Source organism: Zea mays, chromosome 4 (genome assembly GCF_902167145.1).
Source record: "Zea mays cultivar B73 chromosome 4, Zm-B73-REFERENCE-NAM-5.0, whole genome shotgun sequence".
Lineage (NCBI taxonomy): Eukaryota > Viridiplantae > Streptophyta > Magnoliopsida > Poales > Poaceae > Zea > Zea mays.
This window is the reverse complement of record NC_050099.1, coordinates 151,457,761-151,528,488: the sequence shown is the minus strand read 5'-3', so window position 1 is coordinate 151,528,488 and position 70,728 is coordinate 151,457,761. Positions and strand designations below refer to the sequence as shown.

The following is a 70,728-nucleotide window of genomic DNA, read 5'->3' as shown; positions in this document are numbered from 1 at the left end:
CCTCTTTGTCGCTCCGGCCGCCTTTTTCCCCCCTTCGCGCTCCGTCTCGCGCCGACCCATCTGGGCTAGGGCACGCGACGACATTTCACTCGTCGGCCCGGGGACCCCCCGGTCTCGAAACGCCGACATATATGCATGTTAATGCCAGAAAATTGTATGGTTAAAATTTGTGATTAAGCATTTTATTCAAGCTTTTGCCAGGCTCGAAGAGCATTTCTGTGGGTTCTATTGGGTTTTTAGCTCTAGCGTATCCCAACTTAGCGTTTGTTTCATTGTAGCATGTCACCACTCACCACTAATTTATTTTTTTTCTTTTGCCTCATAAGCCATCAAGTTCCTCATGAAAAAACAGTCTTGCTCTGTTTGTTGCGAAAATATCCTTGAATTTAACCTATTATTAGAATTCATTAGTCAAACTCGCCTTCAGTCTAGTGGCGTTTACTTCCATTTCAACAAATTGCATAAGTATATGATTATCAATCAATGCCTTCTTTGACCCTGACTAAGCATTATATCTCTTAGCACCCTAGTGTTTGGTGCTAGCTTTGGTTCAACATTGGTTATCAATGATCCAAGGATTTGAAAGATGTTGTAGCTAAGGCATAAGGCTGAAGTTGGTGCATAAGGCTGCAACACCGTCTAGTGGAGGTAGATAAGGCATCAAAACTGTATTTTTATTTGCAAATGTAGCAACAATATACTAATTTGATGTACTTTTTTCTAGGGTGTTCTGGACAAAGAAAGCTTGTACCTTAAAACAGGAGGATACAAGAAGCTGGAGTGGTTGTCTGAAGGCTTTTGAACTGCTTGAAGCATTAGTGTAGCTTTGGTGCTTTTGTGACTGATCAACTCTGGAGCAGTTAGAGTGATGTAGTTGTGGGCTTTTGAACAATAGCTAGAGTGATATGAAACATTAGTGATGTAGTTGTGGGCTTTTGAACTGCTTCAAGCTGGAGTGATGTCGCTATGGTGCTTTTGTGACTGATCATCTCTGGAGCTTTTGTGAATGATCTAGTTAGCTATCTGTAAACGATCTAGTTGTGAATGATATTATAATTGTGATGCTTTTGTGAATATATAATAGTGGTGCTTTTGTGTTTATGTGATGAATCTATGACTGTGGTATACTGATTAACTGTGTATGTCTTTATGATTTGTGTATAAAAATCTGTGATTTGTGGTGCTTAATTAAATGTATATTATTATTAATAGCAACTGTAAAAAAGGGCGACTTTCTGTTGGTTGCTAAATATATAGTATGACGACTTACGGTTGGTTGCTAAATTTATAGTACATCAACCCACGGTTGGTCGCTAAATATACAATATTAGCAACGGACGGTCGATCGCTAAAAAGATGTCGGTCGCTAAAACCTTTAGCGATGGCACTTACAGCGACCATCCTTATGGGTCGCTAAAAGTTTTTAGCGACCAACCGTAGGTCGCTGAAGACCGTTTTAGCAACCAACCGTAGGTCGCTGTAAGTGAACCGTCGTGTAGTGCCTATTCCAACCAACAACCCTCCGTTTATATTTATTTGTCGCTACATAGTTCAGCTTCGCGCTAACATACGATAAATAAAAACGAATGGAGTGAGTATAAGCTTACTTGTTTATCTACTTTTATTTTATATGGTATGGTTTCATGTGGGGCAACATAACATTGTTTGTCATCAGACAGACGACGCTATTCAACCAACAATATAGATCCCTTAACCAAAGAATTAAACTGAAATATTATACAGTAGAGATTTTGAAATATATGTTAGTCACAAAAAAAGTAGTGTGCCTTTTCAATTGAAAATGCCACTACATTTTTTTTCTCCACAGTCACAGAGGAGAATATTGATCTGCGTGCACATGGACATACATCGTCCACATGCCACGTTACTAAGGGCTCCTTTGATAGGGCTTATTTTTCACCTTCGGCTCTGGCTCATGCAAAAATTGTGCCAAACACCTCTTTTTCAAATGGCTTCACCAGTGAAGTGCTTTTCCAAAATGAACTAAAGGGCATGAGCCAAAAAAAAGTGGCTCACCCGGCTTCAGCTCATGTCATTTTTGCACAATAGCCCTCCCACCAGTCCAAATTATTTTTTTGGTCCTGCCCTCAATCCCTAGCCACGTACAGGAGAGATCGACCAGTGTAAACTATACAAAGGTCTTTCTGAAAAACAACCTATAAGCCGTTTTGCCAAATGATTTTTCAGAATGGCTTTGGCTCATATAAAGAAGTGACTTCACCTCGTGAGCCAGAGCCAAAATCGTTTTTTAGAAGCCAGAGCCCTGCCAAAGGGACCCTAACTTTTTGAGCGGTTTGGTACAATCCTTGATACTGAAGTCCTTGCCAATGCAAAAGTGTATGGAGATTACGCGAAGGTACGCTGTACGCATGCGTAAAGCTGTGGCCGTGTGGCGTCGAAGATCGGCTAGGATTCTTGTTTTCCGTTGTTGGTGTAGTAAAGCGTATAATTTTATCTAAACAAGAAGAAGAAGAATAAACAATACCATATATATAGCTATATGAGTGGAAGTTAGTTAAGAGTTAGTTAGGCTTCTCTATTTTTTTCTACAAATTAAAATCTAGGATAAGCAAGCCTAACTTTTACCCTTATGACCGGAGTGTTTTCATCCATCGATCAAAAAAATTTGCTCCCTAAGTTTTAATCATATACTAGCATGACAATTTTAGTACAATAAATACTTGAATATAATTGCTCAAAATAAAAAAAGAATTAAGAACACCTCAATATTTCCACTAGTCTACGTTGGATTGGAACACCCGCGCAAAAGTGTCACGCAAGAACCAAGTGCTCTCTACGAGCTGGTTCTTTGTCTCTTCCGCACGATGATCCGCTCACAACTTTACATAAACTTGAGTTAGGTCACTGTCGGCGTTTCGAGACCGGGGGGTCCCTGGGCCGACGAGTGAAATGTCGCTGCGTGCCCCAGCCCAGATGGGTCGGCGCGAGGCCGAGCGCGAAGGGGGGAGAAAGGTGGCCGGAGACGGGCGTGAGAGAGGTGGAAATCCCGCGGCCTTCGTGTTTGTCCCGCGCCCAGGTCGGGTGCGCTTGCAGTAGGGGATTACAAGCGTCCACGCGGGAGAGGGAGCGAGCGGCCTCACGCGAGCGCCTGCCTCGTCCTCGTCCCCGCGCGGCCAACCCTTTGTAAGAGGGCCCTGGTCCTTCCTTTTATAGACGTAAGGAGAGGATCCAGATGTACAATGGGAGGTGTAGCAGAATGCTACGTGTCTAGCGGAGGAGAGCTAGTGCCCTAAGTACAAATCGTCGTGGCAGCCGGAGAGGTTTTGGCACCCAGTTGGTGTGATGTCGTGGCTGTCGAAGGAGCGATGGAGCCTGGCGGAAGGACAACTATCGGGGCGGTTGAGTCCTTGCTGACGTCCTCTTGCTTCCGTAAGGGGGCCGAGAGCCGCCGTCGTCAGGGAGTGTGCGGGGCGCCATCATTGCCTATCTGGCGGAGCGAGCCAGATGGGACGCCGATCTTGTTCCCCGTAGCCTGAGTCAGCTCAGGGTAGGGTAATGATGACGCCTCCTGTTGACGTGGCTGGCCCACGCCCTAGGTTGGGTGATGTGGAGGCTCCTCCGAGGCTGAGGTCGAGTCTGTCTTCCGTGGCCGTGGTCGAGTCCGAGCCCCTGGGTCGGGCGAGGCGGAGACCGTCGGCTGAAGCCAGGGCTGAGTCCGAGCCCTGGGGTCGGGCGAAGCGGAGTTCGTCGTCTTCTGGGGCTAAGCCTAAGTTCGAGCCCTGGGTCGGGCGGAGCGGAGTTCGCCGTCTTCCGGGGCTGAGCCCAAGTCCGAGCCCTGGGTCGGGCGGAGCGGAGTTCGCCGTCTTCCGGGGCTTAGCCCGACTCCGAGCCCTGGGTCGGGCGGAGCGGAGTTCGCCGTCTTCCTGGGCTTAGCCCGAGTCCGAGCCCTGGGTCGGGCGGAGCGGAGTTCGCCGTCTTCCGGGGCTTAGCCCGAGTCCGAGCCCTGGGTCGGGCGGAGTGGAGTTCGCCGTCTTCCGGGGCTTAGCCCGAGTCCGAGCCCTGGGTCGGGCGGAGCGGAGCTTCCTATGGCGCCTGCGGCCGGGCCTGACTGCCTATCAGCATCACTCTGTCAAGTGGCACCACAGTCGGAGCGGCGCAGGCGGCGCTGTCTTTCTGTCAGGCCGGTCAGTGGAGCGGCAAAGTGACGGCGGTCACTTCGGCTCTGCCGACTGAAGGGCGCGCGTCAGGATAAAGGTGTCAGGCCACCTTTACATTAAATGCTCCTGCAATTTGGTCGGTCGGCGTGGTGATTTGGTCAGTGTTGCTTCTTGGCGAAGACATGGCCTCGGGCGAGCCGGAAATATGTTCGCCGCTGGAGGGGGGCCTCGGGCGAGGCGGAGATCCTCCGGGTTCGGCTGCCCTTGTCCGAGGCTAGGCTCGGGCGTGGCGTGATCGAGTCCCTCGAATGGACCGATCCCTGACTTAATCGCACCCATCAGGCCTTTGCAGCTTTATGCTGATGGGGGTTACCAGCTGAGAATTAGGAGCCTTGAGGGTACCCCTAATTATGGTCCCCGACAGTAGCCCCCGAGCCTCGAAGGGAGTGTTAGCACTCGCTTGGAGGCTTTCGTCGCACTTTTTTGCAAGGGGACCAGCCTTTCTCGGTTGTGTTTTGTTCTGGTGGGTGCGCGCGAGCGCACCCGCCGGGTGTAGCCCCCGAGGCCTCGGAGGAGTGGTTTGACTCCTCCGAGGTCTTAATGCCTCGCGTAATGCTTTGGCTGGTCTGGTCGTTCCCTCATGCGAGCTGGCCATAGCCCGGGTGTACGGTCGGGTCCCAAGTTCTCGGGCTGGTATGTTGACGCTGTCAACGGTTTGGCCGGAGCCGGGTTTGCGAGAGCAGCCCCCGAGCCTCTGCACAGGGCGAGAGGGCGATCAGGGGCAGACTCGACTTTTTTACATACGCCCCTGCGTCGCCTTTCCGCAAGGAGGAGGGGGGAAAGCGCCATGTTGTCCTCGGTGGGCGCCGAACATGGTGTCTCCGATGAGCTGCAGGCGGGTAATCCGAGCGGACGTACGTGCCCCATTCGCTAGGGGTCGGCTAGAGGCCCAGAGGCGCGCCCAAAAATACCTGCGGGTGATCTGCCGGACCCGGTCCCCTGTCGACGGGGTCCGAGGGCTCGATGCCTCCCTCTGATGGGATTCCGTTACAAAATCGTTCCCGCTGGTCTCGGAAATGTCCTAGGGTACCTCGGGAGCGTAGCCCGAGCCTTGGTTATGTATCGAACGTACCCATGGTCATCCCTCGCTCTGTGTCTGAGGCGGCTGTGAACCCTTCGGGGGCCAGCCTTCGAACCCCTGATCAGTAGTGGGCGCGGAGCCCGAGTAGCCTGAGGCGGTCGTTGAACCCTTCCGAGGGGCCGGCCTTCGAACCTCTGACCAGTAGTGGGTTTGGAGCCCACGTGCTCTGAGGCGGCTGTTGAACCCTTCCGAGGGGCCAGCCTTCGAACCTCTGATCAGTAGGGAGGCTCGGAGCCTGGTTCCTTCACGGGGAAGGATCCTTTTCAGGGTATCCCCCTTTCCTGGTCCCTGTTGTAAGAGAGAGAAAGAGGAAAAAAGGAAAAGGATACAAAATCGAACGACACGGCGTACCTTTTTTGACGCGGTCATTATGGCGAAGGCGTAGCGTCGCTCGCTTCTCCTGCCAGAGGCGCCGCCTGTCCCGCCGCGGAGTTAATGCGACGGGGCGAGTGGTTCGCGGGGCGGCTGTTGCGCATGCGCGAGCTGTTCGAGGAACGGAACACAGGCGCGTCGTCTTCACGCCGTGAGAGAGGGTTCTCTCGCTGTCCCCGGATGGGACGTAAGCTTGGCTGACGACGTGACCGCTGCTCCTGCTCGCCTACCACCGCCATTACCGCCGGCCCATTTTTGGCCGCATTGACCGTCGCGCCAGGCTGGCGCTGCTGGGTCGTGCGCTGGGTCGCCTCGAGTCACGGTATCGGTTCCGCAGTCGAGGAGGCGCGGTAGTGGCGTAAGTGGCGGTGCAGTTGCTTGCATGAAGCATCCGGCGCGCCGGTTGCATGACGCGTGGGCCTGGGCCTCCATGCTGGGCGTGCTGGAAGTCGGAGAAGTGCGCCCACTTGGCGCGGTTGCAGGCCGCCTGTAGGGCTGCCCGCCCTTTCGCCCGCTGGTCTGGGCAAAAGTGGAGAGCCGCTTGTGATCCGCTGGGCGGTTGCACGCACCGCGCGCGGCGGTTTGGCTTCTTCTGCTCTAGGCCGGCTTGCATGACGTGTGGGACCCAGCCCCCGCGCCGTAGGGGGAGGACCTTGGAGCGTGTCGGAGAAGACTCAGCCCCCGACGGTTGGGGACGCAAGTAGGGAGAGTCGCCTTTAAAAGGAGGGTGACCCCCTTGAAAGGCGACCATGTCTTCGCGCTCCCTTATGCATCGTGCCTTTCCACCTTCCAAGCCCCCGGATGGGGGATACCCGCAATCTTTCCGCCTTGTCGTTGGGGGGAACGCAACTCTGTGGGAGTTGGTACCTTTCAGCCATCGTTCGGCTTCAAGGATTTTCATCATGCAGCCCGGTTGCACCCCTTCGCCGGCGGTCACCCAAGATGGTGACCTCCAGTTCGATGGCGGGGGAAAGCAAACCGGGCCGTGGCCTCTGCCCCTCCCTCAGCCTCAAGGATTTCATCACCAGGGCTGGGGAGGGGAGTGTGCCGAGTTGGGGTCGGCCCCTGCGTGGGCGGTGGCCCGCTCCTTCCCTCAGTGATCGGGGGAAGGGCGGTTGTCGTCCGTGGCGCTGGCAGCTACCGCGTGCCTGGCTCTCGGACCCGAGTGGCTTCGGAGCCGCTCTCGGCGCCGGCTTCCGCCACGGCAGCTGGAAGAGGTTCTTCCGCCGACGAGATAGCCAGGGCCGCCCACGGACCGACCTCCAACTCTACGGCCTTCTGCCCGTCCTTGCCTCACGAGTTTGGGCATGGGCGGGGGCCTCCTGGCAGCAGCATCCGCCCTGAGGTCATCGCTACCGCTGTTCGGCCCCCCGGAGCAGAAGTCGTCGTCGTCGCCGCTGCCGGAGCGGGCGACGGCGCGCCTGTCGGCGTTTCAAGACAGGGGGGTCCCTAAGCCGACGAGTGAGTGTGCTGCGTGCCCCAGCCCAGATGGGTCGAGCGCGTGGGCGAGCGCGAAGGGGGGAGAGGCGAGGTGGCCGGAGTCGAGCGTGAGAGAGGTGGAAGTCCCGCGGCCTTCGTGTTCGTCCCGCGCCCAGGTCGGGTGCGCTTGCAGTAGGGGGGTTACAAGCGTCCACGCGGGTGAGGGAAGCGAGTGGCCCCAAGAGAGCGCATGTCCCGTCCTCGGTCCCGCGCGGCCAACCTTCTCTAAGAAGGCCCTGGTCCTCCCTTTTATAGTCGTAAGGAGAGGATCCATGTGTACAATGGGGGGTGTAGCAGAGTGCTACGTGTCTAGCGGAGAGAGAGCTAGCGCCCTAGGTACATGCCAATGTGGCAGCCAGAGAGGTCTTGGCACCTTGCTGGCGTGATGTCGTGGCTGTCGGAGGTGCGACGGAGCCTGGCGGAGGGACAGCTGTTGGAGTGGTCGAATCCTTGCTGACGTCGCCCTGCTTCCGTAAGAGAGCTGGGGTCCGCCGTCGTCACAGAGCTTGTGGAGTGCCATCATTGCCCATCCGGCGGAGCTGGCCGGATGGGACGCCGGTCTTATTCTCCGTGACCCGAGTCGATTCGGGGTAGGATGATGATGGCGCTCCCTGTTGACGTGGCGGGTCTGTGCCCTAGGCAGGGTGACGTGGGGGCTCCTCCGAAGCCGAGGTTGAGTCTGTCTTCTGTTGCCGAGGCCGAGTCCGAGCCATGGGGTCGGGCGAGGCGGAGGTCGTTCGGCCGAGGCCAGGGCGGAGTCCGAGCCCTGGGGTCGGGCGAGGCGGAGTTTCGTCGTCTTCCGGGTCTTAGCCCGAGTCCGAGCCCTGGGGTCGGGCGGAGCGGAGTTCGCCGTCTTCCGGGTCTTTAGCCCGAGTCCGAGCCCTGGGGTCGGGCGGAGCGGAGTTCGCCGTCTTCCGGGTCTTAGCCCGAGTCCGAGCCCTGGGGTCGGGCGGAGCGGAGTTCGCCGTCTTCCGGGTCTTAGCCCGAGTCCGAGCCCTGGGGTCGGGCGGAGCGGAGTTCACCGTGGCGCCTTTGGCAAGGCCTGACTGCCTGTCAGACTCACTCTGTCGAGTGGCACCGCAGTCGGAGTGGCGCAGGCGGCGCTGTCCTTCTGTCAGACTGGTCAGTGGAGCGGTGGAGTGACGGCGGTCACTTCAGCTCTGCCGGGGGGGCGCGTGTCAGGATGAAGGTGTCAGGCCACCTTTGCGTTAAATGCTCCTGCAACTTGGTCAGTCGGTGTGGCGATTTAGTCAGGGTTGCTTCTGAGCGAAGCCAAGGCCTCGGGCGAGTCGGTGATGTGTCCGCCGTAAAAAGGGGGGCCTCGGGCGAGACGGAAGTCTCTCGAGGTCGGCTGCCCTTGGCCGAGGCTAGGCTCGGGTGAAGCGTGATCGAGTCACTCGTGTGGACTGATCCCTGACTTAATCGTACCCATCAGGCCTTTGCAGCTTTATGCTGATGGGGGTTACCAGCTGAGAATTAGGCGTCTTGAGGGTACCCCTAATTATGGTCCCCGACAGTAGCCCCCGAGCCTCGAAGGGAGTGATAGCACTCGCTTGGAGGCTTTCGTCGCACTTTTTTGCAAGGGGACCAGCCTTTCTCGGTTGCATTTTGTTCCGGTGGGTGCGCGCGAGCGCACCCGCCGGGTGTAGCCCCCGAGGCCTCGGAGGAGTGGTTACACTCCTTCGAGGTCTTAATACCTCGCGTAATGCTTCGGCTGGTCTGGTCGTTCCCTCATGCGAACTGGCCGTAGCCCGGGTGCACGGTCGGGGCCCAAGCTCTCGGGCTGGTATGTTGACGCTGTCAACGGTTTGGCCGGAGCCGGTTTTTGCGAGAGCAGCCCCCGAGCCTCTGCACAGGGCGAGAGGACGATCAGGGACAGACTCGACTTTTTACATACGCCCCTACGTCGCCTTTCCGCAAGGAGGAGGGGGGGAGTGCGCCATGTTACCCTCGATGGGCACCGAACATGGTGTCTCCGGTGAGCTGCAAGCGGGTAATCCAAGTGGACGTCCGTGCCCCGTTCGTTGGGGGTCGGCTAGGGGCCCAGAGGCACGCCCAAAAGTACCTGCGGGTGATTTGCCTGACCCGGTCCCCTGGCGACGGGGTCCGAGGGCTCGATGCCTCCCTCCGATGGGATTTCGTTACAAGATCGTTCCCGCTGGTCTCGGAAATGTCCTAGGGTACCTCGGGAGCGCAGCCCGAGCCTCGGTTATGTATCGAACGTACCCCTGGTCATCCCTCGCTCGGTGTCTGAGGCGACTGTGAACCCTTCGGGGGCCAGCCTTCGAACCCCTGATCAGTAATGGGCGCGGAGCCCGAGTAGCCTGAGGCGGCCATGGAACCCTTCGGGGGGCTGGCCTTCGAACCCCTGACCAGTAGTGGGTGTCGGGCCCACGCGATCTGAGGCGACTGTTGAACCCTTCGGAGGGCCAGTCTTCGAACCCCTGATCAGTAGGGGGGCTCGGAGCCCGGTTCCTTCGCGGAGAAGGATCCTTTTCGGGGTATCCCCCTTCCCCGGTCCCTATTGCAAGAGATAGAGAAAGAGGAAAAAGGAAAAGGATACGAAATCGAACGACGTGGCGTACCTTTTCTGACGCGGTTATTACGGCGAGGGTGAAGCGTCGCGCGCTCCTCCCGTCAGAGGCGCCGCCTGTCCCGCCGCGGAGTTAATGCGACGGGGCGAGTGGTTGGCGGGGCGGCCGTTGCGCGTGCGCGATCCGTTCGAGGAACGGGTCACGGGTGCACCGTCTTCACGCCGTGGGAGGAGGCTCTCTTGCTGTCCCAGGAGGAGACGTGAGCCTGGCTGACGACGTGACTGCTGCGCCCGCCCGCCTGCCACCGCCATTACTGCCGGCCCACTTTCGGTCGCTTTGACCAACGCGCCAGGCTGGCGCTGCTGGGTCGCCTCGAGTCGCGGCATAGGCTCCGCAACCGAAGAGGCGCGACGGCGGCACAAGTGGCGGTGCGGTTGCTTGCATGCAGCAACTGGCGCGCCGGTTGCTTGACGCGTGGGCCTGGTCTTCCAAGTTGGCGTGTCAAAAGTCAGAGAAGCGCGTCCACCTGGCGCGGTTGCATGCCGCCTGCATGGCTGCCCGCCCCTTCCGCCCGTTGGTCTGGGCAAAAGTGGGGGGTCGCTTGTAACCGCTGGACGGTCGTGCGCACCACGCGCGGCGGTTTGGCTTCTTCTGCCCTGAGCTGGTTTGCATGACATGCGGGACCCAGCCCCCGAGTCGCAGGGGAGGGCCTTGGAGCGTGTTGGAGAAGACTCAGCCCGTGGCGTCTGGGGGCGCACGTATGGAGAGTTGCCTTTAAAAGGAGGGAGACTTCTTTCAGAAGGCAACCGTGTCTTCTTACTCCCTTATGCGTCGTGTCTTTCCATCTTCCAAGCCCCCGGATGGGGGGTATCCGCCGCCTTTCCGCCTCCTCGTTGGAGGAACGCAACTCCATGGGAGTTGGTACCTTTCAGCCATCGTTCGGCTTCAAGGATTTTCATCATGCAGCCCGGCTGCTCCCCTCCACCGGCGGTCACCCGAGATGGTGACCTCCGGCTTGATGGTGGGGGAAAGCGAGCCGGGCTGCGGCCTCTGCCCCTCCCTCAGCCTCAAGGATTTTCATCACCAGGGCTGGGGAGGGGAGTGCGCCGAGTTGAGGTCGGCCCCCGCGTGGGCGGCGGCCCGCTCCTTCACTCAGTGATGGGGGGGAGGAGCGGTTGTTGTCCGTGGCGCTGGCAGCTGCAGCGTGCCCGGTCTTCAGACGCGAGTGGCATCGGAGCCGCTCGCGGCGCCGGCGTCCGCCACGGCAGCTGGAAGAGGTTCTTCCGCCGGCGCGATAGCCGGGGCCGGCCACGGACTGACCTCCAACTCTATGGCCTTCTGCCCATCCTTGCCTCATGAGTTTTGTCGTGGGCGGGGGCCTCCTGGCAGCAGCATCCGCCCTGAGGTCAGTGCTGCCGCTGTTCGACCCCCGGAGCAGAAGTCGTCGTCGTCGCCGCTGCTGGGGCAGGTGACGGCGCGCCATTCGTCGGCCTTCCGTTGCTCCACAGGCCTTCCCCCTCGGAGTGGGGTTGTTCGTACCTGGTTGGCCGGAGCCTAGCCGTGTCGTCCGTCAGCGGAGCCGACGCCAAAGTCGATCAGCCGAGGCCTCGGGTCGGGCTGGCGCCCTTGGAGGCCGGTTGGCCGAGGCCCCAGGGGTAACCGGCCGAGCCGCCTGCTCGGGCCGGATTCCCGGAGGAGTTCCTGGACCGCGTCGCCGTCCGAGGCCTGGTCGGACTTTGCTGAAGATGTCGTCGATGCCGAGGGTGCTACGGCTCCCTTCAGCGTGAAGACCCGAGCCTGCAGGGTCAGATCGTCTTGTAGCGTGTGCCTTCTGCGGCCGCCGAGGCCAGAAAACACACCCTCGCCGTGCTCGCGAAGCTGCGTCTTTTTTCCTCTTGTTTCGAGCATCTGGACTCTGTCGGTAACAGGGATGTTTGAGTGAGCGAGAGTTGCTTCTCGCGGAAGGGACGAGTGAGGTATCCGTATCCCAGAGGCGTGGGAATCCCTCGGCTCGGTCGGCCTTGCCGCTTACGCGTACTTTCACCCGTTCATGAGGCCCTGTCCTCGACTTAGTCGAGAAAGCTTGAAGGACTGCTTCGGCAGGAGAGCTTCCGAACGTGAAGACTTGTTCGGTCCACGGAGTCGCTTTATCCGAGCGCGAGTTACTTATCGCAGAAGGTGATGAGCGAGATATCCGTATCCCGGAGGCGTAGGAGTCCCTCGGCTCGGTCAGCCTTGGCTGCTTACGTGTACTCCGTCGTTTCCAGGATCCGCTTTCCGAAGTAGTCAAGAAGCACGAAAGTAATCCTGCTAAAAAGAGATCCTTTTTCGAGGAAAAATTCGACGCAGAGGGGGTCTCCCCCCTTTTAGCCCCCGAGGGAGGGTCGGGCTTTGCCGAGGCTAGGCCGACCCTTCCTTGATGACTAAACTTTACGTAGGTGCGAGGTATATGAACAACTTGGAAACATCTTAAGGGTAGAAGCGACGTAGTTGTTTGATGTTCTAAGCGTTGCCGTAGATCTCGCCTTGATTGTTGGCCAGCTTGTATATTCCGGGCTTCAGAACTTTGGCGATGACGAATGGCCCTTCCCAGGGGGGCGTGAGCTTGTGCCTCCCTCGGGCGTCTTGCCGCAGCCGAAGCACCAGATCGCCCACCTGGAGGTCTCGGGACCGGACCCCTCGGGCGTGGTAGCGTCGCAGGGACTGCTGGTACCGCGCCGAGTGTAGTAAGGCCCTGTCCCGAGCCTCCTCCAGCTGGTCCAGCGATTCTTCTCGACTAGCTTGGTTGCTTTGATCGGTGTAGGCCCTCGTCCTCGGGGAGCCGTATTCCAAGTCAGTGGGCAAGATAGCTTCAGCCCCGTAGACCAGGAAAAACGGCGTGAAACCCGTGGCACGACTCGGCGTCGTCCTTAGGCTCCAGACCACCGAGGGGAGTTCCTTCATCCACCGCTTGCCGAACTTGTTGAGGTCGTTGTAGATCCGAGGCTTGAGCCCTTGTAGAATCATGCCGTTGGCACGCTCTACTTGCCCATTCGACATGGGATGAGCCACGGCGGCCCAGTCCACCCGGATATGGTGATCCTCGCAAAAATCCAAGAATTTTTTGCCGGTGAACTGGGTGCCGTTGTCGGTGATGATGGGGTTCGGGACCCCGAAGCGATGGATGATGTTGGTGAAGAACGCCACCGCCTGCTCGGACCTGATGCTGTTCAGAGGTCGGACCTCGATCCACTTGGAGAATTTGTCGATGGCGACCAGCAGGTGCGTGTAGCCCCCGGGCGCCTTCTGCAAGGGACCGACGAGGTCCAGACCCCATACAGCGTAGGACCAGGTGATGGGTATCGTCTGCAGAGCCTGAGCGAGCAGGTGGGTCTGCTTCACATAGAATTGGCACCCTTCGCAGGTGCGGACAATTCTAGTGGCGTCAGCCACCGCCGTTGGCCAGTAGAAGCCTTGTCGGAAAGCATTCCCGACAAGGGCTCGGGGCGCTGCGTGATGGCCGCAAGCCCCCGAGTGTATTTCTTGCAGTAGTTCCCGACCTTCGGCGATGGAGATGCATCGCTGGAGGATGCCCGAGGGGCTGCGATGGTAGAGCTCCTCTTCATCGCCCAGCAGGATGAACGACTTGGCGCGTCGCGCTACCCGCCGAGCCTCGACTTGGTCGGGGGGTAGCTCTCCTCGACGGAGATATTGCAGGTACGGGGCCTGCCAATCTCGATCTGGTGTGGCCCCGTTCTGCTCTTCCTCGACGTCTAGTGCCTCGCCCTCGGGGGCCGAGGGTACCTCGGGCTGTGCCGAGGGTGCCTCGGGCTGAGCCGAGGGTACCTCGGGTTCGGGCGCGTCGTCGATCTTGACAGAGGGTTGATGCAGATCCCGGGAGAAGACGTCCGGGGGGACCGTCGTTCACCCCGAGGCTATTTTAGCCAGCTCGTCTGCGGTTTCGTTGTAGCGCCGAGCGATGTGGTTGAGCTCGAGCCCGAAGAACTTGTCTTCCAGGCGCCGAACCTCGTCGCAGTAGGCCTCCATCTTCGGGTCGCGGCAGTGGGAGTTCTTCATGACTTGGTCGATGACGAGCTGCGAATCACCGTGGGCGTCGAGGCGTCTGACCCCTAGCTCGATGGCGATCCGCAACCCGTTGACCAGAGCTTCGTACTCGGCCACATTGTTGGACGCCGGGAAATGGAGGCGCAGCACGTAGCGCAAGTGCTTTCCGAGGGGCGAGATGAAGAGCAGGCCCGCGCCGGCTCCTGTCTTCATCAGCGACCCGTCGAAAAACATGGTCCAGAGCTCCGGTTAGATCAGAGCCGTCGGCAACTGGGTGTCAACCCATTCGGCCACGAAGTCCGCCAACACCTGGGACTTGATGGCCTTCCGAGGGGCGAACGAGATCGTTTCGCCCATGATTTCCACCGCCCACTTTGCGATCCTGCCCGAGGCCTCTCGGCACTGGATGATCTCCCCCAGGGGAAGGATGACACCACAGTTACAGGATGAGACTCGAAGTAGTGTCGCAGCTTCCGCCTTGTCAGGATCACAACATACAACAACTTTTGAACTTGTGGGTAGCGGATCTTGATCTCGGACAGCACTTCGCTGACGAAGTAGACCGGCCTCTGAACGGGCAATGCATGCCCTTCCTCTTGCCTCTCGACCACAATCGCGGCGCTAACCACCTGAGTGGTCGCGGCGACGTAGACCAAGAGGGCTTCTCCATCCGCCGGGGGCACCAAGACAGGCGCCTTCGTAAGGAGCGCCTTCAGGTTGCCGAGGGCTTCCTCGGCCTTAGGGGTCCAAGCGAAACACTCGGCCTTCCTTAAGAGGCGGTACAGAGGCAGACCTCTTTCGCCAAGGCGTGAGATGAAGCGGCTCAGGGCCGCGAGGCATCCCATGACCCTTTGTACACCTTTTAAGTCCTTGATGGGTCCCATGCTGGTGATGGCCGCGATCTTCTCCGGGTTGGCTTCAATGCCTCGCTCGGAGACGATGAACCCTAGGAGCATGCCTCGGGGCACCCCGAAGACACACTTCTCAGGATTGAGCTTGACTCCTTTCGCCTTGAGACATCGGAATGTCACTTCAAGGTCGGAGAGGAGGTCGGGAGCCTTCCTTGTCTTGACTACGATGTCATCGACGTAGGCCTCGACCGTGCGACCGATGTGTTGGCCGAACACATGGTTCATGCACCGCTGGTACGTCGCGCTCGCATTCCTCAAACCGAACGGCATGGTGACATAGCAGTACATGCCGAACGACGTGATGAAAGAAGTCGCGAGCTGGTCAGACTCTTTCATCCGGATCTGGTGATACCCTGAGTAGGCATCGAGGAAGGACAGGTTTTCGCACCCAGCGGTGGAATCCACGATTTGATCGATGCGAGGTAGAGGGTAGGGAACCTTCGGACATGCTTTGTTGAGACCAGTGTAGTCTACACACATCCGCCATTTCCCCCCTTTCTTCCTCACAAGCACAGGGTTGGCAAGCCATTCGGGATGGAATACCTCTTTGATGAACCCTGCTGCCATTAGCTTGTGGATCTCTTCGCCAATCACTCTGCGCTTCTCCTCGTCGAATCGGCGCAGAGACTGCCTGACGGGTCAGGCTCCGGCCCGAATATCCAGCGAGTGCTCGGCGACATCCCTCGGTATGCCGGGCATGTCCGAGGGACTCCACGCAAAGACGTCGGCGTTTGCGCGGAGAAAGTCGACGAGCACTGCTTCCTATTTGGGGTCGAGCCCGGAACCGATCCGGATCTGCTTGGTGGTGTCGCCACTGGGGTCAAGAGGGACGGCCTTAACCGTCTCTGCTGGCTCGAAGTTGCCGGCATGGCGCTTCACGTCTGGCACCCCCTTGGAGAGGTTCTCCAGGTCGGCGATGAGGGCCTCGGACTCGGCGAGGGCCGCGGCGTACTCCACGCACTCCACGTCGCATTCGAACGCGTGTTTGTACGTGGGGCCGACGGTGATGACCCCGTTGGGGCCCGGCATCTTAAGCTTCAGGTAGGTGTAGTTGGGGACGGCCATGAACTTCGCGTAGCATGGCCTCCCTAGCACGGCGTGGTAGGTTCCTCGGAACCCGACCACCTCGAACGTCAGGGTCTCCCTTCGGAAGTTGGAGGGTGTCCCGAAGCAGACGGGGAGGTCGAGTCGCCCGAGGGGCTGGACGCGCTTCCCAGGGATGATCCCGTGGAAGGGCGCAGCGCCTGCTCGGACGGAGGACAGATCGACGCGCAGGAGCTTGAGGGTCTCGGCGTAGATGATGTTGAGGCAGCTGCCCCCATTCATCAGGACCTTGGTGAGCCTGACATTGCCGACAACGGGGTCGACGACGAGCGGGTATTTCCCCAGGCTCGGCACATGGTCGGGGTGGTCGGCCTGGTCGAAGGTGATGGGCTTGTCGGACCAGTCTAGGTAGACTGGCGCTGCCACCTTCACCGAGCAGACCTCCCGGCGCTCTTGCTTGCGATGCCGAGCTGAGGCGTTCGCCGCATGCCCTCCATAGATCATGAAGCAGTCGCGGACCTCGGGGAACTCTCCTGCTTGGTGATCTTCGTTCTTGTCGTCGTCGCGGGCCCTGCCACCCTCGGCGGGTGGCCCGGCCCTGTGGAAGTGACGCCGAAGCATAACGCACTCCTCGAGGGTGTGCTTGACGGGCCCCTGATGGTAGGGGCACGGCTCCTTGAGCATCTTGTCGAAGAGGTTTGCACCTCCGGGGGGCTTCCGAGGGTTCTTGTACTCGGTGGCGGCGACAAGGTCCGCGTCAGCGGCGTCGCGTTTCGATTGCGAATTCTTCTTGCCTTTCTTCTTGGCGCCGCGCGGAGCAGACGCCTCGGGAGCCTCTTCCGATGGGCAGCCCTGGGGCTGCTTGTCCTTTCGGAAGATAGCCTCGACCGCCTCCTGGCCAGAGGCGAACTTGGTGGCGATGTCCATCAGCTCGCTCGCCCTGGTGGGGGTCTTGCGACCCAGCTTGCTCACCAGGTCGCGGCAAGTGGTGCCGGCGAGGAACGCGCCGATGACATCCGAGTCGGTGATGTTGGGCAGCTCGGTGCGCTGCTTCGAGAATCGCCGGATGTAGTCACGGAGCGACTCCCCCGGCAGTTGTCGGCAGCTTCGAAGGTCCCAGGAATTCCCGAGGCGCACGTATGTGCCCTGGAAATTGCCAGCGAAGGCTTGGACCAAGTCGTCCCAGTTGGAGATCTGCCCCGGAGGCAGGTGCTCCAACCAGGCACGAGCAGTGTCGGAGAGGAACAGGGGGAGGTTACGGATGATGAGGTTGTTGTCGTCCGTCCCACCCAGTTGGCAGGCAAGGCGGTAGTCCGCGAGCCACAGTTCCGGTCTCGTTTCCCCCGAGTACTTCGTGATAGTAGTCGGGGGTCGGAACCGGGTCGGGAATGGCGCCCGTCGGATGGCCCGACTGAAGGCCTGCGGACCGGGTGGTTCGGGCGAGGGACTCCAATCCTCCCCGCTGTCGTAGCGCCCCCCACGCCTGGGGTGGTAGCCTCGGCGCATCCTTTCATCGAGGTGGGCCCGACGGTCGCGTCGATGGTGCTCGTTGCCGAGGTGGCCCGGGGCCGCAGGCGCGGTGTTGCGCGTGCGCCCGGTGTAGACCGAGGCTTCCCGCATGAATCGAGAAGTCGCGGCGTGAGGTTCCGAGGGATATCCCTGCCTTCGGGAGGCAGTGCTCTCGGCCCGTCGGGCCGCAGCGCCTTCCAGGAGATTCTTGAGCTCTCCCTGGATTCGCCGACCCTCGGTGGTTGATGGCTCCGGCATCGCGCGGAGGAGCATCACTGCGGCTGTCAGGTTTTGACCAACCCCGCTGGATGCGGGCGGCGGCCTGACCCTGACATCATTGGCGACGCGGTGCTGGAGACCTTGGGGCAGGTGACGTATTTCTCCGGGCAGGGGTTGGCCCGCCCATACCTGCCCGACGTCCCGACGGATCGGCTCAAGCGCTCCTGTTCCCTCGTTGAGCCCGGCCTGCGCCTCGCGGACTTGCTCGAGTTGTGGGTCGTAACCCCCCGCCGGAGCGGGGACCACAGCTAGCTCCCGTGGGATGTCGGCGCGAGGCACCGGCCTAGGAAGATCACCGTCCTCCGGCATGCCGAGATGGTTGCCTTTGGAGGGATCCCCTAGCTCGATGTGGAAACATTCGCGGCTTGGGCCGCAGCTCTCGTCGCCAAGGCTGCGGCTTCCGTCGGAACAGTCGGATAGGTAGTAGTCACATGCGGTCATGAAGTCCCGCATGGCACCGGGGTTGCCAAGTCCGGAGAAATCCCAACAGACGCTGGGATCGTCATCTTCCTCGGACCCAGAGGGCCCGTAGGTCGAGACGTCCGTCAGCCGGTCCCAAGGCGACCGCATACGAAACCCCAGTGGGGTTGCACTCGCCTCAATGAGAGCGCCCGCCAAAGCGAGGTCGTTTGGCGGGTTGAGGCCGAGTCGAAATGACGTAAGATGGGAGTTAGTCGGTACCTTTTGGTCGACGAGGAGCGACGTAGTCACATCGGGGACTGGTTGCACCGTCATCTCAGGTACGAGGGCGACGTCCTGCAGGCTTTCCGCGAGCGCGCCGACGTCGTCTTCTTGCTCGGGGTCAGCGTGTCGCGGGGGGACGGCGCTTGCCTTCGTCTTGAACGCGAGGTCGACGTCCGGCGTGCCTTCCGTCGGGGCGTCGGGGGCGTCAATTCGCTCGACGACCAACGAAGCACGGCCTCCCGCTTGGCCTTGATGGCCCCGCCTCCTCCTCTGTTGGCGGGGGAGAGAACGGAGCGAGCTCGAATGTTGCTCTTCCACCACGCGGGGAAGATGTCGTCGATTCCGCCGCCGGCGGGCGGGTTGTCGGCCGCCATTGTCGTTGTCGCGCGGCGGTGGAAGAAGTATCATGTCGTAGCTGCCGTCGAAGGACATGAACTCAAGAGTCCCGAAACGAAGCACCGCCCCGGGCCGGAGAGGTTGCTGGAGACTGCCCATCTGGAGCTTGACGGGGAGCTGTTCGTCAGCACGCAGCAGAATCCCCTACCTGGTGCGCCAACTGTCGGCGTTTCGAGACAGGGGGGTCCCTAAGCCGACGAGTGAGTGTGCTGCGTGCCCCAGCCCAGATGGGTCGAGCGCGTGGGCGAGCGCGAAGGGGGGAGAGGCGAGGTGGCCGGAGTCGAGCGTGAGAGAGGTGGAAGTCCCGCGGCCTTCGTGTTCGTCCCGCGCCCAGGTCGGGTGCGCTTGCAGTAGGGGGGTTACAAGCGTCCACGCGGGTGAGGGAAGCGAGTGGCCCCAAGAGAGCGCCTGTCCCGTCCTCGGTCCCGCGCGGCCAACCTTCTCTAAGAAGGCCCTGGTCCTCCCTTTTATAGTCGTAAGGAGAGGATCCATGTGTACAATGGGGGGTGTAGCAGAGTGCTACGTGTCTAGCGGAGAGAGAGCTAGCGCCCTAAGTACATGCCGTTGTGGCAGCCGGAGAGATTTTGGCACCCAGCTGGTGTGATGTCGTGGCCGTCGGAGGAGCGATGGAGCCTGGCGGGGGGACAGCTGTCGGAGCGGTTGAGTCCTTGTTGACGTCCTCCTGCTTCCGTAAGGGGGCTGAGAGCCGCCGTCGTTACAGAGTATGCGGGGTGCCATCATTGCCTATCTGACGGATCCAGGTGTACAATGGGGGGTGTAGCAGAGTGCTACGTGTCTAGCGGAGAGAGAGCTAGCGCCCTAGGTACATGCCAATGTGGCAGCCAGAGAGGTCTTGGCACCTTGCTGGCGTGATGTCGTGGCTGTCGGAGGTGCGACGGAGCCTGGCGGAGGGACAGCTGTTGGAGTGGTCGAATCCTTGCTGACGTCGCCCTGCTTCCGTAAGAGAGCTGGGGGCCGCCGTCGTCACAGAGCTTGTGGAGTGCCATCATTGCCCATCCGGCGGAGCTGGCCGGATGGGACGCCGGTCTTATTCTCTGTGACCCGAGTCGATTCGGGGTAGGATGATGATGGCGCTCCCTGTTGACGTGGGGGTCTGTGCCCTAGGCAGGGTGACGTGGGGGCTCCTCCGAAGCCGAGGTTGAGTCTGTCTTCTGTTGCCGAGGCCGAGTCCGAGCCATGGGGTCGGGCGAGGCGGAGGTCGTTCGGCCGAGGCCAGGGCGGAGTCCGAGCCCTGGGGTCGGGCGAGGCGGAGTTTCGTCGTCTTCCGGGTCTTAGCCCGAGTCCAAGCCCTGGGGTCGGGCGGAGCGGAGTTCGCCGTCTTCCGGGTCTTTAGCCCGAGTCCAAGCCCTGGGGTCGGGCGGAGCGGAGTTCGCCGTCTTCCGGGTCTTAGCCCGAGTCCGAGCCCTGGGGTCGGGCGGAGCGGAGTTCGCCGTCTTCCGGGTCTTAGCCCGAGTCCGAGCCCTGGGGTCGGGCGGAGCGGAGTTCGCCGTGGCGCCTTTGGCAAGGCCTGACTGCCTGTCAGACTCACTCTGTCGAGTGGCACCGCAGTCGGAGTGGCGCAGGCGGCGCTGTCCTTCTGTCAGACTGGTCAGTGGAGCGGTGGAGTGACGACGGTCACTTCGGCTCTGCCGGGGGGGCGCGTGTCAGGATGAAGGTGTCAGGCCACCTTTGCGTTAAATGCTCCTGCAACTTGGTCAGTCGGTGTGGCGATTTAGTCAGGGTTGCTTCTGAGCGAAGCCAAGGCCTCGGGCGAGCCGGTGATGTGTCCGCCGTAAAAAGGGGGGCCTCGGGCGAGACGGAAGTCTCTCGAGGTCGGCTGCCCTTGGCCGAGGCTAGGCTCGGGTGAAGCGTGATCGAGTCACTCGTGTGGACTGATCCCTGACTTAATCGTACCCATCAGGCCTTTGCAGCTTTATGCTGATGGGGGTTACTAGCTGAGAATTAGGCGTCTTGAGGGTACCCCTAATTATGGTCCCCAACAGTGTCGTTCGTTGGTCTTCCGTTGCTCCGCAGGCCCCCCCCATCGAGTGGGGTTGTTCGTACCTGCGGAGGTGGAACCGGAGTTCCGTTTGTAATGGCACTTTGAATGCCAGTGTTTTTGTTCATTGTGGCTGTCGAGGCCTGAACATGTATGTAATTTCGGCACGGAGCCGTGTTTTTTCCTTGTTTTCGAGCACTAAGACTCGCCTGTTGGTTGTCTGAACCGCTTCACCAAGCGTGAGTCGCCCCGTGTAAAGGTGACGAGTGAGGTATCCGTATCCCGGAGGCGTAGGAGTCCCTCGGCTCAGTCGGCCTTGTTGTCCGAGGCTTCCCTTGCTTAGTTAAAGGAACCCCTCGGCCGCTCTTCGATGAGCCGAGGCCAGGGGTAGCGGTGTCAGCATGGACAGAGGCAGAGTTGGCTCGAAAGGAAGACTTGGTTGGCCGGAGCCTGGCCGGGTCGTCCGCTAGCGGGACCGACGCCGGAGTTGATCTGCCGAGGTCTCGGGCCGGGCTGATGTCTTCGGGGGACAGCTGGCCGAGGCCTCGGGTAGCCGAGGCGTCTGCCCGAGCCGGATTCTCGGAGAAGACCCTGGCGGCGATGGCCCGGGTGTGGTGATGACGCCGTCCTTCGGAGTGGAGATCCTCGGACCGCGTCGCCGTCCGAGGCTAGGTCGGACCTCGCCGAAGGTGTTGTCGACGCCGAGGGTGCTGCGGCTCCCTCAACTGTCTGGATCCGAGCCTGCAGGATCAGATTATCTTGTAGCGTGTGTTTTCTGCGGTCGCCGAGGCCAAAACACACCCTCGCCGTGTTGTAAAGCTGCGTCTCTTTTCCTCTTGTTTCGAGTATCTGGACTTTTTTGTCGGTAACAAAATTGTTTGTGCGAGCGAGAGTTGCTTCTCACGGAAGGTGATGAGTGAGGTATCCGTATCCCGGAGGCGTAGGAGTCCCTCGGCTCGGTCGGCCTTGCCGCTTACGCGCACTCTTACCCGTCCATGGGGTTTTGTCACTGACGCAGTCGAGAAGGCTCGAAGAATCGCTCCGGCAGAAGAGCTTCCGAACGTGAAGACTTGTTCGGTCCGCGGAATCACTTATCCGAACGTGAGTTACTTATCGCAGAAGGTGATGAGTGAGGTATCCGTATCCCGGAGGCGTAGGAGTCCCTCGGCTCGGTCAGCCTTGGCTGCTTACGTGTACTCCGTCGTTTTTAGGATCCACTTTCAAAGTAGTCGAAAAGCACGAAAGACATTCTGGTAGAAAGGATCTTTTTTCGAGGAAAAAAATCGACGCAGAGGGGGTTCCCCCCTTTTAGCCCCCGAGGGAGGGTCGGGCTTTGCCGAGGCGAGGCCGACCCTTCCTTGATGACTAAACTTTGCGTGGGAGCGAGGTATATGAATGACTTGAAAGCATCTTAAGGGTAGAAGCGACATAGTTGTTGGATGTTCCAAGCGTTGTTGTAGACCTCGCCTTGACTGTTGGCCAGCTTGTATGTTCCGGGCTTTAGAACTTTGGTGATGACGAACGGCCCCTCCCAGGGGGGCGTGAGCTTGTGCCGCCCTCGGGCGTCTTGTCGCAGCCGAAGCACCAGGTCGCCCACCTGGAGGTCTCGGGACCGGACCCCTCGGGCGTGGTAGCGTCGCAGGGACTGCTGGTACCGCGCCGAGTGCAGCAAGGCCTTGTCCCGAGCCTCTTCCAGATGGTCCAGCGAGTCTTCTCGATTAACTTGGTTGCTTTGGTCAGCATAGGCCCTCGTCCTCGGGGAACCGTATTCTAAGTCTGTGGGCAAGATGGCCTTGGCACAATAGACTAGAAAGAATGGCGTGAAGCCCGTGGCCCGGCTCGGCGTTGTCCTCAGGCTCCAGACTACCGAGGGGAGTTCCTTCATCCATCGCTTGCCGAACTTGTTGAGGTCGTTGTAGATCCGAGGCTTGAGTCCTTGTAGAATCATGCTGTTGGCACGCTCTACTTGCCCATTCGACATGGGGTGAGCCACGGCGGCCCAGTCCACCCGGATGTGGTGATCCTCGCAGAAGTCCAGGAACTTTCTGCCGGTGAACTGGGTGCCGTTGTCGGTGATGATGAAGTTCGGGACCCCGAAACGATGGATGATGTTGGTGAAGAATGCCACCGCCTGCTCGGACCTGATGCTGTTTAGGGGTCGGACCTCGATCCACTTGGAGAATTTGTCGATGGCGACCAACAGGTGCGTGTAGCCCCCGGGTGCCTTCTGCAAGGGGCCGACGAGGTCCAGACCCCACACAGCAAAAGGCCATGTGATGGGTATCGTCTGCAGAGCCTGAGCGGGCAGGTGGGTCTGCCTTGCGTAGAACTGACACCCTTCGCAGGTGCGAACAATTCTAGTAGCGTCGGCCACCGCCGTCGGCCAGTAGAAGCCTTGTCGGAAAGCATTCCCGACAAGGGCTTGAGGCGCTGCGTGATGGCCGCAAGCCCCCGAGTGTATCTCTCGCAGGAGCTCCTGACCTTCGGCGATGGAGATGCATCGCTGGAGGATGCCTGAGGGGCTGCGGTGGTAGAGCTCCTTCTCATCTCCCAGCAAGACAAACGACTTGGCGTGCCGCGCCAACCGCCGAGCTTCGGCTCGGTCGGGGGGTAGCTCTCCTCGGTGGAGATATTGCAGTTATGGGGTCTGCCAGTTTTGATCAGGCGTGACCCCGCTTCGCTCCCCCCCGACGTGCAGCCTCTCGCCCTCGAGGGCCGAGGGTACCTCGGGCTGAACCGAGGGTGCCTCGGGCCGAGCCGAGGGTGCCTCAGACTGTGCCGAGGGTACCTCGGGCCGAGCCGAGGGTGCCTCAGACTGTGCCGAGGGGGCCTCAGGCTCGGGCGTGTCGTCGATCTTGACGGAGGGTTGATGCAGATCTCGGGAGAAGACGTCCGGAGGAACCGTTGTCCGCCCCGAGGCTATTTTAGCCAGCTCGTCCGTAGTCTCGTTGTAGCGCCGGGCGATGTGGTTGAGCTCGAGCCCGTAGAACTTGTCTTCCAGGCGCCGAACCTCATCGCAGTAGGCCTCCATCTTTGGGTCACGGCAGTGGGAGTTCTTCATGACTTGGTCGATGACGAGCTACGAGTCACCGCGAGCATCGAGGCGTCGGACCCCTAGCTCGATGGCGATCCGCAACCCGTTGACCAGAGCCTCGTACTCAGCCACATTGTTGGACGCCGGGAAATGGAGGCGTAGCACGTAGCGTAGGTGCTTCCCGAGGGGCGAGATGAAGAGTAGGCCTGCGCCGGCTCCTGTCTTCATCAGCGACCCATCGAAGAACATGGTCCAGAGCTCTGGTTGGATCGGAGCTATTGGTAGCTGGGTGTCGACCCATTCAGCCACGAAGTCCGCCAAGACCTGGGACTTGATGGCCTTCCGAGGGGTGAACGAGATTGCTTCGCCCATGATTTCCACCGCCCACTTTGCGATTCTACCCGAGGCCTCTCGGCACTAGATGATCTCCCCCAGGGGGAAGGATGACACCACAGTTACCGGATGAGACTCGAAGTAGTGTCACAGCTTCCGCCGCGTCAGGATCACCGCGTACAGCAGCTTCTGAACTTGTGGGTAGCGGATCTTGGTTTCGTACAGTACCTCGCTGATGAAGTAGACTGGCCTCTGAACGGGCAATGCATGCCCCTCTTCTTGCTTCTCAACCACAATCGCGACGCTAACCACCTGAGTGGTCGCGGCGACGTAGATCAAGAGGGCTTCTCCGGCAGCTGGGGGCACCAAGATAGGCGCATTCGTGAGAAGCGCCTTCAAGTTCCCGAGGGCTTCCTCGGCCTCGGGGGTCCAAGTGAAGCACTCGGCCTTCCTTAGGAGGCGGTACAGAGGCAGACCTCTTTCGCCGAGGCGTGAGATGAAGCGGCTCAGAGCCGCAAGACATCCCATGACCCTCTGCACGCCTTTGAAGTCCTTGATGGGCCCCATGCTGACGATGGCTGCGATCTTCTCCGGGTTGGCTTCGATGCCCCGCTCGAAGACGATGAACCCTAAGAGCATGCCTCGGGGTACCCCAAAGACACACTTTTCGGGATTGAGCTTCACGCCTTTCGCCTTGAGACATCGGAACGTCACTTCAAGGTCGGAAAGGAGGTCGGAGGCTTTCCTCGTCTTGACTACGATGTCATCGATGTAGGCCTCGACCGTCCGGCCAATGTATTCGCCGAACACATGGTTCATGCACCGCTGGTACGTCGCGCCCGCATTCCTCAAGCCGAACGGCATGGTGACATAGCAGTACATGCCGAAGGGTGTGATGAAAGAAGTCGCGAGCTGGTCGGACTCTTTCATCCTGATTTGGTGATACCCTGAGTAGGCATCGAGGAAAGACAGGGTTTCGCACCCAGCAGTGGAATCCATGATTTGATCGATCCAAGGCAGAGGGTAGGGAACCTTCGGACATGCTTTGTTTAGACCAGTGTAGTCTACACACATCCGCCATTTCCCTCCTTTCTTTCTCACAAGCACAGGGTTGGCAAGCCATTCGGGATGGGATACCTCTTTGATGAACCCTGCCTCCATTAGCTTGTGGATCTCCTCGCCTATGGCTCTGCGCTTTTCTTCGTCGAATCGACGCAGAGGCTACTTGACGGGTCGGGCTCCGGCTCGGATGTTCAGCGAGTGCTCAGTGACATCCCTCGGTATGCCGGGCATGTCCGAGGGACTCCACGCGAAGACGTCGGCGTTCACGCGGAGAAAGTCGACGAGCACTGCTTCCTATTTGGGATCGAGCACGGAGCCGATCCGGACTTGCTTGGAGGCATCGCTGCTGGGGTCGAGGGGGACGGACTTAACCGTCTCCGCTGGCTCGAAGTTGCCGGCATGACGCTTCACGTCTGGCACCTCCTTAGAGAGGCTCTCCAGGTCAGCGATGAGGGCCTCGGACTCGGCGAGGGCCTCGGCGTACTCCACGCACTCCACGTCGCATTCGAACGCGTGTTTGTACGTGGGGCCGACGGTGATGACCCCGTTGGGGCCCGGCATCTTAAGCTTGAGGTAGGTGTAGTTGGGGACGGCCATGAACTTCGCGTAGCATGGCCTTCCCAGTACCGCGTGATAGGTTCCTCAGAACCCGACCACCTCGAACGTCAGGGTCTCCCTTCGGAAGTTGGAGGGTGTTCCGAAGCAGACGGGAAGGTCGAGTTGTCCGAGGGGCTGGACGCGCTTCCCAGGGATGATCCCGTGGAAAGGCGCAGCGCCTGCCCGGACCAAGGATAGATCGACACGCAGGAGCCCGAGGGTCTCGGCGTAGATGATGTTGAGGCTGCTGCCTCCGTCCATGAGGACCTTGGTGAGCCTGACGTCGCCGATGACGGGGTCGATGACGAGCGGGTATTTCCCCGAGCTCGGCACGTGGTCGGGGTGGTCGGCTCGGTCGAAGGTGATGGGCTCGTCAGACCAGTCTAGGTAGAGGCGAACAGACCTCCCGACGCTCCTGCTTGCGGTGCCGAGCCGAGGCGTTCGCCGCCTGCCCACCGTAGATCATGAAGCAGTCACGGACCTCGGGGAACTCTTCTGCCTGTTGATCTTCCTTCTTGTCGCCGTCGTGGGCCCTGCCACCCTCCGCGGGTGGCCCGGCCCTGTGGAAGTGGCGCCGAAGCATGACGCACTCCTCAAGGGTGTGCTTGACGGGTCCCTGGTGGTAGGGGCACGGCTCCTTGAGCATCTTGTCGAAGAGGTTGGCACCTCCGGGGGGTTTCCGAGGGTTCTTGTACTCGGTGGCGGCGACAAGGTCCGCGTCGGCGGCGTCGCGTTTCGCTTGCGACTTCTTCTTGCCCTTCTTCTTGGCGCCGCGCTGAGTTGACGCCTCGGGGGCATCTTCCAGTGGGTGGCCCTGGGGCTGCTTGTCCTTCCGGAAGATAGCCTCGACCGCCTCCTGGCCAGAGGCGAACTTGGTGGCGATGTCCATCAGCTCGCTCGCCCTGGTGGGGGTCTTGCGACCCAGCTTGCTCACCAGGTCGCGGCAGGTGGTGCCGGCGAGGAACGCGCTGATGACATCCGAGTCGGTGATGTTGGGCAGCTCGGTGCGCTGCTTCGAGAATCGCCGGATGTAGTCCCGGAGAGACTCTCCCGGCTGCTGCCGGCAGCTTCGGAGGTCCCAGGAGTTTCCAGGGCGCACGTATGTGCCCTGGAAATTGCCGGCGAAAGCCTGGACCAGGTCGTCCTAGTTGGAGATCTGCCCCGGAGGCAGGTGCTCCAACCAGGCGCGAGCGGTGTCGGAGAGGAACAGGGGGAGGTTGCGGATGATGAGGTTGTCATCGTCCGTTCCACCCAGTTGGTAGGCCAGCCGGTAGTCCGCGAGCCACAGCTCCGGTCTCGTCTCCCCCGAGTACTTTGTGATAGTAGCCGGGGGTCGGAACCGGGTCGGGAACGGCGCCCGTCGTATGGCCCAGCTGAAGGCCTGCGGACCGGGCGGTTCGGGCGAGGGACTTCGATCCTCCCCGTTGTCGTAGCGTCCTCCCCGCCTGGGGTGGTAGCCTTGGCGCACCCTCTCGTTGAGGTGGGCCCGACGGTCGCGGTGATGGTGCTCGTTGCCGAGGCGACCCGGGGCCGCAGGCGCTGTGTTGCGCGTGCGCCCGGTGTGGACCGAGGCTTCCCGAATAAATCGGGAAGTTGCGGCACGATGTTCCGAGGGGTACCCCTGCCTTCGGGAGGCGGAGCTCTCGGCCCGTCGGACCGCGGCGCCTTCCAGGAGATTCTTGAGCTCTCCCTGGATTCGCCGCCCCTCGGTGGTTGATGGCTCTGGCATCGCACGAAGAAGCATTGCTGCTGCAACCAGGTTCTGGCCGACCCCACTACATGCGGGTGGCGGCCTGACCATGACATCATCGGCGATGCGGTGCTGGAAGCCCTAGGGTAGATGACGTATTTCTCCGGCCGGAGGCTGGCCTGCCCATTCCTGCCCGATGTCCCGGCGGATCGGCTCAAGTGCTCCTGCCCCCTCGTCGAGCCTAGCCTGCACCCCGCGGATTTGCTCGAGCTGTGGGTCATGACCCCCCGCCGGAACGGGGACCACAGCTAGCTCCCGTGGGATGTCAACGCGAGGCACCGGCCTAGGGAGATCACCGTCCTCCGGCATGCCGAGATGGTTGCCTTCAGAGGGACCCCCTAGATCGATGTGGAAACATTCGCGGCTTGGGCCACAGTCCTCGTCGCCGAGGCCGCGGCTACCGTCGGAACAGTCGGAAAGGCAGTAGTCGCATGCGGTCATAAAGTCCCGCATGGCACTGGGGTTGCCAAGTCCATAGAAATCCCAGTAGAAGTCGGGCGTGTCGTCTTCCTTGGACCCAGAGGGCCCGTAGGTCGAGACGTCCATCAGCCGGTCCCAAGGTGACCGCACACGATACCCCAGAGGGTTTGGACTCGCCTCTATGAGAGCGTCCGCCAAAGCGAGGTCGATTGGCGGTTCGAGGCTGAATCTGAAAGGCGTGAGATGGGAATCGGTCGGTACCTCTTGGTCAACGGGCGGTGATGAAGTCACGTCGGGGACTGACCGCACCGTCGTCTCAGGTACGAGGGTGACGTCCAGCAAGCCTTTCGCGAGCGCGCTGGCGCCGTCCGTTTGCTCGGAATCGGCGTGTTGCGGGGAGACGGCGCTCGTCTTCGTCTCAAACGCGAGGTCGATGCCCGACGCGCCCCCCGTTGGGGCGCCGGCGCTGTCGACTCGCTCGACAGCCGACGAGGCGCTGCCTCCTTCTTGGCCTTGGTTGCCCCGCCTCCTCCTCCGTCGGCGGGGGAGAGGACAGGGTGAGCTCGAACGTTGTTCTTCCATCACGCGGGGAAGACGTCGTCGACTCCACCGCCGGCGGGCGGGCTGTCGGCCGCCATTGTCGCTGTCGCACAGCGGTGGAAGGAGCACCATGTCGTAGCTGCCGTCGAGGGACACGAACTCAAGACTCCCGAAACGGAGCACCGTCCTGGGTTGGAGAGGTTGCTGGAGACTGCCCATCTGGAGCTTGACGGGATGCTGTTCGTCAACACACAGCAGGCCCCTACCTGGCGCGCCAACTGTCAGCGTTTCGAGACCGGGGGGTCCCTGGGCCGACGAGTGAAATGTCGCTGCGTGCCCTAGCCCAGATGGGTCGGCGCGAGGCCGAGCGCGAAGGGGGGAGAAAGGTGGCCGGAGACGGGCGTGAGAGAGGTGGAAATCCCACGGCCTTCGTGTTTGTCCCGCGCCCAGGTCAGGTGCGCTTGCAGTAGGGGATTACAAGCGTCCACGCGGGAGAGGGAGCGAGCGGCCTCACGCGAGCGCCTGCCTCGTCCTCGTCCCCGCGCGGCCAACCCTTTGTAAGAGGGCCCTGGTCCTTCCTTTTATAGACGTAAGGAGAGGATCCAGGTGTACAATGGGAGGTGTAGCAGAGTGCTACGTGTCTAGCGGAGGATAGCTAGTGCCCTAAGTACACGTCGTCGTGGCAGCCGGAGAGGTTTTGGCACCCAGTTGGTGTGATGTCGTGGTTGTCGGAGGAGCGATGGAGCCTGGCGGAAGGACAGCTATCGGGGCGGTTGAGTCCTTGCTGACGTCCTCTTGCTTCCGTAAGGGGGCCGAGAGCCGCCGTCGTCAGGGAGTGTGCGGGGCGCCATCATTGCCTATCTGGCGGAGCGAGCCAGATGGGACGCCGGTCTTGTTCCCCGTAGCCTGAGTCAGCTCGGGGTAGGGTAATGATGGTGCCTCCTGTTGACGTGGCTGGCCCGCGCCCTAGGTTGGGTGATGTGGAGGCTCCTCCGAGGCCGAGGCCGAGTCTGTCTTCCGTGGCCGTGGTCGAGTCCGAGCCCCTGGGTCGGGCGAGGCGGAGACCTCGGCTGAAGCCAGGGCTGAGTCCGAGCCCTGGGGTCGGGCGAAGCGGAGTTCGTCGTCTTCTGGGGCTGAGCCTAAGTCCGAGCCCTAGGTCGGGAGGAGCGGAGTTCGCCATCTTCCGGGGCTGAGCCCAAGTCCGAGCCCTAGGTCGGGCAGAGCAGAGTTCGCCGTCTTCCGGGGCTTAGCCCGAGTCCGAGCCTTGGGTCGGGCGGAGCGGAGTTCGCCGTCTTCCGGGGCTTAGCCCGAGTACGAGCCCTGGGTCGGGCGGAGCGGAGTTCGCCGTCTTCCGGGGCTTAGCCCGAGTCCGAGCCCTGGGTCGGGTGGAGCGGAGTTCGCCGTCTTCCGGGGCTTAGCCCGAGTCCGAGCCCTGGGTCGGGCGGAGCGGAGTTCGCCGTCTTCCGGGGCTTAGCCCGAGTCCGAGCCCTAGGTCGGGCGGAGCGGAGTTCGCCGTCTTCGGGGGCTTAGCCCGAGTCCGAGCCCTGGGTCGAGCGGAGCGGAGCTTCCTATGGCGCCTGCGGCCGGGCCTGACTGCCTGTCAGCCTCACTCTGTCAAGTGGCACCGCAGTCGGAGCGGCGCAGGCGGCGCTGTCTTTCTGTCAGGCCGGTCAGTGGAGCGGCGAAGTGACGGCGGTCACTTCGGCTCTACCGACTGAAGGGCGCGCGTCAGGATAAAGGTGTCAGGCCACCTTTGCATTAAATGCTCCTGCGATTTGGTCAGGGTTGCTTTTTGGCGAAGACATGGCCTCGGGCGAGCCGGAAATATGTTCGCCGCTGGAGGGGGGCCTCGGGCGAGGCGGAGATCCTCCGGGTTCGGCTGCCCTTGTCCGAGGCTAGGCTCGGGTGAGGCGTGATCGAGTCCCTCGAATGGACCGATCCCTGACTTAATCGCACCCATCAGGCCTTTGCAGCTTTATGCTGATGGGGGTTACCAGCTGAGAATTAGGAGCCTTGAGGGTACCCCTAATTATGGTCCCCGACAGTCACCCACAAGCTCTGAAAGTGATCATCGAACTCTCAGTCTTCACCAGGTCATTTAGGTGATGCTAATGTTAGTAACAAGCATTAACTCCTACTTGACCTAACAAAGTCTAATGAGGATGGTAAATACACACAAAAACACTCTCAATGCTCTAATAAGGCATCTAATGAAGCAACTTTCAATTATCAAGTCCTTCACTAGGCAAAGGCTCTTCCTCGCTCTTAAATGGGTTCCCTCAGCCGCTGAAATGGGCAAGAGACCTTATATGGCCGAGTTGGGTGATAGCCCCAAGAAAAGTAACTAGTCGTTATACCTCCACTCTACCTAGTTGGGTGACAGACATGTCTGGTGCTCACCCACTCTCTGCATCAAACACATTTGGTACTTTTCCAATAGCTAGTTTCAAAAAAAAGTCGATACCATACTGGTATTTAGTGTTCACACCGAACACGTCTCGTGAGTACAATGCTTGAGTGCATAGTTGCCAACCTCTCTGAGTACCATATCTGAAGTTATATCCAATGGCACACATGACACTCTAGTTAGTACTCAACCATTGAGACAGTTTACAATCTGTTTGAGTACCCTGTTCGGTGCCATGTCCAATGGCACATAGGACATGTCCGGTGAGCATATTGTGTTAGACACCAATTCTGCAAGCTCTCTAGATATCCTATCTGGTGTACTGTATCTGATGCAATGGAAATACTCATGCTTTGCTCGTTTATAACAAGGCACACTCCTATATGGTGGCCCATACCCGGTGGCCACTAGACATATTCGGTACTCTGCAACACTGCCAACTCGCTTTGTTTGATTGCTTTTCGATTTAGGTTTTGTTTTAAACTTCTCATGGACTCCCATGGGTTTGTCTAGCACTAGTTTTCACAAGTGTGTATCACCACTCCTAACTAGACTTTTCTAGGTCAAAGTACCCATTTCATGCCCCTTTTATAGTACAGACAAAAGAAAATTAAAGGTACTATCACTACTCCACTCAGAACTAGTTGATCCTTAACCCTCTTGCTCATCATTTGAAAATTGATAATTGATTTCCATCAATAGAGTCACGAATACCACATAAGCCCAATCATTTTATGTTATTATGACCTAACTTACATTGTTTCTGCAAAACACATGTTAATCACAATAATCTTATATTTTTATTGATCACCAAAATTTTTCTAGGGGCCTTGATGCTTTTAATCTTGCACTTTTGGTGATTGATGACAATCTATCTTCAAGTATATGGGAAAAGATTTGAAGGAACCTTGTTATAACATAAAGGGTTAGTGTAAGTCCTTATAATCAAAGTTCATATTCATGTACCATAAGAATAAAGTTCAAGTCTAAGTATATGAATTAATAAGCTTGTTTGCAAGCATGGAGGAATCATAATCATAACTTATTTGTACCTAGGTTCTTACTACACTCTTAGGGCTAGTTTGGAAGTAAGTGGAGATAAATCACGGGAGGAAAAACCTCCCATGAATAACTAAATAACTTATTAAATGATACCTCCTCGGATTCTTCAACCTAGAAAAAAGACTGGGATCCCATGTGGATTTAAGTTTCCAAATTAGCCCTTAGGCTTCAGTGGGACTATACGTATACACTTGTTGGAGTTTTATACTGTAATCATCGTTATTCATAGAATAAAGAATAATCTTATTATCTCGTGTATATATGTTCTCATACTTTTTATGTACTATTTTGGTTACGAGAGACTAAAAGACTAAGAGACTAAAGATTTTGATCGCTGACAAACATTTCCTATTATACAAAGCAGGTTCGAAACGGCCTCCACTACGCTGTCCACGTCAGCCATCAATTTTCCAGTCGTTCGATATTTGATCAATGGTAATGGCAGCGTCTGAGCTTTTCTCGTTTTCCTTCCATATAGGGCTCTCGAATCTTCATTCCCAGCTATTCTCTCTCGCCCGCCACGCTCCACAGACATGGACATCGCCGCCCACTCCATCGCCTAATCATCCTATCGTCGTGCTCCGTCGCGCCCTGTAGGTGCTTCTCATCCGCCGCGTCCTGCAGGTGCACTGCTCGTAGTTGCCGATCCGATTTGCCGCCATTGATTCGTCGCCTCCTTTGTTTTAGGGTTCCTGTTCTTCGACCGAACGGGCTTCAAATCAAGGTTTATTCGCTATCTCCAGTTTTGTGTTTGAGTTTGCCTCAAGTAATCAATGACTTCCATCACAAATCGTTTCAAGATTTGCGTTTTTCCATCATTAATTAGTGGAATCGCATTTACAGTTTCCAGAGGTGATTGTTCCTTTGTTTTAGGGTTCTTGTTCTTCGACTGAACACGCTTCAAATCAAGGTTTATTCGCTATCTCCAATTTTGTGTTTCAGTTTGCCTCAAATAATCAATGACTTCCATCACAAATCATTTCAAGATTTGCGTCTGTTTATAGCGCTGCCTAAATAAAATGCTCAATGAACTCAGAGTCTTCTTGCCTGCTGTTTGTTGCGAGCTGCTAAAGCCTGTCAGTTGTATTACCATAGAAAATACTGCATTTATGTGGCGTCCGATCTTGCTTAACGTTTCTTGTGTTCCTAGTTACCTCGCCTCTCCATACCGAATTTCAGATAAATTAGTGCCTTGTAGTACCTTTCGTGCATCATCTGGTTCTTGTTTCGTGGTAGCACAGGGGTCCAGGAAGAGGCCAGCAGATGGAACTGTTAAAATTTGAAAAATTCTCAGCTTCAACTAATTGCATGGTTTTCTGAGATTTAGCAAAGCCTAAATGTGTATTTCAGCTGCTCATCAACTCATCAAACAACGAGACACTGAAGTTAATTTGAAAAAGGGAAAAAAGGTTCACATCATCATCTGGACAGTTTAGGCTATTCAGGGGGGAAAATTGGTAGACATTGTCTTCTCAGATTATTTTTTCCCTATATGTACAAATGGCCTTGACCATATTTTGGGTTTCATCATTCCAGAAACCCCTTTCTTAGGGTATAAGTTTTATGTGTGGGGGTTTACGGTTTAGGGTTTAATCCCCTTCTTATGTAGTGCAATTTTCAGATGCGGAAGCAGGTCTTCCTACAGCTCCTGCTTCAAAATAGCTTGCTTTATATTTTGTAGAATTCATCAGAAGAATAGGAGTATAAGCATTATGTTTTCATTAAAAGAATATGAGTGTTATCATTATGTTTTCTAGATGGGATTAATATTGTACTTGCCAATTGTTTGTATCAGCAATCTTGTCCTTTCTTGGTGATACCGGTACGCGCAAGAATTATCATCTACCCACCATCTATCCAAGGAGGTAATTACATTTTGCCTTCCCTACAAATTTGCGTACAAATCAATTTGTTCCATATGAGAATGATGGTTCTTCTGCAATGTTCTATATGTCTTCCCTACTAATTCAATTGCCTACAATATTGCAAATGGATCTTCTATCATGTTTCATATGTCTTTCCCTACTAATTCAACTGCCTACAAACTATGGCTTAGCTCACAGAGACCATCTACCATGTGTTTATTGAACATTCTACTTGCTCCCTTGACCTCTTTTGGTCATACCATAGGGTGGTTTTTGTACTGGTCCTCTTGGATCTTAAATTCCCCTCTTCTTATTACAAAGATGTGCAGCTCTCCTGCATTTTTTCGAGAGAGAAAAAATGGTTCATGACGGCTTGTGTGTATGTTATTTGCTTTCCCTGCTAATACAACTGCCTATAATTTTGCATAGAAATTAATTTGTTTAATATGCAAACAGTTCTTGCAATGACCTTAGAGAAGACTACATATTGACTTAACACCTGGAAGCACACTGTTGCTAAGTGTTGATGTATGGTGGTTGAATGCTACTTAGTATGTATTGTAGTCTAAATTCACTCTACAACTGGTATCAACTATTAGGGAAAAACAATATTATCTACTTATATTTTGGTTTCTTGCATACGCATTGTATACTCATATCATGTTTAAATTTGTTTTACATATCTGGGTACTCACACCAAATCCTTAAGCCATATATGGTCACGCGCGCCCAGGAGCGCGCTAAACACTAGTATATATCTGACAACAATTGCGTTTGTAGCTGCGCGCGTATGCATATATCAGCATAGGGCCCTGCTAAAATGCTACCAGCAGGCAGTAGCAGTAGCTAAGGCTATCCGCAGCGGTTCTCCCTAAATTTCTTCATCTATATCACTTTTTTACGTCACATTATCAACATTTCACCCCCTATTTTTTCATCTCCCGCAGCGGTTCCCCCTAAATACTCCCCCTATATCCCACTACAACTATAAAATATCATTTTCTATACATACTTTTCATCTACTATAAATTTTCATCTACTAACAATTGGAAGTGAGCACACGTGAATAGTATTTAGAGGGCAACTGCATGCACGCTAGAACGAGAGAGAGAAGCAGACCTCCCCATAGGGTGCCTGGCAGGGGGCGCCGCTGCGGTAACGCGGGCTCCCTGTAGCCACCATGCATGCTAGAGGGCTAAGGGAAGGGGGCTTCGTGCAGCAGGCGCTGCGGATAGTCTAACTCGACAGTAATTTAGATATGCGCTGACGTGTACGACGCTGCACGAACAGATGCTAGCTTCATTTGTGGTAGATGATCGAACTGAACAGAGTGCCGTCGTTAATTAAGATTCGTGTGGATACGAATGAATCGATGTTCCATTCCAGGAGAAAGGTAGCCGTCCAGGTGAGAGGGGGCGGCACAGCAGGGTACCTAGGATCTGATCCAAGTGGTGGCGGAATAAACAACAGTGCCGGCACTTCCACGGAAGCGATCGACATCCCTTCCAGCTGCTAATTAACTGCGCCGGCGCTAATGAGTGGTACGGTGCAGCAAATTATTCTACTATGCGCGGGTTGTTCGATCGATGCATCGTTCTAAACGTAACTGTCAGCGGTGCAGCTCGTAGTTAGTTATCCTCTCAGCACCAAATTAAGCTAACCTATGCACATCAAAAAGGAGACATTTGGCGACACTCGGTTCCTTTTCTGTTGGTTCACAAATTATACAAATTAAGGCAGCACACACAAAACGACGGCGTACGTACGTACTATGTGGGTGGTTCCTAAGATAGGACAAGGTCCCAATTAAACTGTTGGCCAGAAGGGAGACTTAATTACAAGCAATATAAGAGTCGATCGTCCAGCCTTGTGAACTCTAATTAAAGACAGAACTTTGCGTAAACGAACTCAGGCGGTAATTAAGCTGGTCCTCATCCCACTCCCCCGGCCTTTCGGCATACGCAGCTCCTCCTAGATAACCCAAATTAAACCGTGCACACATACGTACGGCCGCGCCATGTGATCTCCGAACTATAGCTACACATGTGCTTCCTTCTCATTGGTATATAAATAAACAAACACGGGCACTACGTTCCCAGTGCCTGATGATTGAACGGGTCGTACCGTCAAATTTGTTGCGAGTCCGCGAAAGCCCAGTCCAGCTCGTAGCATGCCGCATGCGCTAAAACAACTGAGAACGAGAACAAAACCGTATGCGACGACGACTTCCGCGGGACGCACAAGCGAGTCAGTGGTTCGTTCCATGCCCATGCCCAGGGTCAATGCGCGTGGGGCCCGACCCACCGACCACGATCTCGTCCCCGCCACACACAACGGCGTCGTCCTCCTTTTTATTTTCCTCTTCCCCCCGGCGAGCAGCAAAAAATCGGCCCCCGCCTTTTTTGGCCCGGTGCTCGCGAGCACGCGACCTTTATAAACGCGCGAGCCCCGCCTCCTCCGAATCAGAACCGCGCGCCCCATTGGCTGGCGCACGCACGACCGGTCGGTCGCCCGCCCGCTCCCCGCTTCCTTGGCGAAGCCGCTGCCTCGCTCCCGGTTTTCCCACGCGCGGCTTCAAGCTCCTCGGTGCAGTTCGCAGCGGGCGGCCGGGCGGGACAGCACGACACTCCACATAGACACACACACACACACAGAGATTGCAGCTCGGCACGTTGGAAGAGGGCAGGGATGGAGCCGGTGGGCGGGGACGGCGGTGGCGGCCGCGGCCGCGGCCGCGGGAGGAGCTGGAAGGGGAAGGGCGTGAGCTCGGGCTCCGCCGCGGGGAGGCAGCTGGCGCCAGTTTTAGAAGACGCGCCGGCGGCCGCATTGCTCCGGCCCCTGAAGAAGATCCGCAGCCCGGACCGCCGCCTCAACCGCTCCCTGTCCTCGCTCTCGCCGGCTCCTCCTTCCCCTGACTCGTCCTCTGCTTTCAACCCCACGCCGCTGCCATCGGCCCGACAAATATTTCTTGCTCCGGAGGCGTCGACAGCCGGATCGCCACGGCTCCTGCCGCTACTGCAGTACTCCAGCGAGTTCCAGCGCCCTATGACGCCGCCGCCGCCGGATCAGCAGCAGCTCCAGCAGATGATCTCGTTCGGAAGCAGCCAGCAGCCGCGCCAAGAGTTCGTGGCGGCGGCGGCGGCGACTCCTCTGTTCCCGCCGCAGCTCGTGGCGCCGGAGGTGCAGCAGCAAATGCTGCTGCGCTACTGGAGCGAGGCGCTGAACCTGAGCCCCCGCGGGTTCCGCGGCGGGGCCGTGCCACTGCCGCCGGCGCGGCTGTACCAGCAGCTGCTGCTGCGCGCGTCGTCGGGGCCGCCCAAGCTCTACCGCGGCGTGCGGCAGCGCCACTGGGGGAAGTGGGTGGCGGAGATCCGCCTCCCGCGGAACCGCACGCGCCTGTGGCTCGGCACCTTCGACACGGCCGAGGACGCGGCCATGGCGTACGACCGCGAGGCATTCAAGCTCCGCGGCGACAACGCCAGGCTCAACTTCCCCGACCTGTTCCTCGGCAAGGGCCGCGTCGGCGGGAGCGGACGCACCAGCGCGGCGGCCTCGTGCTCCTCGTCTGCTCCGCCGACGCCGGACGACAGCCACATGAAGCAAGCTGCTCAGCAGCAGCAGCGTGTGCGTGACGGTGAGCAGCCGTGCAGCGGCGAAGCGAAGCCTCTGCTCCCGGAAACGGAAACAGAGCGGGCAGACAACTCGGAACCCAAACCGAATCCTGAGCTCCAGTCGGCCGATCACCAAGGCGACGGCACCACGGCCATGTTTCAGCCTTCGGGCGGCGTGTGGGGTCCGGCCGACGAGGCGTGGTTCAGCGCCTGGGGCCCTGGCAGCTCCGTGTGGGACTACGACATGGACAACGCCCACGGCCTCTTCCTCCAGTCTCGCTTCGCCAGTGAGGCGACCAGCATGGACTACGTGCCCAGCACGCCGGAAGTCCCGGCAGTAGGGACCGCCGTGGCCTCCCTTTCTCCTCCTCCTCCTCCTCCCCGCAGTCCAACCTACATGAAGGAGAAGGACTGAGCATCGCACACGATCTTCACGAGCAGGAAGTATCCAGGATGCGCACAGGTTGCAGGTTTTAAGAGTCAGCATGTGGGCATCTCGCATTAGGATCACCATTCACAAAGCAGGAGCACCTTAAGGAGTAAGGACCATCATTTTATCTGGACCTTTCCCTCTGACCGCTTTCTTCTCCTGATAATTAAAAACGCCATAAGGAATCCCCAGCTGGTTTTCTGAGTCTGGGACAAGGATGGGCTCTATTTCAACCCCCCATCCTTGCTGATATTTCCATGACAATTTCATGGTTCCAACATGATCTTTAGGTATTCCTAGCATGTTTCCTTGCCGCATGGTTTGTAGCGGCATGGCATGCATGAAGTAGCGTTCTGTCTCTAGGGATCCCTAAAGGCTTGGGAGAGGAGACGGGTTTTATGCTCTCCTCTGCTCTCTTCTTTAGTTGTGGTTTTATGTTTTGTCCACGTATACTGCGTTGTACTAGTACTATGGTACAATGAGCGTCAATGTGTTCCTATGTTTATGCGCCTTGCATTTGGAATATATACGTCGTATTTCATTAGCAAAGCTACTACCTTTTATGTAGTGTCAGTATCATGTTTAATGATTTCACAATGGTCGTGCTGAGCCGACTTTTCGATATTGCGTTGCGATCGAGGAAGGACACTTGGCACCTCTCAAAGGCCGGCACCTCTCAAAGGCCGGCAAGCACGGCTCCGGCCATCACCATACGATGATGATGCTGTGATCTTCACCAACCCAATTAAAAATGGCACCAACTGTATCGTAGAAATCATGAGAGCCTTCGGTGCTGCCACTTGGGTAAGGTAAGGATAAACATGGACAAAAGGCTCGGTAGCCACCGTAGGATGTGCAGGGGTTAACATGGATGAGGTCCTCAGGGATTTCACAAGGCATGAGAGTTGGCTTTGATCCAATATACCTAGAACTGCTCTTGATGCTAGGAAGATTAAGAATGGTGCACTTGCAATACATACAAGACAGAGCAAAAGAAAAAATTGTAGCTAATTGATAAGAATGGTGCACTTGCAATATACCTAGAACTGCTCTTGATATATGATGACGATCAATTCATCAATACTATATGATAAAAAATATTGTATAATGTTATCAAGTTTAAACACTCGACATGGAATAAGAATTCTAAATCTTTATGAATTATCTTAGTTCATGAGTCCATTTTCTAGCTAATTGATATATTAAACTAAAGTTGTGACGCAAGAACAATATCAAAATAATCACTACATGACGGTTCACTTACAGCGACCTACGGTTGGTTGCTAAAACGACCTTCAGCGACCTACGGACGACCCATAAGGATGGTCGCTGTAAGTGCCGTCGCTAAAGGCTTTAGCGACCGACATCTTTTTAGCGACCGACCATCCGTTGCTAATATTGTATATTTAGCGACCAACCGTGAGTTGTTGTACTATAGATTTAGCAACCAACCGTAAGTCGTCATACTATACATTTAGCAACCAACAGAAAGTCGTCCTTTTTACAGTTGTTATTAATAATAATATACATTTAATTAAGCACCACAAATCACAGATTTTTATACACAAATCATAAAGACATACACAGTTAATCAGTATACCACAGTCATAGATCCATCACATAAACACAAAAGCACCACAATTATGTATTCACAAAAGCATCACAATTATAATATCATTCACAACTAGATCATTCACAATTATAATATCATCCACTAGACGGTGTTGCAGCCTTATGCACCAAGGGAACGAGCGTGAGGTCCGGTCGGGGTGCTACGTGGGCGGCGAGTACGAACTCCGGTGAGTCTCCACGGACTTCGACGACGACGGTGAGCTCCGGTGGCAAGGGAGAGAACGAGAAAGGAGTGAGAGAGGGGCGAGCTCGGTTGTGGGAGGGAAAAGAGAGGAACTCGGCGTCCAATTTATAGAGGATGGGAGGGAAGGGGAGAGGTCGGCCGGGGAGGGAGAGGGGCGGCCGGAGTGCTTCATGGCGGTCATGAATGCGTTCATGGAGGAGAGGGAGTGTTGACACCTTTTTGGGACGCCAATTACTCAATACGAACCAGCGGCAGTACTCTCTGCACAGGGGCGGACGGTCCACGGCCAGGAGCCGGACGGTCCGCGACCTGGTGCGAGGCTAGGGTTTCCTGCCTGACGGCCAGACGGTCCGCGCCCTAGGGCCGGACGGGCCATGCGTGCGCAGGGGCGGCAGAAGATCACCAGCGGTGCCTGGATCTCGCTCCCGAGAGGGACCCCGTCGGGGAGGAGAGATCCTAGGAGTTATCTAGGCTCGGGCAGGCCGACTGTAACACCCCTGGTGTTACTGTTACTAAAACTTGAGCATAACATCATAAGCATGGGCATATCATGTGTTTGTCAGACCTAGAATGCATTCACTAGGCAAAAATTTCAAACAAGTTGTATTGATATGACATTTTGTGAATAAAACCCTAGAGTAGGGTACTCAACCCTAGATTGGGTTTAATAGAGCAAACAAGGCTTAAATAAGAGAAAACTTCAAAACTCAATTGAAATAGTCATAAAGTGTCACCATGGATTAACTTAAGTGGTATTCAAACCCTAGGAATATCAAAAACCCTAATTGGAACCATGGAAAGCCCTAGACTTAAACCCTAGGGGGCTAAGTGCAAAATTAGTGCACTTTTGGACTAAAGTGCAAAAACTATGAAGTTAAGGTGCCTTAAGTAATATGGTTCACAAATATGTGAATTTGCAAGTAAAACCTTGAGATTTGGACTTAATTGCAAAAGAGCCACACTTGAACTATATGGGCTAAGTCTGAAATCTGTGGCATTGGCTCAACTTTGGAGCCCTATATGTGCCAAGTTATAAAGTTTTTGCCCTAGGTCACCACATCAATTCTGTAGAGCTATTATAGGAGAATAACTTTGATGCACACAGTCTCTTTAGTTGTTATACAAAAATTAAAGAAATTGTTGCCCAAAGTTGCTCTATCAGACTGGTATTGAACAACTGAATCTGAGATCGGATTTGAGCTAAATCCAGTGGGAATTCGACTAGGACTGCTATAACAAAGATGAAGATGATCTATAGGTCTACAACTTTGGTGCAGAAGGATGATGATGTTGCCATGGAAAATTTGGAGAAAACCTGCCCTAAACCTCGGCTGTCAGGCTAACTGAAAAAGCTTCCAATGGTATAGTACCAAAATATCAACAGAAGCAGATCCCCCTCGCCGCCGGCGACCTCGCGCGTAGATTCGCGTCGATGAGGTGATTCGTGCCCACTAAAGCCCGGATAACGCCATAGGGTAAAAAGATCGTCACCGTTGTTGGGCTATGGGCACTAATCCGGCTAGCCGTCGTGCTCCTTTCTGCTTTGCGGCCGGTCCGGATAAGTCACCGGAGTTGGCAGCCCGTCGACCGAACGCCACGTGCCTCAGCAATTACCACGTCGCAATCACCAGTGTTATGCACGTCCGATGATCACCGGGGAGGCCGCCACGGTGAAGGCCACGAATCACCATGCCCGTGACTCATTTCTTCTCTGACCGCCACCGCGCTCAATCCAAATTCACTAGCCACCGCTTAGCAATCCTATAAATTGATGGTCGGGTCTGTTGCGCCATGTTATCACGAAGCCAAAGCACCCAGTCCCACCTTCAATTAGTCACTATAGCGAAAGAATTTCTTTCTTCCCCCAATTCGGTCGACTACGCCGCCGTGAACCGCCTCCTCGTGGCTAGCTGCTCCCAGGTCCGCCCTCGCTCTTGTTGCTCGTGTTTTAGCGCCCTCACGTGCTCGTGATTGTTATCCACGCAACCCAGAGAGCTTGACCTTACGTATGCAACCGGAACATCTTGATCAGTGCTCGGTGTCCGCCATCACCGTGGTCGAACACATCCTGGTCTGGATTAGTCAAATTGGAGCCTGTTCTAAGGTTGCCTCGGGTCGGTTATGCTTGCCCGACAGCTAATTTAGGTAGCCACCATTGTTCGTGGCCGGACCACGCAATGGGATGGCCAGCGGTGAACGCACCGTGGCCATGGGTTAGTTTGGAGAAGAAACACAAGTTGAAGGACCTCGGTGCATTTGTCAGTGAGACAATAAATAGTGGCGGGGGTTCTTAGCGCATTTTTCAGGTCATCGGGGGCCTTTGTGCAAACCACCAACGCGGGCGCGCGCGCACGGGCGCGTCCCCGTTTCATGTTCGGATTGGGCCGACTGGGCTGAATGAGGTCCAATACTATTCACATTTTTTTCTTTTTCTACCAGAGCTAAAACAATTCTAGAAAATTGTAGAAAAACCCTAAAAATGTAAGACCAATTTTGCTAGATTCCTAATTTTCCATAGAATTTAATAAAAATAGTTTTAGGATTTTTAATCCAAACAGGAAATTATAGAGTATTTAAAACAGCCTAAGACCTTGCTTCTGGATTTTCATAAAATAAATAATAAATCCAAAATTCACTAAATTTTTAGGATAATCTCCAAATAATATTTAGAAGCCTTGGATAGAGTTTGGTATGATTTGGCCCTTGTTTGATACTTAGAACCCAAAACCGTAGTTTCCCCCCTGCCCTATGAACTTCACTATTGACTCCGGAAACCCTAGGTTCTCGGAGAACCGTGAAGGGAAGTTGTACTCAAGACTTTAGATAACAAACTTTTATTATTTTTGCATCTTCATGAGCACTACATGAGCATTCATTACTATACTTGGCTATATTTAGAAAACAAAGAGGAAGTAGAAGTTGAAGAGACAAGGACTTCATCACCACCACCACCTGAGGAACATCAGGCAGGCAACTGTTTCTATTTTGATATCTGCGGGACCGAGCCTGATTCACCAGTAAAACAAGGCAAGCCCCGGTGCATTTGCCACCTCCTTGTTCCTTTTTAAATCTTTCTCACTTGCTTGATGCATTAGGTGATAGGAGTTGAGTGCTAAAACAATTCCTGCATTTCCTTCCTTGAATTTGATTACCTTCCTTTGAATCTCTGTTTTACAAAAGATTTTCCTATGCTTAGTCTTGCACTAGCAAAACAAAATGTTTTGTTTTTACAAAAGATGATGTTGCAAAGTGGGAGGGATGTTTTCAAAAATAAAACTTGATGGTGGATCCATCATGGCCATGTTGGGTTCAACATCGGAAAAGATGTACCTCTGCCAGGTACCAAACTTTGGGTTTGAAATGATTAAGCTGAGACCGGGCAGGTGACTTGCACAAGAAGAGAGTCTCGGTGTAGTGTCTCCGTCTAAGTCGATTAAGGATCGTGCCGATGTAGGCTTGATGATCGAGGACCCTTTAACTAGTCACATGCCTCGTCATGGGTAAGCATTGCCTCGGGCAGACTAATACCAGAATAAGATAACATGCAATGGGCGTGGAGAGATGGCGAGAGTAGCGTGTACCCTCCGTGGCAAGAGGCTGGACGGTGGTGTATCTGTGCTCTCGGTTGGCGTGAACCTGATCTGGTCTTAAGAACCCCGATGGCGAGTTGACATATGCAAGGGTTAAGTGCTACATATGTCATGTGATTGGAGATCCTCAGCTGAGTATAATCGATTCGGATCGCCGTAACTTCGCGGATACGAAGACTTGGTCACTACCCTATACGTAGAAATCCAGTGAAGATGAAGGGTTGTTAAGAAATTGGCTAGTGCAGGTCAAGTGATTGAACTATGGTAGAAAGAACTCTAGTTACAGGTAATTTTACATAACTTGACAAATAAAGCTGGATTTTTAAGGATCCACTTTTAGTAAGCATTTCTGCAAACAGAGTCATTGATTATTGATAAGCCTTACCTTGACTCCCTTAAAGCCAGCATATCCTTGAGAGTCTTTTACTTTGTCGGGTAAGTCTTACGAAAGTACACTTCGTACTCAGGGCTTTGTCCCATGTTGTTTTAGGTGAGGAAGCGACAAACTTTTGTTGCTTTTGTTCAAAGGTGGTACCCAAAGAAGAGAACCAAGACTAGAGCGGCGGGAGGGAAGGCCCTCCGTTAAAAACTTTTTACTGCTTTTGGGAGGAGTTTTTGCCTCCCATGGTTTGTAATAATAATACTCTGCACTTGTATAGTATGTTCTGGTCTATAAATATTTAACTTTGTCTTACTTTTCAATAAAAGTAAGTTATTGTAAATGCTTCCGCACTTCCGCATCTCCGATGATTTGTAATGTCTGCGTGATGGGTAAAACGCTCTTGGGAAGGTAAGGGATTCAGATACCGAGCTTGTCAAGTGATCAGGTGCACCAACAGGGTTGTCTGAGGTCCGTTGGACAAGGACAACTGTAGGTGGGCCTAATGACTTGGGAGGTTCCGTCACAGCTGGTATCGGAGTGAAGCCCATCTCTGCAGATATTATGAGACATCTTCAAAAAGAATTTTCCAAGACTTATCTAGAAAAATTCTTCCCTTCTTACCTAAGTATCTCTGAAGAGTTTATTTTAAAGACCAGATAGTAAGAGTGCAATGTATAGAAGGTGTGAATCAACTAAGGTTGATTCTGTAATTATACATGCATCATGCTAAAAACTATGCTAATAAGATTTTCCCCTCATGGAGATATGCCGCCGCGCACGAAAAGACTGCGCGCAAGTCTACCGGGCCGTTTGGCGTACCACGTCATCAACTTGCCCCACAACATGAACATAGTAGCAGTGGTAGTAACGATCTAATTGGGGATCTAGAAGCACAAGTTGATCAGCTTCGATCAGAACTCCGATACAGGAACGATCTATGGGTCGCAGATGGTGAAATGATAAATGAATTGAGGACAGAAATCCGCCACCTACAAGACCAGCTAGCGGATCAGGATCTAGCGCTCGACTGGGCTGTGAACTCTCATTCACTAGCTTGGACAAAGGAAGCTAGAGCCCGAGTCCGCATGGAAGAGCTTAGCTCAGCTATTGATAACTTGCAGGTTTATTGTAATACATTACATGAAGAAGTTCATGTTGTGTATTCACAACTACACCCGAACGTCCCTGCGGATCCTGTTAGGATGGGAGCCGGACCATCTGGAGCAGCAGGAGAAGCCCTTGGAGGAGAATTGGACCTTTTCAGGCCCCCTCCTTCAATGAATTTGGTCGACCAGTGGTCTCCTACGCCTGACAGCGAGGCTACCAAAAGCGACAAGAAGCAAGAGTAGTATAGTATAGAAGTAGTAGTAATGTGTAATAGGTATGTAATCCTGTTGTATATATGAGTCTGTAACATTACCTTTTTCAGTAATGTGAAATGGATGGTTTGTTCTGGCATATCATATTTTCAAATGTTCTTTGCCTCAGATGCCATCTAAGACTCTCACACATGATGGGGCGGGCACCTCCCGTGGGAGGGAAGCAACTCCGAATCCACCCCCAGTACCTCCAACATTAGCCGAGGCCATCGCTGCCTTGGTTAATGCCACAGCTGAAAACACCCATTTCCTGTGGGAAATGGCAGGGCAACAGATGCAGCAACAAGGCGGGCGGGCATATCCGCAAGGCCCCCGCGAAACATCATACATGGATTTCTCAGAGACACGCCCTCCATTGTTTGTCAAAGCAGAAGATCCTTTGGAAGCGGATGAATGGATCCGCGTTATTGAACAGAAGTTCGGGCTTCTCCGGTGTTCGGAGACTCAAAAGCCCTTGTTTGCAGCACAACAACTACGAGACCCTGCCAGTACGTGGTGGGGAAATTTTATTGCCGTTCAGCTGGCCGGTCATCAAATCACATGGGATGAGTTCAAGTTGGCTTTCAAAGAGCACTATATACCTGAAGGAGTCCTCCATATGAAGCAGGAGGAGTTTATGAAGCTCAAGCATGGCGGGGATACTGTCACTCAGTATCTCAATAAATTCAATCACTTATCCCAATACGCAATCGATCAAGTCAACACAGATATAAAGAAGAGGAATTGCCTCATGAGAGGCTTGAATGATCGAATGCAAAGAAAGATGGCCACCTGCATTGATCTTTGCTATGGAAGGGCTGTCAGCATGGCGCTGGCAGTAGAAGCTAAATATGCAGGCTCCGAAAAATCAAAGGGGAATGGAGGCGACATGCCCAATCAAGGGTCTAAAAAAAGACAAAGGTTGGTCATCCGACCTTTTAATCAGAGTCGTTCTTTATCACGCCCACCCTCCTTCCCTTTCAAGCAACCAGTTTTTATCCGTCCTACCGCTGCCCCCACCGCTACGAATCAGCCGGGTGCCCCTGGCACTCGTTTCCCTGCTCTTCCAAGCTCATCAACGGGCTGCTTCAACTGTGGAAAGTCTGGGCATTTTATTAAGGACTGTCCATACATGAGGCAGTATCGCTCCAATAATCAACAGAGTTCTGGGAGTTCCAAGGGAAATGCGGCCAACAATACCGTGGGCAAAAATACAAGGAAAACAGGATGGATCTATTATACTCAAGTGGCCACAACACCGGAAGGCGAACCGGTGATGATGGGTACGTTCCTCGTGGCCAATCACCCTGCAGTTATTCTCTTTGATTCTGGTGCTTCGCATACTTTCATAAGCAAGAAATTTGTGGAAAAACATTGCATTCCATATACTGAATCAAGGGAAGGGTTTACTATTCATTCGCCTAGGGGACAAATATTTACTAAAGAAGTGGCTTACCATGTGCCCGTAACATTGGCTTAATGGGACTTTCCAACAAATATGATTGTTCTAAAAGGCCAAGACATAGATGTAATTTTGGGCATGAATTGGTTATCCCAACATAAAGCAATCCTCAACACTGATCTGAGAACAATCAGGTTGAGTTATGGTCAAGAAGAGATTCTTTTGTCTATCCCCGTAGCCATTCCAGCTAGACCAACTAGTAGAGTGTATGAAGCTATCATACCGGAGATCCAAGATATCCCGGTAGTATGTGAGTTCCTAGACGTCTTTCCAGAAGATCTGCCTGGATTGCCTCCAGAAAGAGATGTAGAATTTGTGATTGAGCTGAAGCCCGGTACAGCTCCTATTTCTAGAAGGTCATACCGAATGCCTCCAAATGAACTGATAGAACTCAAGGCCCAATTGCAAGATCTACTTGAAAAAGGATTTATCCGACCAAGTTCTTCACCTTGGGGTTGTCCAGCCATCTCCGTCAAGAAGAAGGATCAAACACTGCGGATGTGCGTGGACTATAGACCCCTTAATGAGGTCACCATCAAGAATAAGTACCCTCTTCCCCGGATTGACATTCTATTTGATCAACTTACCGGAGCTGGGGTATTCTCCAAGATTGACCTCAGGTCGGGTTATCATCAGATCCGTATCCGACCCGAAGATATACCAAAGACTGCATTCACTACGCGGTATAGATTATTTGAATATTTGGTTATGTCTTTCGGACTGACGAATGCTCCTGCCCACTTCACATATCTGATGAACTCGGTATTTATGCCCGAGTTGGACAAGTTTATGGTGGTATTCATTGATGATATCTTGATATATTCCAAGAATGAAGAGGAGCATGCTCAGCACTTGCGGATCGTATTGACGCGCTTAAGGGAACACAATTATATGCTAAGTTCAGTAAGTGTGCATTCTGGCTGGAGGAGATTCAATTTTTGGGACATGTATTATCTGCCAAGGGGATTGCGCTGGATCCTAGCAAAGTCAAGGATATTTTGGAGTGGATACCCCCAACCACTGTACATCAAGTCCGAAGTTTCCTTGGGCTGGCTGGTTATTACCGCCGATTCATTCCAGATTTTTCTAAGCTTGTGAAACCAATCACAAGTTTATTGAAGAATGATATTAAATTCAATTGGTCTTCGAAATGTAATGAAGCTTTTGAGCAGTTAAAAGTATTATTAACCACTGCTCCAGTATTGGCTCAACCGGATATTGAAAAGCCCTTTGATGTGTATTGTGACGCATCAGGCAGTGGTCTCGGCTGTGTTTTAATGCAAGAGGGCCGAGTAATAGCTTATGCTTCAAGGCAGTTGTGCCGGCATGAGGAACATTATCCAACTAATGACCTGGAGTTAGCTGCGGTGGTTCATGCCCTAAAAATATGGCGTCATTATCTGCTGGGGAATGTCTGTCACATTTATACATATTATAAAAGTTTGAAGTACATCTTTACCCAGTCAGAGCTCAATATGAGACAAAGGAGATGGCTTGAGCTGATCAAAGATTATGAATTAGAGATTCACTATCACCCAGGCAAAGCTAATGTAGTGGCAGATGTGTTAAGTCGTAAGGCTTTCTGCCATTGTCTTACCATGAAGACTTTTGACAATACGTTATGCCAAAAAATGGAGAAGTTGAACCTGGGAATGATTCAGCATGGAACTTCAAATTATTTGAAGCTTGAGTCAGTCATCCTGCAACAAATAACTGACGCACAAAGAAATGATGAGGGAATGAAACACATCCATGAGAAAATAGAAGCTGGAAAGGCCAACTGCTTCAGAAGAGACGATCAAGGTGTTGTATGGTTTAACAACCGCATAGTTGTGCCTAAAAATGATGAGATCCGCCAGCAAATTTTGGATGAAGCACATCTTAGTCACTATTCTATTCATCCCGGAAGCACTAAGATGTATCATGATCTGAAACAACATTATTGGTGGACAAAGATGAAGATTGAAATCGCACGCTATGTGGCAAGATGTGACACTTGTAGACGTGTCAAGGCCATACACATGAAGGTTGCTGGTCCATTACAATCTCTACCTATTCCTACATGGAAATGGGAGGATATTAGTATGGACTTTATTGTGGGATTTCCTAGGACAGCAAAAGGATTCGACTCTATTTGGGTTATCATTGATCGACTTACAAAGATCGCCCATTTTCTTCCAGTAATCGCATATGCGGAACTGTATATTGCTCGCATCCTCAGTTTGCACGGTATTCCGAAGACTATAGTGTCAGATCGTGGACCTCAATTTGTATCCAAATTCTAGGAAGAACTTCACAAATCCTTGGGTACTAAATTGCTCCATAGTTCGGCCTATCATCCTCAAACCAGTGGACAGACTGAGAGGGTAAATCAGATACTTGAAGATATATTGCGAGCATGTGTTCTGGAGTTCCCACAGAAATGGGATGATTGTTTACCATTAGCGGAGTTCTCATATAATAATAGCTATCAAGAAAGTATTAAGATGGCACCCTTCGAAGCTTTATATGGACGACGATGTCGTACTCCGTTAAACTCGTCTGAACCAGGTGAAAGAAGTTTCTTCAGGCCAGATATGGTAAAGGAGACAGAAGAGAAAGTTCAATGAATAATTCATAATTTGAAAGAAGTTCAAGCTCGTCAGAAGAGTTATGCAGACAAGCGACGACAACCCTTGTACTTTCTAGTTGGAGATTATGTCTACCTAAAAGTTTCACCGATGAAGGGTGTATCATGTTTCGGGGTTAAACGGAAGCTTGCACCCCGGTATATTGGTCCTTTTCCTATTCTTGAACAAGATGGAGAAGTGGCATACTGACTTCAGTTACCCGAAACCTTGTCTGCAGTACATAATGTGTTCCACGTGTCTCAATTGGAGAAGTGTCTTCGGGTTCCCAATCGAACCATTGAAGTAACAGATGTTGCCTTAGAACGAGACTTGACATATTTAGAGCACCCTATTCGAGTCTTGGATCAAAAGGACAGAATTACCCGAAGGAAAACTCTCAAGTTTTACAAGATACAGTGGAACCAGCATTCAGAAGATGTGGCTACATGGGAAACTCAGGACTTTTTAGAAAAGAATTTCCCAGGCTTTTTAGCCTTATGTAATTTGTAAAGTGTGAATACAATTGTTGTGCTAAAAGAGTGAGCCCCAAACCACCCCTGCCTTGTACCAAAAATAAGGAAATAAAGATGTGTCGTGTTTCCTTTTCCATTACTTGCCCTAGGACTTTTAATCTCGGGACGAGATTCTTTTATGGGGGGAAGGATGTAACACCCCTGGTGTTACTGTTACTAAAACTTGAGCATAACATCATAAGCATGGGCATATCATGTGTTTGTCACACCTAGAATGCATTCACTAGGCAAAAATTTCAAACAAGTTGTATTGATATGACATTTTGTGAATAAAACCCTAGAGTAGGGTACTCAACCCTAGATTGGGTTTAATAGAGAAAACAAGGCTTAAATAAGAGAAAACTTCAAAACTCAATTGAAATAGTCATAAAGTGTCACCATGGATGAACTTAAGTGGTATTCAAACCCTAGGAATATCAAAAACCCTAATTGGAACCCTGGAAAGCCCTAGACTTAAACCCTAGGGGGCTAAGTGCAAAATTAGTGCACTTTTGGACTAAAGTGCAAAAACTATGAAGTTAAGGTGCCTTAAGTAATATGGTTCACAAATATGTGAATTTGCAAGTAAAACCTTGAGATTTGGACTTAATTGCAAAAGAGCCACACTTGAACTATATGGGCTAAGTCTGAAATCTGTGGCATTGGCTCAACTTTGGAGCCCTATATCTGCCAAGTTATAAAGTTTTTGCCCTAGGTCACCACATCCATTCTGTAGAGCTATTATAGGAGAATAACTTTGATGCAGACAGTCTCTTTAGTTGTTATACAAAAATTAAAGAAATTGTTGCCCAAAGTTGCTCTGTTAGACTGGTATTGAACAACTGAATCTGAATCTGATAGCAGAAGTGGTCGTCAGTATTATTGGTCGAACTTGAGATCGGATTTGAGCTAAATCCAGTGGGAATTCGACTAGGACTGCTATAACAAAGATGAAGATGATCTATAGGTCTACAACTTTGGTGCAGAAGGATGATGATGTTGCCATGGAAAATTTGGAGAAAACCTGCCCTAAACCTCGGCTGTCAGGCTAACTAAAAAAGCTTCCAATGGTACAGTACCAAAATATCAATAGAAGCAGATCCCCCTCGCCGCCGGCGACCTCGCGCGTAGATTCGCGCCGATGAGGTGATTCGTGCCCACTTAAGCCCGGATAACGCCGCGGGGTAAAAAGATCGTCACCGCTGTTGGGCTATGGGCACTAATCCGGCTAGCCGCCGTGCTCCTTTCTGCTTTGCGGCCGGTCCAGATAAGTCACCGGAGTTGGCTGCCTGTCGACCGAAAGCCACGTGCCTCAGCAATTACCACGTCGCAATCACTGAAGGCCACGAATCACCATGCCCGTGGCTCATTTCTTCTCTGACCACCACCTCGCTCAATCCAAATTCACTAGCCACCGCTTAGCAATCCTATAAATTGATGGTCGGGTCTGTTGCGCCATGTTATCATGAAGCCAAAGCACCCAGTCCCACCTTCAATTAGTCACTATAGCCAAAGAATTTCTTTCTTCCCCCAATTCGGTCGACTACGCCGCCGTGAACCGCCTCCTCGTGGCTAGCTGCTCCCAGGTCTGCCCTCGCTCTTGTTGCTCGTGTTTTAGCGCCCTCACGTGCTCGTGATTGTTATCCACGCAACCTAGGGAGCTTGACCTTACGTATGCAACCGGAACATCTTGATCGGTGCTCGGTGTCCGCCATCACCGTGGTCAAGCACATCCTGGTCTGGATTAGTCAAATTGGAGCCTATTCTAAGGTTGCCTCGGGTCGGTTATGCTTGCCCGGCAGCTAATTTAGGTAGCCACCATTGTTCGTGACCGGACCGTGCAACGGGATGGCCGGTGGTGAACGCACCGTGGCCATGGGTTAGTTTGGAGAAGAAACACAAGTTGAAGGACCTCGGTGCATTTGTCAATGAGACAATAAATAGTGGTCGGGGGTTCTTAGCGCATTTTTCAGGTTATCGGAGCCCTTTGTGCAAACCACCAACGCGGGCGCGCGCGCACGGGCGCGTCCCCGTTTCATGTTCGGATTGGGCCGACTGGGCTGAATGAGGTCCAATACTATTCACAGTTTTTCTTTTTCCTTTTCTGCCAGAGCTAAAACAATTATAGAAAATTGTAGAAAAACTCTAAAAATGTAAGACCAATTTTGCTAGATTCCTAATTTTCCATAGAATTTAATAAAAATAGTTTTAGGATTTTTAATCCAAATAGGAAATTATAGAGTATTTAAAACAGCCTAAGACCTTGCTTCTGGATTTTTAGAAAATAAATAATAAATCCAAAATTCACTAAATTTTTAGGATAATCTCCAAATAATATTTAGAAGCCTTGGGTAGAGTTTGGTATGATTTGGACCTTATTTGATACTTAGAAACCAAAACCCTAGTTTCCCCCCTGCCCTATGAACTTCACTATTGACTCTGGAAACCCTAGGTTCTTGGAGAACCGTGAAGGAAAGTTGTACTCAAGACTTTAGATAACAAACTTTTGTTATTTTTGCATCTTCATGAGCACTACATGAGCATTCATTACTATACTTGGCTATATTTAGAAAACGAAGAGGAAGTAGAAGTTGAAGAGACAAGGACTTCATCACCACCACCACCTGAGGAACATCAGGCAGACAGCTGTTTCTATTTTGATTTCTGCGGGACCGAGCATGATTCACCAGTAAAACAAGGCAAGCCCTGGTGCATTTGCCACCTCCTTGTTCCTTTTTAAATCTTTCTCACTTGCTTGATGCATTAAGTGATAGGAGTTGAGTGCTAAAACAATTCCTGCATTTCCTTCCTTAAATTTGATTTCCTTCCTTTGAATCCTTGTTTTACAAAAGGTTTTTCCTATGCTTAGTCTTGCTCTAGCAAAACAAAATGTTTTGTTTTTACAAAAGATGATGTTGCAAAGTGGGAGGGATGTTTTCAAAAATAAAACTTGATGGTGGATCCATCATGGCCATGATGGGTTCAACATCGGAAAAGATGTACCTCTGCTAGGTACCAAACTTTGGGTTTGAAATGATTAAGCTGAGACCGGGCGGGTGACTTGCACGAGAAGAGAGTCTCGGTGTAGTGTCTCCGTCTGAGTCGATTAAGGACCGTGCCGATGTAGGCTTGATGATCGAGGACCCTTTAACTGGTCACATGCCTCGTCATGGGTAAGCTTTGCCTCGGGCAGACTAATACCAGAATAAGATAACACGCAATGGGCGTGGAGAGATGGCGAGAGTAGCGTGTACCCTCCATGGCAAGAGGCTGGACGATGGTGTATCTGTGCTCTCGGTTGGCGTGAACCTGATCTGGTCTTAAGAACCCAGTGGCGAGTTGACATATGCAAGGGTTAGGTGCTACATATGTCGTGTGATTGGAGATCCTCAGCTGAGTATAATCGATTTGGATCGCCGTAACTTCGCGGATATGAAGACTTGGTCACTGCCCTATACGTAGAAATCCAGTGAAGATGAAGGGTTGTTAAGAAATTGGCTAGTGCAGGTCAAGTGATTGAACTAGGGTAGAAAGAACTCTAGTTACAGGTAATTTTACTTAACTTGACAAATAAAACTGGATTTTTAAGGATTCACTTTTAGTAAGCATTTCTGCAAACAGAGTCATTGATTATTGATAAGCCTTACCTTGACTCCTTAAAGCCAGCATATCCTTGAGAGTCTTTTACTTTGTCGGGTAAGTCTTGCGAAAGTACACTTCGTACTCAGGGCTTTGTCCCATGTTGTTTTAGGTGAGGAAGCGACAAACTTTTGTTGCTTCTGTTCAAAGGTGGTACCCAAAGAAGAGAACCAAGAGTAGAGCTGCGGGAGGGAAGGCCCTCCGTTAAAATCTTTTTACTGCTTTCGGGAGGAGTTTTTGCCTCCCATGGTTTGTAATAATAATACTCTACACTCGTATAGTATGTTCTGGTCTGTCAATATTTAACTCTGTCTTACTTTTCAATAAAAGTAAGTTATTGTAACTGCTTCCGCACTTCCGCATCTCCGATGATTTGTAATGTCTGCGTGACGGGTAAAACGCTCTTGGGAAGGTAAGGGATTCAGGTACCGAGCTTGTCAAGTGATCAGGTGCACCTTGAGGGTTGTCTGAGGTCCGTTGGACAAGGACAACTGTAGGTGGGCCTAATGACTTGGGAGGTTCTGTCACACCGACCTAGACTCCTCTAATCGACATAGAGTCGAAGAGAAGCGGAGAATTCGAGGATTGGAAGACTAAACCTAAACTAGACTAGAACTACTCCTAGGATAAGATGTAAATTGTATTGATTGAAAGTTCGATTGATGATTACAAATCGGCCGTATACCTTTGTATTTATAGAGGAGGGGGGCTGGACCCGTTACAAACAAACTCCCCGAGCTAATCCCGTGAATTTCGTTAACAAACACGGCAAGAAACTCGGAACCCTAATCTGTTCTGCATGCGCGTGGACCGTCCGGCCCACAGGCGTGGACTGTCTAGAACGCAGACCGTCCGGCTCCAGGGCCGGACCGTCCGCTGGCTCTTTTTGGTGCCCAACATATGCCCCCTGCCTTTTGGTGGAGGTGAGCGAACCAAAAGCAACTAACTCGATGTGATCACATCAGTTTTCTTAGGCATCTTGCCACTTACTAGGATGGTACGCAGTGGCCTTGGTCCGGATGGTTGACTCAACGGACGTGACCCCTTTAGCTTTGATTGAACTGTCAGTCCCAACACCGCCGAGCGTCATACTGGTCCTGACCAATTCATTACCTTGCTTTCCTAATTTTCTAAGTGTTCTAGCGTAGCTCCGTAGTCGACTAGGTCTTCTCCTTGTAGGCCGTCTTCCTCCATGGGCGTCGGTACGTCGTTGGAGGTGTCTTGGTGTAGTGCGGATGGTTCGGCCTTAGAGGTCGGATGGTCCGCGTCCTGTGCAGATGATCTGGCCTTTATAGCCGGACTATCTATCATACCTGCAGAGAGCTGCACAGTTGACATTTTATTTTCTACCTTTGTGGCCATTTGATTTTTCTCAACGGCCCTTGGTCTCCATCTCTTTTGTGGTGGCGGATACTATGGATGCGTGTCATTGAATATTTTTCCGCCTCCTTTTCCTGATTCTCCTTTGCTCTAAGGCGCTGTAATTTTCGCTTTTGTGATCGTGTCAATCCCGATAGACACCATCGAGGCATGGAGTATTTTGGATCAGCTGTTTTGTTGACAGCCGTACCTTCTTTTTCGTTTGTGTTGGCGGATTCACCAAAAATCACCGACCCTTCGTTATTTTGTTGTACGACGACATTTGTCGTTCCTATTTTAATGACGTCCCCTTTTATCGCATTGTTGGAGGCTGTAGCTATATGCCCCTCTATCGGATTAGTCAGCCTTTGAGGCCGAGTTGTTCGGCAATCTTGCTGGGCCTATGCTCGCGGACCAGATTGAGGGGCTTTCATTCGGTCTTGTACTGGAGGTGTCAACCTATTGAATATAGATGTTTGGGGTGCCCCCAAGCGTGGTACTGTGGTATCCCAAATGGGTATGGTGGCTTGCCCCACATTTGATTTGGGAGATATGGTGGAGGTATGTATGTGTATGGATATGGCATAGGTGGATATGGGGGTGGAGGTGTCCATGCAGGTAAGTTAGGTCTTAATTGAACATTATGATCTCCTGTCTTTTCCGATTGGTGAGGTGGTCCAATCGGCATAACCTGCTGTCGCTCCTGGGTGGGTAAGCGAGGTCATTTTGGTGACCGGTCGCTGATGCCGGCCTTCTTTTTCACATATTTAGATAATAATTGATCAAAGGTCGGGCTGGATTTTACCAACCGACCGGTTTGCCTTGAACGTGTTTTTTTTCCACGTACCTATTTCTGGTCATTGTGGTTTGAAGGTATGTGGTCGCCGTGGTTCCTTGGCGTTGTCGGACCGTCTGCTGGAACGCTCCAGACTGTCTGGCGATGTTACGGACCGTTCGCGCCTGGACACCGGACCGTCTGCGATGCGCAGTATGGGTTCTCGCACATGCCCCCTTGTCTGCGCTTGCCCTCCAATGCCGGAGGTTGTGATGGTCACTTTCAATGTCTCCCCTCCATCAGGAGTCTTCTTGGCCACCACTTTCCTGCAAGAGATTCTGTTGTTTCCATCGGCCTCCTGTGCATTGCCGATGATGACTTCTTTGTCTTTGCCCTTATCGGTTGTGCTGGGCCTAATTAGGACCCTTTTGCCCTTGAAGTCGATCATATTCACTGGGTAGGGCTCTGTGTCCTTCTGAAATTTCAATCGTCCCTCGTTAATGGCCGATTGGATTTGTCGTTGGAACACATTACAATCATTAGTGGCATGGGAAAATGAGTTGTGCCACTTGCAATATGCGCGACGCTTTAGTTCGTCGGCGGGTGGAACGGTATAATCGATCTTAATGTTACCATTTTTAGTAATTCATCAAATATCTTATCACATTTGCCGACATTAAATGTAAACTTAACCTTCTCCTGTCGTTTCTTTTGAACTGATTGTAAGGAGGAGCAAGCCGAAGATTTGGCCTGCTCGGGCCAAACTATTTCGGCAGTGTAAACTTCCTTTGGTTCATCATCCGAACTACTTTGATTGTGTTCTACTATATGGACGTTATGATGAACCGTTTTGACTAGTTCTTTGCTTCGGCTTTCACAAGCCAAAACTCTCTGATGTAATTGTGCTAGCGTAAAGAACTAAATGCCTTCTAATTTCTCTTTTAAATAATAGCGCAATCCATCAAAGGCTATTCCTGCCAGTTGTTTATCTGTTAAATGAATTTGAAAGCATCGGTTTCTCGTATCCCGGAATCTCTAGATATAATCACTAACCGATTCGTCCTTTTCTTGTCGTAGGGCTACTAAGTCTACTAAATCTAGCTCGTAATCGCCAGAGAAGAAATGTTCTTGAAATTTTTGTTCTAAGTCTCCCCATGACAAAATGGAATTAGGAGGGAGCGTGGCATACCATGTGAATGCAGTCCCTGTTAAAGATAATGAAAATAAACGTACACAGAATGCTTCGGTGTCGGCCAATTCTCCTAACAGTGCTAAGAACTGGTCTATGTGCTCACGTGTGCTCTTTCCTTGGTTACCCAAAAACTTTGTGAATTGGGTATTCTAGTCCCCTGTGGGTATGGGAGACGGTCAAACTGGCTATCATAAGGTCTCCAATATGACTGGCCCCAAGGGACTATACTAACTCCGAGCTTATCTCGGAACGCCCCAGCTATTTCCCCTCTCACTATATCGATGGCAGCCAGTGGCAGACCACCGGCTCTTTGGTCTAATATGGGTGAGTTTGTTTGGATGTTGGTGCGCTGTTTTCCTCCCCATTGGTTTGGGTTTTGCAGCGCGTTAATACATGCCCTATGAGGCTCATAGGACTGGCCATTCCTTTCTGGCCTTCTGGGGGCCGGAAAGTACTCACTCTCACGGGTTTGGTAGATTATATTATGGTGCTGGTGTGTCGTATGGTGAGATGGGGAGTCTAGCTGGGACGGATACGGAGTTGGATATCCATCCTCCTCAAAAAACTTTGTGCCAGACCGTCCGGTTAAATACGCGGACCGTCCGGCTCCGTGCGCGGACTGTCTGGCTATGTGGCCGGACCGTCCGACATTATATTCGGACTGTCTTGCGTCATAAGTGGACGATCCAAATGGGTTATCTAGGGTTTGCACGACATGTGGCGGCTTGGGTGCAGGTCTCGGTAATTCGCTTCTAAAAATGGGATCGGCCGCCGCTGGCTCGGACGGTCCGCGCTCACGTGCGGACGGTCCGGACATGCGCAGATTGGCAAATTTATCGCCGATGTGCGTGGGAGGCTGTTGTTGCCCAAGGTACATGTCTATCAGCATCCCATAAAGGGGTTGTGACTGGTCGTGATACCCTGTAGCCGATGAATTACGTGTGTATTCCCTCAATTCAACCTCGTGTGAAGGAAGATTTGCCATAGCAGACTTATCAAGCGCACGCGCTAGCCTTTTATGATCGTTTTGTATATCCCCTACGATACGTTGCAACTGCTCTCGCTGTTCGTCTATGTAAGCTTGAAGAGATTGGAGTTCATTGGTGCTACTTACATTGGGGGTAATAGTAGTAGGTCGGAGCGAAGCCATATCTGTCGCCCGTTGCCGAATGACTTTGTTGTTCCTGTCCACCTTGAAGTCGGCCAGGAACTTCGCCTTTGCTTCTTGGATCAGCGGCTCCTGGCGCTCCTCGAACAGGAGTTGTTCTTCAGCCAGCAAGGTTTCCCATGTCGGTGTGATGATATTGCTGGTGGAAACTTCAGAGCTATCCTTTGAACCGGCCATTGAGGGCCGATCTCAATAGGTCTATATGAAATCTTCCCCAGCGGAGTCGCCAAAAAGTATGTTGACACCTTTTTGGGGCGCCAATTACTCAATACGAACCAGCGGCGGTACTCTCTGCGCAGGGGCAGACGGTCCGCGGCCAGGGGCCGGACGGTCCGCGACTTGGTGCGAGGCTAGGGTTTCATGCCTGACGGCCGGACGGTCCACGCGTGCGCAGGGGCGGCGGAAGATCACCGACGGCGCCTGGATCTCACTCCCGGGAGGGACCCCGTCAGGGAGGAGAGATCCTAGGAGTTGTCTAGGCTCGGGCAGGCCGACCTAGACTCCTCTAATCGACGTAGAGTCGAAGAGAAGCGGAGAATTCGAGGATTGGAAGACTAAACCTAAACTAGACTAGAACTACTCCTAGGATAAGATGTAAATTGTATTGATTGAAAGTTCGATTGATGATTACAAATCGGCCGTATACCTCTGTATTTATAAAGGAGGGGGTCTGGACCCGTTACAAACAAACACCCCAAGCTAATCCCGCGAATTTCGTTAACAAACACGGCAAGAAACTCAGAACCCTAATCTATTCTGCGCGCGCGGACCGTCCGGCCCACATGCGCGGACTGTCCGGACCGCGGACCGTCTGGCTCCAGGGCCGGACCATCCGCTGGCTCTTTTTGGTGCCCAACAGGGAGTAATGGGGAGAAACGGACGTGTTAAAGCTCCATTAACGCCAAAGAAACGACTCCATTCACGCGGACGGTGCGGGTGGCGGCTTCGGTCGGGCGCTCGGTGCACGGCTTCTGGCACGGTCAGACGCGCTACTTCGGTTGGCGCGCCTGGGCTTCGGTCGGCGTCTGGACGGGTCGGTGGCGCGTGTGACACCCCAGTGTCACCTAGGGTTCTTCCCTAAGCTAATCCAACCTATTAACACATGTAAATTCAGTAAAAGGGTGAACATCAAAAGAAAATTCAGAACAAAGGTTTATAATGAATCTTCTTAATTTCTCCTTAATCTTGTTACGAACTTTGAGAGAGAAAGACCCTCAAACCCTAATAAACCCTAAGTAAGCCAAGTTAAGCATAAAGGGTAATTGGGAGAAGTCATGGGGGAAAATGTAAAATTTTAGATATGATCAAATTACAAAGTTTTAGTTCATCAAATAACTAACAAATCATAGTAAGAGAGTTTGGCCATTTGGTCTTTTTAAAATTTCCAAATCAGCCCTTGAACCATGAATCCTTGGAGAAATTCAGATTTCTGAAATTCTGAAATTCAGACCTCTTTTCAAAGATCAACTACGTTCTCTGTTTTTCGAAACTCAAAACCAGGAGATCCAAATATCAAAGTTATGCCAAATTCCCTTGAACACGTCCTGGAAAAGTTTGAACTCAAACCAAATTCGTTTGACATGGTTTTGGCGCAGATTGACCTCGGGACCAGACATTCTGACACTGGCACCTTGTTGACGCTACAACTCCCTGTCCCTAGCCTAAAACCGCGCGACGTCCATACACAAAAGACAAAGCAAGGTTAGGTGAACAAATCCTTCACAACAATCTTGCCCAAATTCGCGAAGATTTGCACCCAACCAGCGCTTGAACTTGGGCAGAGGCAATGGGCACACGTGTTCGACCGTGGCTGACACCTCCGGTTCACGCCCGTTCGCGCACCGCGCCTCCCAGTGCACGCCCGCGCGCGCTCGCCGGTCCACGGCCGCCCGTGCATCACGCCATGCCTATAAAGCCACCCCAAGCCTCAGCCATTCATCCCCGCACGCTCTCAAGACTTGCCCAAGTCAGAGATCACCGGAAATCGCCCCGATCACGCCGCACCACCGCCCGCCAAGCTTTCAGAGCTTCAGCCGCTGTGGCCAGCCCACTCCAGTCACCCCCAAGTCGCGCCAGCGCTTCGGTTAGGTCCGCCAGTGGCCTGTGAAGCTTTCCATGCCCTCGGACCCGATAGAACTTCACCAGAAGCCCGAGATCACCCTCGCCGGACTTCGGTCGCCCGCCTGCACGCTTGGGCCGAGCTCTCCGGCAAGCCATTGTCAAATTCCTCGCACCTAGGTCTTCCCTAGCACCCAGTGAAGCTCTCTGACCAGTTTGATTGATCAATTTCGCCCTGGATAGGCCGGACTCCTCGCCGCCGACGAGCTCCCCCGCCTGCGCACGCGGACCGGCCGACTTCGACCATCCCCGACGGCGACCCGCACATCGCCGTGACCGTCGGGACCTCCCCTACACCCTCGGCCACCTCACCGGAGCAATCTCGCCGCCGGTAAGCCCCTCCACCCTTTCTTCCGTCGTGGGTACTGTTTAATTTGGGGAAAGGACCTCGGGTTAGGATTAGAAGAACCCAGGGGGTTTTATGTGATGTCAGTGACTCATTTGAATAGTAGCCCAGGGAGTAGTCTGTAAGGAAAACTTAAAACACCCGCCAGAGACCCTGTTGCAAAGTAGTTTTCCATTTAATCAATTCTGTTTAATCTTTTTAATAAACAGAGAACTTAGAAAATTCATAACTTGATGAATTCTTAACCAAAAGTTGTTAAACCAATTTTGGTAAATTCTAAATATTATGAACTACCAATTAAAAATACTAAACCTTATGCTTTCTATTCTAATTTTTAGAGTTTAAAATTTAAAATAGAAACTGACCAAACCTTATTTAATTAAGGAAAATTAGTTTTGCTTCTGTGCTGAACCTAAGAAAAATTGTAGATGTTCAAACCCCATTTAAGCACTGTTTAAAAATAGTAAGAACCCCAGTATTGAAGAATTTAGTGTAGATATCCGTTAAAAACCATTTCTGCCCAAAACTTAAGAAAATCAGAAAGGCATTAGAAATTAATGAACAGTGAGTGAAATTATTTTTCCTAGTTTGCTTAAGTAACAGAGAACTTAGAAAAAATAAAGGGACCTCTAGTCCAAGATCAGCTTTAAAGTGAAATGTTTTATTTAGCATTATTTCAACTAAAAATCAATTATTAGAATTACAAAACCAGACCCAAAATTGATAATAAAAATCCAGTGGACTTGTAACCAGCAGAACCCCACTGCAAAAATAATAAACACCCCAACCCATCATTTTAAGTAGGGTAAATAAATATAATATGATAATGAGTCATTTTCCAAATAAATCATGAATAACCCATAATAATACAATAATGGGCAAATAAAATTTTGCTAGGTCAATGATAAGAAAGGCTACCAGAGAAAAATGCAAACTCATTAAAAAGATGCAAAATAATACTTATTGCTAATATTTTATAAGAAAGGCCATTTAATCCAATTAATGCATACCACCCCTTCCCTTAAGCAAAAAGATGTCAAACTTCAGAATGATTGCTCTTGCGCAAAATAGAAGCTAGGAAAAATCAGAAATCTGTTGTTTGATATTTTTCAATTATAGTGGTAGTAGAAAGCACCCCTTTGGCTAAAAACTTTAGAAAATCCTAGTAAAATAACTAATAAGAATTAATGGCTAGAATTTTGTGCCAAGTCATGCTATAGCATCTAAATGACAGCAAAAATAAGTCTTAGAGAATTACCTACTATTAAATGATAGTTGTAGTTCAATTCACCCCTTCTACCCTAAAATTTGGTAATTTTGCCCAGAGAGAACTATTCACTTTTTGAACCCCCAAATTTTGAGACAGAGAATTATACACCAGTAATAAGCCACTGTAATTTTTACCGAATTTTTGGAAATTTATTAAGGCAACTGGTAGTTCAAACCCACTCCAAAAACTTACGGGGAATAAAGAAAAAGAAATAAACCTCACTCCAATAAGTCCAACTTGAATTCTTGTCAATTCTCACTAAGACTTTAAAAAGAATTCAGTGGAACCCCAAAAATAAACCTACCACTTACCTTAGCTAAGTTTGATCCAATTTACCAAGTATACCACCCAAAAGTCTCACATAAGTAAGGTTTAACTCTATCTAACTCAAGTAGACCATACACCATCAAAAAGTTGAAATTACTAAGGCACATATCATATCATGCAAATATCTTACGCATTGCATTCATTAGATTGTAATCTCGCCGACGGAGAGTACGTGCTCATCCCCGAGCAAGGAACTGTCCAAGAGGAGGACCAGGAGCAAGCTTCCGAGGCTGCTATCGAGGATCTCCCTGCAGCCCCAGCTATTGAAGGCAAGCCCCGGTTTATATGCATAAACGTATTATTATATGCTACTTTACTACACTTAATGCTTGTAGGATTGTAATGTACACTTAAGTGTAGGAGTTGCTTGAAACCTCTAGTTGCATGAACTTAGTATTCCTTTTTGAGATGAATACTAGTATGCTAGGTCGAGTAGCTGCTTGCTAATCAAGATCTCGGTAGAAGTCGAGTGATTTTTCTAGCACTCGCGCGAGGTCAGGAATTGATTGTATTCATCTTGATAACGGGATCTATGTTAGTCTATGGTCTTGGATCCAGGGAGGATGCCTTGACCATGAGACGGGAAAAAGGAATTAAGGATTAATGTGTGGATACCTAAGTCAAGCGTTTGAACGTACTAAGCACATGTCGGGAAAAATGGTAACATATAAACCTAGTACCTGAGTGAAGCCGGGCGCGGACTTTATCCCTCATGCGACCTGAGACTGGGTCTCCCATGCTAGCTATGGTGGGTACAAGTGCGGTCACTGCACGGCGGCAGCCGGGGTCAGTGGAGCATTGTATGCCAACGCGGTGAGGCCTGGACGCGAACGGGGAATCGATGGGGACGGTTGTCATGTGTGGGGTCAGAGTACCCTGACATGCCGTGTGTTTAGGTTTACCTTGCAAGGTTAAAACCCGATTTGAATCGTCTGCTTCTCACAGCTAATGAGACTGCTTGACCCCTTGTACTGCATCGAGTAAGAAGTGAAATGAGATTACATGAGACAATTTGTTGATTGAACTAAATGCTTGTTACCATGTATTCTTAGAAGGAGCAAACCTAGCTAAGATAATGATGCTAGAATTTGAAAAGCTAAAAACTTGATTTTAGAAATAGCTAGTGCTTTTAGCAAACCAAACCCCTCAGCCAAACAACTGCATAGTCTAGAGGTAGAGGAGTAGATTCCTCACACCGGGTAAGTCTAGCTGAGTATTAGTATACTCAGCCTTACTTGTGGCATAATTTTTGCAGGTGCGATTCAGGAAATGGTTGATGGTGTGACTTGGCCTACCACCCTGCCACCGGGTTGGACGGTCGAGTGGGATGCTGCTCCGGCAGGAGAGGAGCACGAGGAGTTGTGGGCTAGGCCTTGCCCATTTTCTCGTTACCGACGACATCGATTATCCGCTGCATTTTATATTGTGAACTCTTATTTGCTACTTAAAAACTCCGATCTATGTAATAATTCAGCAATTAATTTGAGGTTTCCTGTTTTATTGTATTTCTTCTGTGACTCACTTTCGAGTGAGATTGTGGAATTTGATCCTGGTTAAGTGGCTCTATCAGACTAGATCTGAGGGACTGACGGGTTATTCCGATTTAAGTGTGTTACGGCCCCTGAGGCGTGACTTAGGCACTTAAGCTGGAATAATTCGGGTGGTTCTGCCACAGCGCGGCTGGGTGGCTCGTCAGTCGGGTCCGGCCGGTCGTTGGGTGCTTGGCGCAGGGGCTCGGCGTCGCAACGTGCATGGCAGGGCGCGGTCGGGGTCGATGGGCACAGGGGCTGCACGGGTGGCGCTGCTGGTCCTTGCGTGGGGCGTCCAGGCGCTTGGCCCTGGCGGGTCGCGTGGCATCGGGCTGTCGGGGACGTGGCAGGGGCGCCGAGGCGGCTCCACGGGCGCAGCGCGGTCGAGGCTTCGGCTGCTCCTGGCGTCGTGCTCGGGGTGCAGGTGGCGCGTTGGGCGCGTGCAGAGAGAGGGAAGAGGAGAGAGTGGGTGGCGGCTAAGGGAGAGGAAGCAGGAGGCGGCGGCCACAGGGAGGAGCCAGGGCGCGCGCGCTAGGGTTAGGTGTTGGGCCCCTAGTGGGCCGATTAGGATACGGTTTGTGTTTTTTTTCTTTTTTTCGAATTTCCTTTTTACTGTAAAAAATATATATACTCTCTAAAAATTATAATAAATCCCAAAAATAATAGTTTATAAATAAAATACATAATTTTTTAATAGATTCTATTTAAATCAAACGTGTGTCACAATAAAACAATAAAAGTGGAATTTTTGCAAATAATTATATACAAAATGATTAACCATACCAAAATACATGGTTTCCTAAATATTTTATTTTTGGACCAATAATTATTATATTATTATTTACTAGGATTTTTATTTAAGAAGAAATGCTATTAAATATTCAAAAACCAACCATGTGTAATCAAAAATTATTCCAAATACAAATAAATGACACACTCTTAAAAGAAAATTCATTACCATAAATATCATTAATAAACTAACTGTATTATTTTTATTTGGTGATTTTTATAGTGTTACAATATCCAGGCTCCAGCCCGCCTAAAATTACATGGAAGACAGCTTAAGAAACTGCACAATATTGAAACTAAAATGGATTGCAGCATGTTTTAACTAACTCAGCTCTGGGCTCTAACCCAATCCTGGCTCCGCCCCTGGGTATCTATGAATTTAAATTTGAAAGGAAAACAAACACCGGGTAAGTACCGCAGCCTGCATAATGCGAGCACCAGGATGGGGCCGCGGTCGTGGCGACCGTCGGGATGGGGCTGCGGCGTCGACGACCGCTGGGATGGGGCCGCGACGTCGACGGTCGTCGGGAACCACACGAGCAGCAGGCGGCGGTGGCTGTGTACTGAATTGAAATGTGGAATAGAACGTGGATAGGGTTTTTCTTATCCTGTTCTCGGCGTACTGGAATAGAACGTGGGGCATCTGTAAGTAAATAAAAAAATTAGCACAATAGCAAAACTAAGCGTAGTCTAGTTGTTATGTGATTCATGTTTGAGTCAACAGATTCAAGGTTCAAAACCTTAAAAATCCTTTTTTACAATTCATTTTCTTTTCCATAATTCTTTTTTTTCTTTTCTACAATTCTTTTTTTCTTTACTACAATTTAGCGATCAATGTTTAATTGTTTTAATTAATTTTTAGTTACTAACATCTATAGGTACGTTCAGGCTATAAGATTTGATAGTGATCCTTGCTCTATAGCAACCCACCGCTAGTCCCCGACGATATCTATAGGGACCAACCATAAGTTGTTAAATTTCTAGACTTTTAGCGACCAACCGACCGTTGCTACAAAAGGATTTAGCGACTGGCCGTCAGTCTCTAGCCTTTAGCAACCAACAGTTGGTACCTAATAAGGGTCGCTAAAGATCAACCGTCATGTAGTGAATAAAGACGACATAACGATAAATATCCGACTGATGAGATTCAACTTTTATATAATGACTTTCATTATGCTGCTTCACGTGATCACTTTCTTTGGACTTTGGTTGTGGGGTTATGGCAGAGGCAAGTCAAGTGGTCAGCAGCAATCAGCAGCTACCTAGCCAGATGATAGGATGAATCATAAAGGGGTGAGGTTCATATATCATCATCTGCGAGCAAATTAGGTCTGATGTTTCATGCATCGATTGGTCATGGAATGATATTTTATCTTATATTCTTTGTCTCTTTTAGATTTTGGTTGACATACTACAACAAAGTTGTGAATCATGTATTATCAACCACTTTATTAAACATTTGATTAATTACGTTGCACAAAACTTAGAGTATATATATTTAGATACACAAACTTAAGACTATATATTATATATATATATTATATTATATATATATCAGCCTTGGGAGGGGCCGTGGCCCCTACTGGCCCCTGGCAAGGAAGACTGGTTATGTGGCAGGAAGAAGGGATCTGGTCAGATCATCAGTTCACAGGTACCTCTCTGTCTATTTCGTGACAGTGATCAAGGCCCCAAAACATTCTTTGGAGTTGGGACATGAGATGAGGAGCTCATTGGTGGCAAGTGTAAGGTGTCTTGGACAAAAGTTTGTATGCCACAGTCTAGCGATGGCTTAGGTAAAGGAACTCTGGTGTTTATGTCGATCTTAAGACTAAGGGTTTATTTAGTTTAACTATAGATTTATGAAAATACAGTTTTAGCTGTGAGTCGTGAAAAAGCTACTGCAAGTTGACGGTTGTGAAGAAGTTAAAAGTTGTTGAATTAAAACGTCTATCAACTATACATTTTGTAAGAACATGATGGCCTCGCAACATGGCAGAAGGGGCTTCGTCCTGACCTCTCGAACGAACAATTCGACAACATGACATCGTCAACAAGAGGACGATACGTCATTGCCATGGACATGCTACCCCTGCATCGTTAGGAGTGTCATGGTTGTAATCAAGTCTAGTCCAACGCATACATAACGTCCTACATGACAAGATGCATGCATGACGCCCTACATGACAAGCCCGTATGGCAGTTGTCGGCGTTTCAAACCCGGGGGGTCCCTGGACCGACGAGTAAATTGTCGCCGCGTGCCCCGGCCCAGATGGGTCGGCGCGAGACAGAGCGCGAAGGGGGGGAAGAAGCCAGAGGGAGACAGGCGTAAAAGGGGAAACCCGCGGCCTTCGTGTTTGTCCCGCGCCCAGGTCGGGTGCGCTTGCAGTAGGGGGTTACAAGCGTCCATGCGGGAGGGAGCGAGAGGCTTACGCGAGCGCCGTCCCGTCCTTCCCCGCGCGGCCAACTCTCTATAAGAGGGCCCTGGACCTTCCTTTTATAGGCGTAAGGAGAGGGTCCAGGTGTACAATGGGAGGCGTAGCAGTGTGCTAACGTGTCTAGCGGAGAAGAGCTAGTGCCCTAAGTACATGCCGTTGTGGCAGCCGGAGAGGTTTTGACACCCTGTTCGTGTGTTGTCGTAGCCATCGGAGGAGCGTTGGTGCCTAGCGGAAGGACAGCTGTCAGGGCTGTCGAGTCCTTACTGGCGTCTCCTTGCTTCCGTAAGGGGGCTGAGAGCCGCCGTCGTCATGGAGCATGCGGGGCGCCATCATTACTTGTTTACCGGGGCGAGCCAGATGGGACGCCGGTCTTGTTCCCCGTAGCCAGAGCTAGCTAGGGGTAGGGTAATGATGGCCCCTCCTGTGACGTGGTCGGTCCGAGCCCTGGGTTGGGCGAGGCGGAGGCTCCTCCGAGGTCGAGGTCGAGTCTGTCTTCCGAGGCCGAGGTCAAGTCCGAGCCCCTGGGTCCGGCGAGGCGGAGACCGTCGGCTGAGGCCAGGGCTGAGTCCGAGCCCTGGGGTCGGGCGAGGCGGAGTTCGTCGTCTTCCGGGGCTGAGCCCGAGTCCGAGCCTTGGGTCGGGCGAGGCGGAGCTTCCTATGGCGCTCGAGGCCGGACTTGGCTGCTGTCAGCCGCACTCTGCCGAGTGGCGCAGCAGTTGTAGCGGTGCAGGCGACGCTGTCCTTTTGCCAGGCCGGTCAGAGGAGCGGCGAAGTGACTGCAGTCACTTCGGCTCTGTTGACTGAAGGGCGCGCGTCAGGATAAAGGTGTCAGGCCACCTTTGCATTAAATGCTCCTGCGATGAGGTCGGTCGGCGTGGCGATCGGGCCAAGGTTGCTTCTTGGCGAAGACTGGGCCTCGGGCGAGCCAAAGGTGTGTCCGTTGCTTGAGGGGACCCTCGGGCGAGACGTGAATCCTCCGGGGTCGGCTGCCCTTGCCCGAGGCTGGGCTCGGGTGAGGCGAGATCGTGTCTCTTGAGTGGACCGAACCTTGGCTTAATCATACCCCATCAGGCCTTTGCAGCTTTGTGTTGACGGGGGTTACCAGCTGAGATTAGGAGTCTTGGGGGTACCCCTAATTATGGTCCCCGACAGTAGCCCCCGAGCCTCGAAGGGAGTGTTAATACTCGCTTGGAGGCTTTTGTCGCACTTTTTTTGCAAGGGGACCGGCCTTTCTCGGTTGCATTTTGTTCCGGTGGGTGCGCGCGAGCGCACCCGCCGGGTGTAGCCCCCGAGGCCTCGGAGGAGTGGTTTGACTCCTTCGAGGTCTTACTGTGTTTCGCGATGCTTCGGCCGGTCTGGTTGTTCCCTCATGCGAGCTGGCCGTAGCCCGGGTGCACGGTCGGGTCCCAAGTTCTCGGGCTGGTATGTTGACGCTGTCAACGGTTTGGCCGGAGCCGGGTTTGCGAGAGCAGCCCCCAAGCCTCCGCACAGAGCGAGAGGACGGTCAAGGACAGACTCGACTTTTTTACATACGCCCCTGCGTCGCCTTTCCTCAAGGAGGAGGGGGGAAAAGCGCCATGTTGCCCTTGGAGGGCGCCGAACATGGTGTCTCCAGTGAGCTGCTGACGGGTAATCCGAGTGGATGCCCGTGCCCCATTTGTTAGGGGTCGGCTAGAGGCCCGGAGGCGCGCTCCAAAAGTACCTGCGGGTGATCTGCCGTACCCGGTCCCCTTTTGACGGGGTCCGAGGGCTCGATGCCTCCCTCTGATGGGATTCCGTTACAAGATCATTCCCACTTGGTTATGTATCGAACGTACCCAGGGTCATCCCTCGCTCTGCGTCTGAGGCGGCTATGAACCCTTCGAGGGCCAGCCTACGAACCCCTGATCAGTAGTGGGCGCGGAGCCCGAGTGGCCTGAGGAAGCCGTTGAACCCTTCCGAGGGGCCGGCCTTCGAACCTCTGACCAGTAGTGGGCGCGGAGCCCGAGTGCTCTGAGGCGGCTGTTGAACCCCTCCGATGGGCCAGCCTTCGAACCTCTGATCAGTAGGGGGGCTCGGGGCCCGTTTCCTTCGCGGAGAAGGATCCCTTTCGGGGTATCCCCTTTCCCGGTCCCTGTTGTAAGAGAGAGAAAGAGGAAGAGGAAAAGGATACGAAATCGAATGACGTGGAGCACCTTTTTTGTCGCGGTCATTATGGCGGAGGTGAAGCGTCGCCTGCTTCACCCGCCAAAGGTGCCGCCTGTCCTGCCGCAGAGTTAATGCGACGAGACGAGTGGTTCACGGGGCAGCCGTTGCGTGTGCGAGCCGTTCGAGGAATGAGCGTTTCGCTTTGAGTTTTGAATCCCGCGGCGGGTTCGTGCGACGCGTTGAACGGGTCTTGCCTGGGTCTTTATATATTCGGGAGAGGGACCGGTGACGGTTCTTTGCTCTGCTACTTGCCCCCTTCTTAGGTTTTCGCAACCTGAGGGAATAGCCAGAGAAAAGGAAACCGCCCACCCAGTCCTTTCCGCCGCCATCTCCTCTGCTTGGTGATGGCCGACCGAGTGACCATTGTTCCTCCGCGCGACCTGTGGCCTTTCTCCACCGTCACGGCGGATGACCTGGAGGCCCTCGTCGCTGAGGGTTTACTTCGCCCTCTCTCCGATGAGAGGCAGCCAGAGTGGATGCCCCCCTCGAGCGGAGCCACCCCGTCTCTGCCGCTGGGGTATGTCGTGAGCTTCGTCTCCTTTCACGAACGGGGGTTCGGAGTGCCGGCAAGCCGTTTTATGCGGGCGATTCTGCATGTCTACGGGGTGGAGCTGCACAATCTCAGCCCTAACTCCATCTCGCAAGCCGCCATCTTCGTAGCGGTTTGCGAAGGATACTTGGGGATGGACCCTCACTGGGACCTGTGGACTCATTTCTTCTCCGCGGAGCTTTTTGCTTTGCCGATGGGGGAGAGAAGGGTCTGCGCGATAGTGCGGGCCGGTGGCTGCATCCTCCAGCTGAGGCAGGCACGGGCGCCGTAGTATATTCCCGCCATCCTTGCGTCCTCGAACAAATGGTGGCAGAGCCGGTGGTTTTATCTCTGAAATGACGATGGGAGGCTCCCGTCGTTTTCTCAGCGAGTGGTGACCGTCGCCGCCGATGCCTGGCGCTACGGGACCCCACACGACAGACAGAAGAATCTCCAGCCCCTTCTGAAGGCCTTGGAGGTGTTGCGGAAAGGAGGGCTCACCGCTGCGGGAGTGATTGCCGCCATTCATCGCCGGAGGGTGCTTCCCTTGACGGAGCGGCGGTTGCCGCTTTGGAAGATGACGCCGGAGGCCGACTTGGAGGGTTCGCGGATGTCCTCGGATCCCCTTTCCTTCGGCGACCTCCACGGGCGAGTAGCCGTCGCGTTGGGAAAACCGCACGCCGGCGCCCTTTCCCAGCCCTTGATGCGTCCCGACCGCAGGTGTGTGTCCCTGGTGAGTGTCCGCTCCTTCCCTCTCCTTGCGTCGGATTGCCCTTGGTTCTCACAGTCGAGACTTTCCGTCTGTCCCCAGGAGATAGGGTGGCACAAGCCTTCCCGGCCACCGGTCCCGGAGGACGCGGTGGACCGAGCCGCGCGGATGGTTGCCGTGGAGAAGAGGAAGGAGAAAAAGGACGCGAAGAAGGCTCGGGCCCGCGAGCGGATGCGGCTCGGGACGCCTTGGAAAGGCTCCATTGTCGGCAGGAGAGGGATGGGTTCCCGAGGGAGCCGTCGCCGGAAACGCCTGACGACGACGACGACGATGAAGATGATGACGAAGACGACGATATGGCTGCTCGCCTTGGCCTTAGCCCGGATCTGGGGCTGGGCCAGGAGTCATCAAGCCAGCCCCCGAGCGGGCTGGCGCCGTCGGTTTCTGGGGCCGGGACGTCGGGGTCCCGGTCCGAAGAGCGGGGGCAGACCGAGGGGGTACTTGACCCCTTAGCTGGGGAAGTTGAGGTGACCCCGGGGAGTCAGGCCGAGCTGCCTGTTCCCCGAGAACCGTCGCCCGTGCTGGCTGCGCAGGAGGACGATCCTCAGGTCGTCGTGGCTGCGCCTGGGCAGTCCATCTCTCGGGCGTCTAGGGCGCCCAAGGCGAGGATGGTACCGAAGCTGGCAGCGAGGCAGACCTCGGTGGTACCTTCGAGGGTCGAGGTTCAAGAGACCTCCCCACAGGCACGGTTGATCATGGCCCGGAGTAGGTAAGTACCTTAGGATGTCTTCGTCCTGGCTCCCCCTTTGTATGTCTCGACCCTGACTTCCCTTTTTTCCTTAGCAAGCGGAGTCATGGTCCGAATGATCTGGCTCCCCGGAAGGTCCTCAAGACGGCGTCGGCTTCCGCAACTAGTGTCGCGCCGGGCCTCGCCGGCCAGCTGACCTCCTCGCAAGACGCCCCACAGAGGGGGGCTCAGGCGGCA

The 70,728-nt window shown here is 53.1% G+C and overlaps 1 protein-coding gene and 1 non-coding gene across 3 annotated transcripts; both read left to right on the top strand.

Moving 5' to 3' along the window:
* Window positions 1-32,197: 32,197 nt before the first annotated feature.
* LOC103653830 (uncharacterized) lies at window positions 32,198-42,485 on the top strand. Of its 2 annotated transcripts, none has more exons than XR_002269174.3 (4): window positions 32,198-32,329; window positions 32,424-32,460; window positions 32,580-32,646; window positions 33,532-33,601. It is a non-coding gene; the product is annotated as an uncharacterized protein (transcript). The 2 variants fall into 2 exon arrangements; XR_565741.4 differs by adding an exon at window positions 42,357-42,485 and having other exon boundaries at window positions 32,225-32,460.
* Window positions 34,851-38,145, top strand: LOC109939235 (ethylene-responsive transcription factor ERF053). The gene has a single exon (XM_020552642.2). It carries the CDS (start codon window positions 36,290-36,292, stop codon window positions 37,625-37,627), a length of 1,338 nt encoding a protein of 445 aa, XP_020408231.1. The 5' UTR covers window positions 34,851-36,289; the 3' UTR covers window positions 37,628-38,145.
* Window positions 42,486-70,728: the final 28,243 nt, after the last annotated feature.

What these genes read in the sequence shown, in the direction of transcription:
- LOC109939235 (XM_020552642.2), top strand. Translation starts at nt 36,290, where the DNA reads ATGGAGCCGGTGGGCGGGGACGGCGGTGGCGGCCGCGGCCGCGGCCGC.